This window comes from Peromyscus eremicus, chromosome 23 (genome assembly GCF_949786415.1).
Source record: "Peromyscus eremicus chromosome 23, PerEre_H2_v1, whole genome shotgun sequence".
Taxonomy (NCBI): Eukaryota; Metazoa; Chordata; class Mammalia; order Rodentia; family Cricetidae; genus Peromyscus; species Peromyscus eremicus.
Genome location: NC_081438.1, coordinates 40,944,581 through 41,016,669, shown reverse-complemented (window position 1 = coordinate 41,016,669; position 72,089 = coordinate 40,944,581). Strand labels below are relative to the sequence as shown.

Sequence of the window (72,089 nt, the reverse complement as noted above, 5' to 3'; positions counted from 1 at the left end):
CGGTTGTGTTTTACTAGTCTTGGAGGGACCCTTTGATTGCTTACTCTGGTAGGGAGAGGCCTAGTGAATCTAGTCAGTTTCAGGGACTTCCTGAAGCTATTTTGAGTTGTTTACCTTCCTGCCTAAGGCTCCCCCCTGCTGGACAGAATGCTTCAATCATTTCTCTAACAGAGAAAACTGCCTTTCTGCTTCCCTCCTGAATTAGTTATTTTCTCATTGCTGTGACAGAATTCCTCCCTGACAGAGGACTCAGGAAGAAGGATTTATTCTGCCTGCCTCAGGGTGTCAGAGGACTTTTTTGTATTTATAACTGTGCTGGCTAGTTTTACGTCAACATGACATCAACTATAGTCATTTGAGAGGAGGAGAGGAGGGAACCTCAACTGAGAAAATGCCTCTATGAGATCAGGCTGTAGGCAGACAAACCTGGAAGACATTTTCTCATATATATATATATGGGGAGGGGGGTTTCAAGACAGGGTTTCTCCATGTAGTTTTGGTGCTTGTCCTGGAGCTAACTCTGTAGTCCAGGCTGGCCTCAAACTCGAAGAGATCTTGGTTCTGCCTCCCAAGTGCTGAGGTTAAAGGAGTGTGCCCCCGCTGCCCAGCTTGGAATGCATTTTCTTAAACAGTGATTGATGGAGGAGGGCCCAGTCCATTGTGGTAGAGCCACCTTTGGGCTGGTGGTCCTGGGTTCTGTAAGAAAGTAGGCTGAGCAAGCCAGGAGGAACAAGCCAGTAAGCAGCCCCCTTACATGGCCTCTGCATCAGCTCTTGCCTCCAGGTTCTTGCCTTGCTCGAGTTCCTGTCCTGACTTTCCTCAATGGACTGTGACTTGGGATATGTAAGCCAAATAAACCCTTTCCTCTTCAAGTTACATTGGTCATGATGTTTCATCACAGCGATAGTGACCTCCAATAAGACAATCACTGTATCAGAACTGCATCACTGTATCAGAACTGCATCACTGTATCATCAGAACTGCATCACTGCATCAGAACTGCATCACTGTATCATCAGAACTGCATCACTGTATCATCAGAACTGCATCACTGTATCAGAACTGCATCACTGTGTCAGAACTGCATCACTGTATCAGAACTGCATCACTGTGTCAGAACTGCATCACTGTATCAGAACTGCATCACTGTATCATCAGAACTGCATCACTGTATCATCAGAACTGCATCACTGTATCATCAGAACTGCGTCACTGTATCAGAACTGCATCACTGTATCAGAACTGCATCACTGTGTCAGAACTGCATCACTGTATCATCAGAACTGCGTCACTGTATCAGAACTGCATCACTGTATCATCAGAACTGCATCACTGTATCATCAGAACTGCATCACTGTATCAGAACTGCATCACTGTGTCAGAACTGCATCACTGTATCATCAGAACTGCATCACTGTATCAGAACTGCATCACTGTATCAGAACTGCATCACTGTGTCAGAAGTGCATCACTGTGTCAGAACTGCATCACTGTATCAGAACTGCATCACTGTATCAGAACTGCAGTCTGATGAAGATCACGATGGTGGGACACTACGGTGGAGACTGTGCACATGACAGCAGGTGGGCAAGCTGTAAGTGAAGTCAGAGCCAGTGCGGGTGAGTACACCTTCAGAGGCCCGCTCCTAGTGGCCTGCTCTGCCAGCTGGGTCCCACAGCCTCTCAACAGGGCACCACCTGCTAGGAAACACGCCTTCAAAACACAAGTTGGGGAGAAGTTCAATTAGTACCATATAAAAAGCTGTTCTTTGTCCAGGAAGAAAAGGCAAACACTACAGATTGGTGCCTTATGTGGTATGTCCGTTGTAATCAGTGCTGTGACGTATAATGTGGCTAAGAATAAAGACTCTGCACTCTGCCTCCCCCAGAAGCTGAATCCTTTGCCAATCTTCATTTTGGTGTCCATGGTCCCTTCAACCCTGATCTTTCCCATGCCATATGTATCTCTACAGCTAGATTTTCTCACTCAATCATGCTCCAAAGGATTCCTGACTAACTGGTTTGGCTGTGATTAATTTTTTTTTAATGGCTGAAGATACTATGTGATAAAAATTGATTAAATTATTTCTCTGTGGGGACTATTATTCAACTATGAATAAATAATGCTGATATAAGTATCACATGTATTCTTATGACATTGTATTGCTATGTATTTTTAAAATTATTTTACTTTTTTTGGTTTTTTTGGGGGGGAGGACAAGGGAAGAAGGCTGAGACAGAGTCTCCTGTAGCCCAGGCTAGCCCTGAGCTCATTTGCAACAACTGAGAATGACCTTGAACTTCTGATCCTCCTGCTTCTGCTTCCCAGCTGCTGGGCTGACATGTGCTGATGGTTCTGTTGGTTTACAGATTTTGTCTTTTAATTTACCCAACTGTCTGGCACTAGATCTCCGAACTCCAACCCTTCACCCTTTCCTTTACCCAGAAAGGTGAGTGACATCTTCAGTGTGTACACGGATGCCACATCACAGAATTCCACTTGAGGCATTGCACATCAAATATCGCCTGAGTCTGTGGCTCTGAGTGACTGGTTTCTGTCTGGAAGTTTGTTGTGTTTTCTTTTCATTCTTAAGGTTTGAAAAGTTTCCCAGACTAGCATCGGTGACTGTGCTGTTGTCTCATCCCTTCTGCTTGGAACTTATGAATGGTTCCACTCTGCACAATGGGATTGTTCTTGATGCTGGAGACATTTGCTTACTCCTTCAGCTTAACAGTCACTTAACCTCATCATTCCCCTTTCCCCGGGTCTTCTTTCATATTTGTTTATTCGAGAAGTAGTCTCAGAAAGAGTCAAGTCATAATCCTCTCTCCTGGCGGTCTCAGCTTTTTTCTCTCTTGAGCTATTACCTAGACTGTTAATGCCGGTTTCAAAAGAGACTTTCTTCAATCCATTTACTAGCATTTCTTTGTTGTTCTTGGTTTTGAGACAGGGTCTCACTATGCAGCTTGGAACTCTTTATGCAGACCAGGCTGGCCTCAGACTCACAGATCTGCTTGCCTCTGCCTCCAAAGTGTAGGATTAAAGGTGTGTACCACCAAGTCTGGCTGTTTATTAGTATTTTCAGTGCAAGTATCTATCAATAATCAATTATCATTGTATCAATGTTTTGAATATTTGTTAATTACTCTTGGATGTTTCTCAGTTTGTTTCAGGTGTAACCAAGCCATCTAAGATCTTGCCAGACTGCTCCCCCTGGCTTCCATCTCAGACAAGTAAGCCTTGCTGGACACTGAGGCCAGGTGCACATGTTGGATCCCTTCAGATGGATAGGTGCTTTCCAGTGTGATCTGCACAGATTTTAGGGTCTGCAAGGTCACAAATGTTTTTGTAATAATGTTGACAAATTATACACTATTTCCATCATTTAGAAATCTACTCTAATGATTTAAAAAAAATAGGTAAACTGCTGCTTCTTTAGTATGAATCAAGGCAGCTTCATGCAAACTTATCAACTGTTACCATGTCCTTCACTGTCACATACTGAGAAAATGAAGAATTAAAGACTCCACTTCACTGAAAAGGTCATTGTTCTAAAATGCAAAGCTGGCCTCCCTCTCCAGCACAGTGGTAGCTAGGTTGCTCTAAGATCACCCTCTGTCTGAGTTAGGGTTTCTATTGCTGTGAAGAGATACCATGACCATGGTAACTCTTATAAAGGAGAAACATTTAATTAAGATGGCTTACATTTTCAGAGGTTCAGTCCATTATCATCATGGTACAGTGTGCAGGCAGACATGGTGCTGGAGAAGGAGCTGAGAGTTTTACCTGTTGACTCACAGGCAACAGGAATGGGTCTTTCTCACTGGGCGTGGCTTGGGCATATATGAGACCTCAAAGCCCTTCTCCATGGTGACACACTTCCTCCAACAAGGCCACACCTCCTCATAGTGCCATTCCCTTTGGGGGCCATTTTCTTTCAAACCACCACACCTTCCCTGTAATAAGCCAACTCTTGACTTTGGAGAAAGAAAAGAGGATGGAAATGGCAGCACATGTAACATGCACCAGCGCATTTACAACAGCTGTAACTGAGGCAGAGGAGAGACACCCACCCCACCCCCAACTGCTAAAAAGTAAGGGATGCTCTGGACCCACCGCCCGGCCTGATGGCATGCCAATTGTTCTCCTGAACAAGTCCCTTCTTCTCTCATGTCGTGGTGTATGTGTCTGTCCGTCTGTCTGACCGTCTGTCTGTCTGTCTCACTGAGTTTCTTCAGGGCTGCTTTCATGAGCACAGGTGGGAAGTTGTGACTGAAGCTTGGTTACACCACTGAAGGCCGTGACAATCCTTCCTCCAGTCACCACTGTCAACACCCCATAGGAAGGTGGGGTGTCCCACCCCTTCCATGATGAAACAGTGAGGTGCCCAATCTTAAGGGTAACCACAGAAATGAGTCAAAAGTCCTCGCTCTAAGAAACAGGAAATCTGGATTTTTGTGTTAGGAAGTGAACTCAGGTCCCTGGAAGAGCAGTACATACTCTTCAACACTGTTCCATCTCTCCAGCAACACAGCTAAGGTGAAATGCAAAGGCACACAGTGATTTCAAAAAATATTCTTGTTTTGCCTCTGACGTGTCCCTGTGATTTGGGAAGCTTTGATGGTGATTTCCGAGCCTGCTACTGAAATCACCACCAGGCACTGGCCTGCCTCAGGGCAAGCGTGTGATACCTGGTCAGGCCCTGTGCCTGTGGGCTGCCGCCCATCCACGGTTATTCATGTCACACTGCAGCAGTGTAAGGAAGGCGTTCTATACTGGCCCGTCAGACGTCATCAGAAATCACAAGTCCAAAGAGAAAATGTCCTTAATTTTGGGACAGCTACAGAGGGATGTTCATTCAGCCAATGGACACTGGAGAGAATGCATGAGCAGGGATCACAGTACCTCGAAGCCACCCTGCCTGGGAGTTGAGAGGCATACCGTGGAACATTTGCTTTCCCGCCTCCTAGTGGTATGGGATGAAGTGCTTAACGTGGTTGTTGTTTTAATTGCCCATCTGGTAAGTAATTTACCTTATAAATCTGCTGTTTACAACCTCTTAGAAATGGCTGAGGTTGTCTCTCCTCTCCTGGTAAGTCAGTTGGCCGTCTTCCCTGGACCACCTACCTTTGAACAATCACTACTGAATCGAGGAGGTTGGGGGCCTGAGTCCCAGTCACCTGGCTTGGAGAACTTGCCGGCCATGAATGCAGCCCCCCCACAGCAGGCGTGCTGGAGTGTTCCTACTCGGTTCCCAGCTCCCCACCCACCTGTACTGAACCTTCTGCATGGTATTAATATCTCCAAACCCCAGTTTTCTTGTGTGTAAAATGGGGATAAAACATCTTTTAAAATAGGGTGTGACAAATGCTTGCTGCTATCCACTTCCAAGCACTTGGGGTACAGTCTCTTAGCTTACAGCACTCGTGCTCCAAGAAGACAAAATTCCAGCTCTCTGTTCAGTGTTTGAGGAAGCTTACCACCATACCTGTCAACAACGGTAAATAAAGATGACGTATGACCTAGTGAAATGGAAAAAGACAGTTCTGGTATTTATAACCATGAAACAAAGTTTTACAGTTGTGCTTTAAACTTCCCAAACAAGCTCTGTATTTAACCCCAATTTTTGAAAATTAAGATTTTTCTTTTTAAATAAATGCTTTAGCTGACTTTCCGGTTTTTTTTCTGAAGGGGCTCACCCAGGAGCAGAAACTACTCCAGAAGGTCACTGAGAATTTGAAATTGAGGAAAAGCTGCCTTAGCGTTAGCTGAGGGTAAATATCTTTATGTCACACACAGAGAAAGAAGCCGCTGGGCCTGTAGATGATGAAGCCTGGCCTTGAAAAAAAGCCCCGAGAGTCTCTGTACACAAGCACCACATGCGCCTGTCATGGGATGGCTGGGATTGCTGTGTCTGAGTCTAGTGCTTCCTCCTACCCACACAAACAGAGCACGGGCATTTCTCGAAATACCATGCTTTATTTGTGAGATGAAGCTTTCAGACATACATGATGCCTCAGCCTGATTTTGAGCCATAAGTCAACACTGGGGTTCTGCAAAATGGAATTTAGGATAGAACCAGTGATTTCACATTAAATTACATCAACTTCATTAGGAGATAAAAAAAAAGATTAATTAGGGTTAGTTAATCAGTCCTATATTACAATAGATGGCCATTTAAAAATCTTTCTTTCTTTCTTTCTTTCTTTCTTTCTTTCTTTCTTTCTTTCTTTCTTTCTTTTGTTATTGTTGGTTTTTTTGTTTGTTTGTTTGTCTGTTTCCGAGACAGGGTTTCTCTGTGTAGCCCTGGCTATCCTGGAAGTCACTCTGTAGACCAGGTTGGCCTCGAACTCAGAGATCCACCTTTCTCTGCCTCCTGAAATGCTGGGATTAAAGATGTGGGCTACCACCGCCCTGCCAAATATCTGTTTGTTTTTTGACAGACTTTATAAACTGTAAGTATGACCTGTTAAGAGGAAATTAAAACATCAAAATGATGAATTCAAGTCTGGGAAGCAGAGACCAAAGGTTTTGGTAGACCAGGCAACCGACATACTAAAGAGTCTCTGTGAATTGGATCTGCTTTGTCGATGTGTATTGCATAGATAACTTGAAAGTAATTACTCTTAATACACAGTGCTCCCAGTTTACTTTCAAAAGCAACTTGTGAAGAAAAGGATTCTCTTACTTACATGTCCTAGACACACTCCATCACCAAAAGAAGCCAGGGCAAGAACTCAGGCAGGAACCTGGAGGCAGGAACTGAAGCAGAGAGCATGGAAGAACACTGCTGACTCCTTGGCTTGCTCAGCCTGCTTTCTTAGACAAGCTGCCCAGGGGTGGGAGGCACCACCTACAGTGACCAGGGCCTCCCACATCAGTTGTTAATCAAGGAATGCCCCCACAGCCTTGCCTATAGACCAATCTGATGGAGGCATTTTCTCAACTGAGGCTCCCACTTCCCAGGTGACTCTAGCCTATGTCAAGTTGACAAAAAGCTATTCAGCACAACACTATTTTATTTTATTACTATTTTTATTTGTTTTGCCTGTAGGCATGATTGTGTACCAAGTGTACACCTGGTACCCATGGATACCAAAAGAAGTCATCAGATCCCCTGGAACTTGATGAACTACCAAGTGGGTGCTGGGAATTAAACTTGGATTTTCTGTAAGAGCAGAACCACTGAACCAGCTCTCTAGCCCCACACAGCACCATTTTAAAGAACCATGTTTCGCTGAATGTCTACTGAGAAGATGACTAAATATCACACTGTATATAAATTATCTAGCACCACTGCTAACCAAGGCTTTTCAAATGTGTCTAAATTGGCTAGGGAAGGACATTATGTTTGATAACTCTAGCATCTTGCACACATTAATTATGTGTTAATTATTTGTTGAATGAACTAATTAAGGTCAGTGTGTTATTATGGTTATTTTTATTATATTTTAATTCTCAAAAAACTGCAGTCCATAAGGATCTGTTAAAATGAAATAAATATTCTAACATCATTTTTAAATGACTGAGACAGAAGCTAAAGACATTTTACAGCCTGGAGGTGGTCACCATGAACACCATTACCATCATAAATATTGTTAATGCGATGTCAAATTGGCAAAATGCCAGTAAGAATCCCACTGGGCCCCAGGTAATTCTGGGAGGAGAGGAAAAGCAGCTACCTGACCTGTAATTAAAGAACCACCTGTAATATATTTCTATGTTCTGCTCGTTAAGTATTCATTTACATAAGGTATGTTTATCGAGTGATTAATAAACCTCCTACAGAGTAACATGACAAATAAGATCAAGATCTTGCTTTGGAGAACCTTATCTAATGGAAAAAATCAACCAGGCAAGTCCCAGTAGGGTGTTCTGTAAGGTTTCCAGATGAGCAGGCTGTTCTGTAAGGTTTCCAGATAAGCGGGCTGGAGGGAGAGAGGACATTTTATGTAGTGAGTCAGGTCTGCTCACTGAAGTCATCAAAGACAGAAATGACCTCTGGCACACAGTCAGAGAGGACTGGAGAAGTCTAACCAAAATATCCAAAGGGAGAAACTGCTGTAAGCATGAAATGAAGTGTGTGTGTGTGTGTGTGTGTGTGTGTGTGTGTGTGCTAGAAAGAAGCACTGCAGTGAATACAAGTTGTCGAATTTTTTTGTTTTGTTTTGTTTTGTTTTGTTTTTCGAGACAGGGTTTCTCTTTGTAGCTTTGTGCCTTTCCTGGGATTCACTTGGTAGCCCAGGCTGGCCTCAAACTCACAGAGATCCGCCTGACTCTGCCTCCCGAGTGCTGGGATTAAAGGCGTGCGCCGCCGCCACCGCCGCAGCCGCCACCACCACTACCACCACCCGGCTAAGCTGTCGAATTTTACACTGAAGCAGCTCTGAGGTTGCCAAGTCAACCGGGGACAGAGAGAGGTGCTCGGAGGGAAAATGTAACCAACATTCCTGTGTTCACACCCACCGGCCGTGGCTAGATAGGCAGTCTAGGAGATACATACCATGCCTGTTAGTTCCTTTTCTCTGTTGCTGTAATAAAACACCATGACCAAAAGCAACTTAGTTAGAACTTCTTTTGCCACAAAGAGACACCATGACCACAGCAGTTCTTATAAAGGAAAACCTTTGATCGGTGGCTTACAGTTTCAGAAGTTTACTCCATTATCATCATGGTGGACATGGAGTCGTACAGGCAGACATGGTGCTGGAGAAGTAGCTGAGAATGGAGAAGGAGCTGCCTCTTGATCCCACAGGCAACAGGAAGTGAACTGAGACACTGGGTGTGGCTTGAGCATATATGAGACCACAAAGTCTGCCTCCACAATGACAGGCTTCCTCCAACAAGGCCACACCTACTCCAACAAAGCCACACCTCCTAATAATGCCACTCCCTAGGAGCTTCTGGAGGTACTTACATTCAAACTACCACAGCAATTTAGGGAAGAGTTTATTCTGGCTTATGGTTCCAGAGGAATGCGAGTCCGCCATGGTGAGTAGGCATGGCAGCAGGCAGCAGGCAGCAGGCAGCAGGCAGCAGGCAGCAGGCAGCAGGCAGCAGGCAGCAGGCAGCAGGCGTGGAGGCAAGAGCAGGGAGCCGAGAGCGCGCACCTTAACTGCATGTGTGAGACAAGCCGGTGAACTGGAAGTGTGTGACACTTCCAACTCCCAAAGCCTGCCTCTACTAACAAACTTCCTCCAGCAAGGCCACACCTCCTAAATGTCCCTCAAAATAGCGCCACCAACTGGGGACCGAGTGTTCAAATGCCTGAGTTCAGGGGGCCCATTGCTCATCCAAACTACTATGCCCAAGTAACGCACGTGTGTTTTGAAGTTGGTGCTGGCATGATTCCAGCACTTGCAGAGTTGACCCAGAGGGTTGTTCCAGGACAGCCTGGGCTATATAGCAAGTACCAGGCCAGGCTGAGCTACAGGGTCAGCCTCTGTCTCAAAATATTCAAGGTTGGAGAAGCCAGGAGGAGATGGACGTTTTGGCTTCCATGGTAATCCCACCCTCAGAGAGGCTGCTCTAATGGGCCTGAGGACTTTCAAAAGCTCAGGGTGACTGGACTGTGTTACCAAGGTTGGAGCCCGCTGGTCATAATCAACTCCATCTCTTCATAGACAAAAACAGTGCCCAGGTGAAAAGGTGTCTTGCTCCAGGTTATAAAGCCACCTTGCAGGTAGAGCTAGCAATTCCAAGATCCCTATCAGATTTGGGACTGCCTCTACTACATGAGAACCTGATCCTCCCACACTCCAAGTCCTCTACTTCCACATGTAGGAGTTGGCATAATCCTTTCTTCTCAAGAGTGTTTTCCCGGGGCTGGGATTGTGGCTCAGTTGAAAGCGGGCTTACTAAGAATGCAAGAACCCTCAGTGCCCAGCACCACAGGCACCAGGTGTGGCCATTTATGCTTGTGATCCCAGCTCTTGGGAGGTACAGACAGGACGATCAGAAGTTCAAGGCCATCCTCTGCTACACAGTGATTCAATACCAGTCTAGGATACGTGAGACCTTGTCTCAGACAGAAAACAACAAAAACTTTGTGGTTGGGGATTTAGCTCGGTAAACAGTGGCGCATTTGCAGAACGAGTAACAAGCATAAGGTCTGAGATTCAGTCCAGCACTAGGGGGAAAACACGCACACACACACACACACACACACACACACACACACACACACACACACGGAGAGCTCCTTCTGTCGTTCTGACTTCCTGGATGCTCTTGAATATCTTCCTGAAAGACTTGTCTGTACTCTGGCTTCCCCACCTTCTTACACAGACGGAGTCAGCTCTTGCTCCTCTTCCACAGGGCCCCATGAGTCTCAGAGAACAAGCTGCCAGAACACTACTCCGACAGCCCCTTGCCACCCATCCTGCCAGCCCACAGGCGCGGCCACTGTCTCCCAAGTCACTTCAGAAGAGACCAAAGTCACCTGCATCTTGACACACCCAGGCTCCGAGACCTGTGGGTGCCACTCCGTTCAGGATCCCCCAGAGCGGACCCCTCACCCGCTCTCCTGCTTCGTCCCTGGTCTTCCTTCTTCTCTGGTGGAATCATGTGTCTCCAGGCCTGCTGGAATCGTGCACCTCAGCTTCCAGTCTGACAGGATGACTAATCTGCACTGTGCTTGTGACGGTGGGTTGGTAAGTCAGTGACAGGCAGGGATAAATTAAAGTCATTTTATCATGGTAACAATAACAATAAAAGCTGCTTGATTTATCATCTTGTCTACGTACTCATCTTAACTCAATCTTTCTCTAATTTATGTCCATTACTCTCCTTTCTGGCTTAGCACTTCTGCCCCACCCCCACTCCCACCCCCATCCCCCCACCTCCATTCCCATCCCCACCCCACCCCCACCTCCATTCCCATCCCCACCCCACCCCCACCCTGTCTATTGAAACATTTCTATTTGAGGCCTTGGGACTATTTATCAGGGATTCATGACAGCCTATAATCTAAAGGGGGAAACAGGTTATAAAGCCTTTGTGTCCTAAACGTAGCACGATGGCCTTGAACACTGTACACTTTGCCGGCTAGTAACTTGGACGTGATTAGCCAAAGCTTTGATTCACTTGCAGTGAAATTTCACTGTGTGAAATGCTTTAGGTGACATTGTGCTCAAAGCTGTGCTTAGACAGCAGCCAAAGGGACAGAACTTTCCACACTCCTCAGTTCTAGGGATTTATTAAGGGGAAGAGGGGGTGTTTCTATTGAAAATAGTTTATACAAAATAAATGAGGTCATTTACTGTTAAATTGTTTTACCATAAAATAGGCATATTAGAAGATTGTGCTAAACTCAGAAACTCCACTAAAGGTTTTGGAAATACATGAAAAATGAATCTGTAGGCCGGGCGGTGGTGGCGCACGCCTTTAATCCCAGCAAGTTCCAGGAAAGGCACAAAGCTACACAGAGAAACCCTGTCTCAAAAAAACAAAAAAAAAAGAAAAAAGAAAAAAAGAAAAAGAAAGAAAGAAAGAAAAGTGAATCTGTAACTATTTACCAACTAAATAACAAATAGACAAATTGCAATGTCTGTCTGTGTCATTAGACTATTTCAGAAGAGCAGATGGCACAATACACAAACAGAGAAGCATTTTCTCCCTAAGGGTCTTCGGGGTTCTACCAATAAAACATTTGTATAATTAAACAAAATAACACAACAAAATCATTTAGTATCATAAAGTAAAGGTAAGAACTGAGTTCCCAGTTTTACTAGGGGAGTCTATCTATGAACGTGTCTATGAAAAGTCACAGATAAAATAACTAATGCTCCAGGGTAAATAAACCATTTTGACAGTAACAGACTTTGTTTTGCAATATTATGCTCTAAATATTGAGTTATCAACAAATCTGAAACATGTTGAGAATAAGTGGAATTAGTCTAGAAAACACTATGTCGGAGTGTATCATAGGCTTTTCATCACTGTGATGGAATAACCCCCTCCCTCCCCGCCAGAAAACCCCAAACACCTTTAGGAGGGAAGCCATCTCCTCAGCCTAAGACTTTGGACTTTTGCTCAGTGTTGGGACTATTAAAGATAATGAGGGGCTGGAGAGATGGCTCAGTGGTTAAGAGCACTGGCTGATCTTCAGAGGATCCGGGTTCAGTTTCCAGCACCCACATGGTGATTGGTAACCATGTGTAACTTCAGTTCCAGAAAATATGACGCCCTCTTCTGGGCCTCATGGACACTGCATGCACATGGTGCACAGACATACGCAGGCAAAACACTCATACACATAAAAATAAATAAAATCTCAAAAAACAAAAAAGAACAATAGAGAGCTTTTGGATGCATGTATTTTGTGCTACAAGATGGCCACAAGCCTATAGGAGCCATGGGTAGAATGTAATCGTTTGAACGGAAAAGCTTCCCATAGGCTCCTGTCTTTGAACACTTGGTGTCCAGCTGATGGCCCTGTTTGAGAGATTTTGGAGACAGTAGGAGGTTGAAGTAGGTTACTAGGGGCAAGCCTTGAGTCTGGATAGCCTCGTCAGCATGTCGTACAGCAAGAGGCCTGTGCCAGATGCCAGGACCTTGACATCGCGCTTCTTGGCAGACCTTTGAGCTAAATGAATGTCTATTGTTTATGAGTAGTCTAGTTTGAAGTACTCAGTCATCACAGTAGAAAAGGACGGCAGCCCCACTGGCCAGAAAGCCCTGCTCCCTAGCCCGTCTCTGCTTGCCCCCACCCCAAGTCCCCAGGTCTGAAATGAGAGGCTCCTTACCTCCTCCATCTGCCCGTGGCTGGCATGCTCTGAAGTTCTGCTGGACACAACGTTCCCATGATGCCCTCATTCGGCTGAAGGGTTTTGAAGTGTCCTTTCTCCTCTTCCTAAGAACTTGGCCATTCTCTTTTTCTCCTCTTTGGCTTTTTGTCTGTGTTGTTTTCTCGGATCTCACCTCCTGTGGTCATCTGAACATCCCTATTGCTCTGGTCACCTCTTGGGTGCCTTAGCTAACTTAATACTTTTTACTTTATTACATTAAAAAAAAAAGTCTCAGGCTAGCCTTCACTTCCCAGTTATCCTCCTGTCTCAGCCTTTCAAGTACTAGATTATAAGCACAAGCTACCATGCCTGACAAAGAATTTCATTTAAAAAAAAAATCCATGCCCGGTGGTGGTAGCACACACCTTTAATCCCAGCACTCAGGAGGCAGAGCCAGGTGGATGTCTGTGAGTTCGAGGCCAGCCTGGTCTACAGAGTGAGATCCAGGACAAGCACCAAAACTACAAACTACACAGAGAAACCCTGTCTCGAAAAAAAAAAAAATCCACTAGCAATCTACAGGTGCATGATTATGGCTGAATATAAAGATGTACAAAGATTGATTATAACGCTTCATCAAGAAACAGAATTACTTTTCTTTATACTCAAGGAATAGAGTAAATGATGCAGCAAGAAAATTGTTTTTAAATGATATTTATTATTGAACTAATTAATGGGAAATTGGCCCAACAAACAAAATAGTTTTGAGCTATTCTAACAATATTTTCCATAACTATTAAATTTTGACTCTTAAAAACTAATGACAGAAAAATGAATAAAGAAAATGTATACCTACTTATGACATGATCTGACTACATAAAATACAACACATGGGAACTGTCAGTGGTGTCTCTGTATTATATTAGACATGATCATTTTCTTTACATATAGTTTTTCTCTTTTAAATTTTTACAATTAATATATATTACTCTGTAATCAAGAAAAATAGAGACATAAAATAAACTATTGATTCTACAGCATTTGATTTCAATAACAAGTCCAGTTGTATAAAGAACATCACAGCAAAAGCTGGTTGTTGATGAGGAAAACCATACCGCGTCGCAAGATGAAGTATGACATGGTAATGAGTTATGCATTGTGACCCTGCGTCAACAGGGTAGCTATGCTGCTCTGACTGGCTTATCTTGCCTGTCTGGAATCAGCTTATCTCTAAGACCACTCAGGTGTAGCAAGAAAACGTCCCCACGTGAGACTCAGTAAGACTTAGGGTAGAGGGTGTTGAAGGAGAAGACCCAATTAGCCCTTTCAATACATGTCAGTAGTGTGGTCGGTGTCAAAGCTCCAAGCGGGACTAATTCAAAGCTCATGCCCAGGTGCTCAGAGCACAGAGTGGCTCTCAGCGACCACAAAGACAGATGTCCGGTGTCTTCACACCGGGTTGCTCTTGGATCTACTGTGAAGTTTGAAAACTATTGTGTCAAAGCATTGACAGCGTATTCTGAAGAATGCAACAAAGTCATTCTTCACAGGCTGAGTGAGAGTTCATCTTTCTTCATGTGGGAAAGGTCACTTCATTCATTCCAAGGTCTGCTCAAAGATAAAAGGATGTTCAATCAAATCACTCATGTTGCTCATTAAAAAAGAAGAGAAAAAATATCCCCCCTTCTCTTCCCTAGAACGGCTGCAATGTTCTGCATTCCACAGTCAGTTTCAAAGAGGCCGGCAGCTCATGACTCATCTTGATTTTCTGTGAACATTATCAAAAAAGATCTCCAATGTGCAGGTTCTCAAAGGAGAACCAGTAAGAGAAGACCCTCAAGGATCTGTGGTTTAGAGGACACTTCAAAACCATTCACAAAAATGTAAATTTCCATAAGGTGCTCTCTAAATATATTCATATTAGCAGCATTTGATAAAAACAGTGCTCTTAAAAGGACTGTTTTAGCCTAGGGTCTCGTGGCCATCTCTACTATATATTATTTCATCGTTGCCTTGTGAAAATGAATCAGGGAAAGTCACAGCTCTTAGGTATTAACTTGGCAATTGAGAGATTGTTACTTCCAAAAGCATGTGAAATTTGAAAATGGGCACAGACACATTTTTATCTGTGTTCCTAATGTTATTCTTCCAACTCTGTCCAGGTAGTTATCGCTGTTACAACCACCATGTCTCCTGCCTTCTGTACAGGGGTACTGTAGAAACTGTGCTGGGTACAGTTGCATAATCGCCCCCAAAGAGAGCAAATTCAGGTACTAGTTACCTTACCAATACTTTATAGTCACCAATGCCTGTCACAAAACCTCTCCCATCTGTGACAAAAAGGTTTTCTAGAATCCAAATGTGTGTAATGTGGCTTCACAACATTAAGCAAACAGCCAGGCAGACGTTCACACTACTTATAACTTCTCCTGCCTTTCCTGGAGTAGTAAAAAATAAGAGAGAGAGAAATAATAAAAGCAAAAACCAGAAATGCAACAAAGACTAATAAAGACTTCCGAGCGTGGAAAAAGCTGCATTCGGTGCACATGGTGTATTCCTCTGGACAAAACCCCCCCTGTGCTTCAGAACCCAGGAAGCCATTGTTGTCGATAATTTTCCTATAATGTCTCATAGATGGTTTGGGCTCAAACTGATTGGCCGCATATCGATAAAATCCAAACTTCGGAGCTGAACGATCATTAAGCGAATAAGCAAAGTAGCCACAGAGGTTGATTCCGTCCAACACGTAGGCTAGGGAAAACAAAGGGTAGGGAAGAATTTACTGAATATTTTATACACAACTCAGCCTTTTTATACAGCCTTGGTGGATAAAGAAAAGCCTCAATACGATTCAATAAAACTTCACACTCATCAGAGTTCACTGGAAAAGGTTTTCACACAAGAACAAATAGGCAGATATCAAGACAATATGGAAGTACACTACAGAGTTAGTTTTACACAATCAAACCTATGGTTAGTTTATTTTTAATGCATCATTGCATCACTACGTCACACAATAGGTGTGACATATCTATCAACAGATGGAAGGATAGAAGAATTGTGGCACATGTACGTGGTGGGATTCTGTTCAACCATGGGGAACGAAAGGATGTTGTCTGCAGGAAAATGGATGCAGGGAGATCGGTATGTTAAGCAAAATAACTGAGACTTGGGCAAGCATTGTCCATTTTTCTCTCATGGCTCATACGTGACAGACACAGATACATACACACACACACACACACACACACACACACACACACACACAGACACGCACACAGACATGCTCGTACACACACAGAGAGGACATGGAAGCAGTTACAGGATTATGAGTGCTGAGGAAGAGGTCTAAATTGAGGAGCAGGGAGAACAAGAAAGTAATGGAGAGAAAGGAACAAAGGAGAGCAGTTTCCTCACACATGAAGAATATACACACACATATGAGGTGTCCTGGTACTCTGGTCCTTAGAATCTTCTGTGATTTTCCCACAGCCTTAGGTGTGGGAATTGTGCTGTGGATGTATTCATTGAGGCTGAGCACCCCACGATCATTTGTTCTAAACATGACAGCAAAGCTGTACCCATGAAATCTCAACAACATGGCTGCCTAAACAAGACCTGCACAATAACACCACGAGTTGACGCCCCAGCTTGGATGGGGATGTCTCACAAAGCCCACCCCTAGATGAAGAGCTACAGGCAGTCAATGGCTACCGAGGAAGAATCGGTTCCCCCTGCCCTAAGAAGCCTCCTGACAAATCCAGTTCCAAGTGGTCAGCCCTAAATACATGTACATGCCAGCAACATTAAATGGACTTGGTAGTGTGCGCATGTGCGTGCGCATGCATGCGTGTGTGTGTGTGTGTGTGTGTGTGTGTGTGTGTGTGAACAATAACAAAGAAGAAGTTATAGAATTTGAGAGGGAGTAGGGGATACGGAAAGAGTTAGAAGGGGAAGTGGGGGACAGAAATGTATAAATACAGTAGTCATACAAAAATAAACAATTTAAAAAGTTTAAATGTGACAAGAATGAAGGCATTCTGCAATGACACCACTCCTGTGAACAAAAATCTCATAAGGAACTCCGTTATTTTATGTGCTCACAAAAAAATTAATTTTAAAAACTAGGAAAGAAAAAATTTAAAAGAAGAGCTAAAAAGAAAAGAAGGAAGGAAGGAAGGAAGGAAGGAAGGAAGGAAGGAAGGAAGGAAGGAAGGAAGGAAGGAAGGAAGGACGAACAGATGTGGCGTCCTCGGAGGCCCAAGACAAGAGGCTAGGGTTTGATTAACCTCAGGGCAGTGCTAAGGACTCCGTTTCACCACAGGGAAGACGCTGTCTTTAGTTCTACTTGAGGATGGGTAGTGTTTCCCTCTCCATCAGGAACCACCCGTTCTGATGGCATTTCTGGGAATAGGGGCAGAGAAAGCTCACCTTTCAGGGCCTCGTTCACGTAATTCTCAACATAATACATCCTCAGTGCGTCCTGCTCGACGTGGGGATCATCATCCACGCCGTTGGCTGTCACGTACATAGGGAGGTCTCCGTACTTGAACCTCAGCCAGCTGAGCACTTTGCGCAGCCCCCAAGGCACCACGGCCACCTGACTGGGAGAGTTGAGCCACGTGATGTCAGTCATCTCCTGTACCTCCAGGTAATCGTTGTATTTTATCGGGTCCTCCCTTTCCCAGTCGACAAGGATGGTGGTGTAATGGCTCACCGCCAGGAAGTCAAAGGAACCCTGGATTAGCTTTTCTTCGTCTTCCGTGAAATAAGGCAAGAGGAAATTGTTTTTTTGGTTCAGCCAGTCTCTCATCACACGTGGATAATCTCCGGAGCCGAAAATAGGCTCTGCCAGCCAGCCAATATCAAATTCCAAAACTCTCTCGGCCACTTCTTTGTCCTTTTGGGAGAGAGGGCAGGCCGGTTCTATCCAGTCGGCCTGCAAGGCAATGGATATTTTGCCTTTCTGAGCGGCCCTAAACTTCTCATCGTACAGGCGCCAAGCCAAGGCATGCGCTTTCAGGAGGTGGTGCCCGGCGCGGTAGGTCATGTTCCGTGTGTTGGGCTCGTTTATGGTGATCCAGAACTTGACCCAGTGGCCCAGCTCTTTAAAGCACAGATTCGCATAGTCTGCAAACGCCAGGGCGGTGTGCGGGTTCTCCCAGGCCCCGTGTTTGGCCAGGGCATGCGGCAGGCCTTGGTGCAGGGCCGCTGGTTGCCACAGGGCCACCACGGGGGTGACGTTGGCGTGCACCAGCTCGCTGATGACGCAGCGGTAGAAGTGCAGAACTGTGCGGTTGACTTGGGTCTGGTTACCCAGAGGCAAGATCAGGGCCCAGTCCAGGGAGAAGCGAAAGTGGGTGACGTGCATTTCTCGAAGTAAGGCTATCTGAGGTCGGATGGCGGAGAAATCAACACAGTAGGGTTTTCTCTTCTTGGCTACAACCCCGTCCACTTTAATAAGCCTCTTACTGTGGTGCACATCCCACAGGTAGATGTTTGGGTCGGTAAACTGGGAGAGAGTGGTGTCCACCTACAAAGAGACAAGCAACTGTTAGCTACCTGGGCAGACCCAAAAAGCTCAGGTGATAATTTCAACAACGTTAGCAAGCAAGAGATGCAGTTAGGATTTCATCCAGTTGAACACTTAAACTGTTGTTTATGAGAAAGAAAACATTAACCCACCTCCCTTTTTAAATGCATATGCGTATTACCATAGTTCTTGCCAATTCAAACCCTTATATTAAGATAGGTTTTTAAGTCTGAATTTTGTCTCTTCAGATAACAGACACTAGTGATTTCTATACACGAGAAGTCTGTGGAATACAAGCAGAGAATTTTTTTTATTTTTTTATTATTTATTTATTTATTTATTTATTTATTTATTTATTTATTTATTGGTTTTTCAAGACAGGGTTTCTCCATGTAGCTTTGTGCCTTTTCTGGAACTCACAGGAAAACTCACAGGCTGGCCTCGAACTCACAGAGATCCGCCTGGCTCTGCCTCCCGAGTGCTGGGATTAAAGGCGTACAAAAAATTTATGTAGCCCAGCCTGATCTCTCCTGCCTCAGCCTCTTGAATGTGGCAATTACAGGTATGTATCCCTGCAACTAGCATGGATGTTTTGCTTTTATTATAAGAAGCCACTGATGATATAAGGCTGCTCTTTATTTGTTTTTAAAGGTGTATTTATTTTTTGCTTTATACGTATGGGGGTTTGCCTGCACGTGTGTCTGTGTACCACATGCATGCAGTGCCCATAGTGGCCAGAAGAGGAAACCAGATCCCCTGGAACTGGTTGTGGATTGTTGTAAGCGGTAATGTAGGTTCTGGGAATCAAATCAGGCCCCCCCTGCAAGAGCAGCCAGTGCTCTTAACCACTGAGCCATCTCTCCAGCCCTAAGACTGCTTTTTAGCAACAAAAACAAATTTGTTTAAAATAATAGAAAAAGAAGAAAATTTGCTTATGAGTGGGTTAAAGTCAGAAACGAAGTGGCATGCATTACTAAACCGTGCTTGTATTGAGGCTTGCTCTGGGTGCCGAATATGTGTAACCACTGCCTTTTGTTGGTTTGAGAGACAACTGAAAAACTTAGATAACACAAGGTGATGATTAAAAAGTCCGAGAGAAAGTATGCAAAGAAACAGTATTGTCATCGACCCACAGGGGTAATTTCTAGGTAGTTTTAGGTTTTGAGTTTTCTAAATTATCTTTTCTGTAACAACATTAACAATAACTTCTCTCAGCCATGAGATATGTTAGCCTCCAAATCGAAAATCGTCTCTAGGAAAAGCAGGCCAAGTGTGAGAACAGCATCATAAAATCTTGGGGCTTGCACAGAAAGGTAAAACCCACCCGGCCCTGGCAACCAGCGTAAGCTGGGGTTTGCTCAGAAATAATTCTCCAAGGACAGGTGCCTTCATCTGACCTGCCTATAAGAGCAGGGCTTGGATGAACCCTAGACTTGAATCTGTGGCAGAGGCTCTGTCAGATGTCAGCATGCGGTTCTCCAGGGGCAGGGCGGGGCCAGCACTGGGTGGATAAAGGAGAGCAATAACTGCCTGTCTGGAGACTGGATCCAAGGCTCACCCACCCGCTTCTCCTACAATGAGGGAATGTGTCAGAAGCCCCCTTCCACCGCCGAATGCCCACAAATGCTTCACAGTTTCAGTTTCAAGAGAGAAAATATTCACTTGCATGCTCTTTTGCTGTTCAGTCTTCAGAGCTTGAGACAACTCTCTTGGATTATTTTTATTCAGTTCTGAATGGGCTATATTCACAACTTCTCTCCCAGAATCATCCCAGAATAACAGTTTCTATTCAGTCTAACTAAAAACAAATACGAAAGACCCTGATAAGATTTCTGGTGGTGGGATCAGCTCTCCCAAATGTGGGACACTTAGAAATGAGTGTTTAGGCAAAAGTCCATCTAACTTACAGTCATTTATTAACTTAGGTTTTACTAAAAAGTGAAAAAAAAATCTGTGAGGAGGGATGGGTACAAAATATGTATTTAATTTGTTACTGATGAAGTTTCTCCTCACAGGGGCATACAGCAAAGAAGCTCCATGTTGTATGTAACCTGTCAGTGGCGATAAGCAAACAAAGCCACGGTGAGCTGAGTCCCTGGGTCTAAGCAAAGTGACAGCCCTGTAAATGCACCCAGCAGCAAACTTCCAGCCGATCAAGTCGTATGTAGCTAGGGAGATATTTTTAAAGTCATTTGGGTGAAATGTATGCCTCAATTCTTGAGTTTGAAGGGAAAAGAGATACTTCAGTTGTTTAAAAAAATCACTTCTCTGGCTGGAGAGATGGCTCAGAGGTTAAGAGCACTGTCTGCTCTTCCAGAGGTCCTGAGTTCAATTCCCAGCACCCACATGGTGGCTCACAACCATCTGTAATGAGATCTGGTGCCCTCTTCTGGCCTGCAGGTAGAACACTGTATATATAATAAATAAATAAATCTTTAAAAAAAAATCACTTCTCAAAGTTTCTTGGTGCAGTGGGCAGCGGTTAATGCAGAAACTCACAACTCACGGACCATCTGTGACGGGTAGAAAGCTTGCAAGAGCAGAGTTTGGGGAGGATCAGAGGTACCTAGCATCTTCCAGCCATGACAGCGATGCACTCATGAACTCACAGCCACTGTGCTGTCTTCACAGAATCCAGCCAGTCAACATCTTAGCATAAAATTAAAAACTCCTGAGAAGTGATGGGTAGATGATGGTGTCTAGGGGAGGGAGAATCCACTTTCTCTAAGGGTGTAATCACGTTCCAGTGGATGGCCCTTCACTAGGATCACACGGGTATAAATCGAGGTCAATGCCTCTGTAAAGAGGGGGGAGGGTGTGACGTTTGGGGATTTGGGGAGGTATGGATGGATCTGGAAGAAGTTAGGGGTATAGTAGGAGGTAAATATGATCAAAATGCACTGTATAGAATTCTCAAAGAATTCACAAAAATATGCTAAAAAGAAATCACTTCTCGAGACATTGATATAACACTGTAAAAGTGCTGGGCACCATTTGTCAAGAAGACGCCCAGCTTGTGCTGAGAGAACAGAGAACATCTTGTCTCTGTCAGCCAGGGAGTTGTCTTGAGAGGAGCATGGACACCATAGTGGAAAGCCAGCAGTGTGGGCAGAGAGAAACAAGTGCTAGCTGGAGCCCTGCTCCCACCAGGGAGCTTCCAGCACGTTCACAACTGCAGCAGCATTCGGAGTGACTTTATGTTGGGTTCACAGAGGACACAGAGGGGCTTGAACTTACAGAGGGACAGACACCCTGAGTGGATGATCTCAAAGGACAATATAACGTGAGAAAAGGGTTTGGGGACAATCTGGTCCATAATCAATGGACCTCATTGTTTGGGGGCCTGTGGTGAGCTGGCACCCCACAGTGAGGAGCACAGAGTACGACAGATGCTCATGTCCTGGTTAAATGGGGGGAAAGGAAGAGGAAGTGGTGGAGGTCCCACTATTCTTTTCTAGGACATGTCCTCTGTGACCTAAAGACCTCTTCTAACAGTCCCCACACCTCAGTCTTCAACCAGCTGCTGCTGTGGGATGTTCTGTATGGCAAATGTGTTGCTGATTGGTCAATAAAACACTGATTGGCCATTGGCTAGGCAGGAAGTATAGGCGGGACAAGGAGGAGAAAAAAGCTGGGAAGTGGAAGGCTGAGTCAGAGAGACACTGCCAGCCGCCACAATGAGAAACAGCATGAGAAGACTCTGGTAAGCCACGAGCCATGTGGCAAGGTATAGACTTATAGAAATGGATTAATTTAAGCTGTAAGAACAGTTAGCAAGAAGCCTGCCACGGCCATACAGTTTGTAAGCAATATAAGTCTCTGTGTTTACTTGGTTGGGTCTGAGAGGCTGTGGGACTGGCAGGTGATAGAGATTTGTCCTGACTGTGGGCCAGGCAGGAAAACTCTACTACAAGCTGCTGATAGCACCAAGCTGGAAAGCAAAACCCTAACGAGAAGCCCTGTGGAGCCACATCTTACATCTCCCGGCCCATCTTACATTGGCCGGTTGTCTTTTGAAGGTGAAGAGGGGATTTAAGTCCAAAATCACCTCTAGAATGAGCTACGTAGTCTAAAAGCCAAAAGAACAACGTACAGCAGCAGAGACAGAAATGCATCAAGGATATACTATGTACTTCCTAACAAAAGAAAGAATTTCGATGCCTATAGGAAAGTAAAAATCTATTTCAGTAAGAAAGCCTCTCCTTGGGCCTAAGCATTCTTCCAAATGTTTCTTCTGAAGATATAACTTGTAGGAAGTGGCTAGCATAGCAGTTCTCAACCGGTGTGTAGTGATCCCTTTGGGGGTCGAATGATCTTTTCACAGAAAAGAAAACAGATAAGACCATTGGAAAACACAGATATTTCCATAACAATTCATAGCAGTAGCAAAGTTACAGTTACGAAGTAGCAACAAAAATAATTCTGTGGTTGGGGGTCACCACAGCGTGAGGAACTGTGTTAAAGGGTCGCAGCATCAGGAAGGTTGAGGACCACTGGGCTAGAAGAATCCAACATGCTAAACCTGGAGATCTGACTACAGACTCTGAACTTTTGTCTTGATCACTAGGGTGACCCAGCAACTTGCACAAGGTTTTGTACACAATCGGCAACCAGTAACTGCCTACATAAAGTATTCAGTCAAACCCTAAGAAATATGTCCCTTTAAAAATGGAGAAACTAAAGGCAGTTTTGAGGACTAGCTACACAGTTGGTACTCAATAAATACTAAGTGGTCATTTAGAAGTATCCAGTGCTACCAATAAGCCACTGAAGCAGTGGTTTGCTATCTTGAGGTGTTTTCTACAAGCCTGGAGTGGGACATTTACAGGGAAGAGGAATCTGCTAAATGTCCAGCCTCATTCTCAGCAGCTTCCCTGAGGTTCTCTGGACTTCCATGCTGTATCTTATTTAAGAAAAACTTAGGCTGGGCGGAGGTGGCACACGCCTTTAATCCCAGCACTCGGGAGGCAGAGCCAGGCGGATCTCTGTGAGTTCGAGGCCAGCCTGGTCTACAGAGAGAGATCCAGGACATGCACCAAAATTACACAGAGAAACCCTGTCTCAAAAAACAAACAAAACAAAAAAAACAAAAAAAAAAGAAGAAAAAAAGAAAAACTTGACTTCTTAAACAGAAATGTCAACCATAACACTAAAGGCCTTATCTTTGTATTGTCTCAATGGACCTTAAATTTTTGGACCTAATGGAAAGTGCAAGACAAAGATGTTTGAAGAGTGAAGCATTCAGGACTGTGTGCTTCACATGCTCACTAGGAAACCCTCTTTGGCTCAATGTCCAGACCCTGTGCCATGGCAAGAGCCTGGTGAGGATGTGCTACCCACTGGCAAGAGGCTTACTGATATTGCGGTGGGTTTTGTCAGCTGACTTACTTGAACGTAGTTGTCAACAACTCCCCAAGCAAAGCCACAGGGAAACGTCCCTTCTAGGGCTTGGTTTTCAGGTAAAGGAGGGAAGCCATTGTTCTCTATCAGCTTTTGGTAGAACAAGGCCGAAGACTTCGGCAACAGCTCCTTGTCCTGACTCAGAAAGTCGACGTAGAAGAGTCCACGTCGGATGCTGTAGCCCCTGTGCCACTCGAAACCATCCATGAGAGACCACGCGGTGTAGCCAATGACGTTGACCCCATCCAGCCTGATGGCTGCAGAGGGAAGAGAGGACAAGAGCAGTGTCATCCTGCACTGGGCTTTGTGTGACTCAAGAGCGTGTGAAGGGTTTTCCACCAAAAGAAACAAAACAAGGGCTGGAGAAATGGCCGCTCTTTGAAAAGACCCAAGTTTGGTTTCCAGCACCCCCACGGTGGCTCACAACTGTAACTCCAGTCCCAGGGGGGTCTGATGCCTTCTTCTGTGGGCATTGAATGCCTGTGGTGCACATACACACATGCAAGCAAACATTCGCACACATAAAATAAAAATAAATAAAATCTCGAAAAAAAAATTAAAAGAAAGAAACAAGTCAGGTTAATGCTTCTTGTGTGGTAAACAACTTTTTTCCTTGTTCACAAATGGCTCTCATTAAATCTAGATAACTCTACCAATCAGTGTCTTCATAGACAGTTTCACCTCCACAGTAGCAGTCAGTTTCTCACTCCCAGAGGTGCTAGGATGTCTTGTTCTCCCTAACCTGGGCACTGGACATTGTGACTTGTGTATTTTTCTTATTTCTGTACGATGGATAGAACCAAGGGTCTTGGGGTGCCAGGCACACACGCTATACCTGACCCACTTCCTCAATCTTTAACCCTCAACCTACTAATTTATCCAGATCATATGAATATTCCTCTTGCTTTGAAAAGCATTTTATTGTTGATAATGGTGGTTATAAATGATCAATATACATTGTATAAATGTATGGAAATTTCAAATAAAAAATTAAAGAAAAAATGTTTTATTCAGCTAAAACAAATGAACTAGAAACATGTATCTAGAGAGCTAGATAGCCTGTGATTTGTAATATTATATTTTATAATCTAACAAATGTAAATGAGAAACTGTGAGTCAACTAATTTCAAGTATTAACCCTGTTTTGTTCCTTTATCAACAAATTATCAAAGTTCCTTTTATGGGACTTTGAAAATTAAGTTTCTGAAGGGCCCAAATGAGAGAGGTGATACATAAATACATTCTTGCTACTGCTCAAATTATCTACACTGTGACAAAAATCATGTCTACATTTTGCAGATAGTCTTTAAAGGTGCGTGTATGTATAGTATGTGTGTGTGCTGTATTGTGTGGTTTGTGTGTGTCGTGTGTCTATAATGTGTGGTGGGTATGTGTGTGGTATGTTTGTGATGTATGTGTGGTGTGTTTGTGTGTGTGATATGTGTGGTGTGTGTGTGTGATGTATTGTGTGTGGTGTGTGTGTATGATATGTGTGGTGTGTGTGTGTGATGTGTTTGTGTATGTGCTCTGTGTGTGGTGTGGTATGTGTGTGTGATGTGTATGGGGGAAGCTGAATTTTGGCAGGAAACAGGAATTTTACTTGAAAGCGCACCTTTTAAGGTTTCCATTATGAACTTCTTGAGGTAATACATGTACTTGGCATCATCTCTTTTGGTGGTCCCTGAGACAAACCAACCGTTTTCCACAATAAATATTGGAGGGTGGTTATATTCCAGATCTATCCAAGACAGGAGCTGCCTCAGGCTGGGCGATTCCAATTGTCGGAACTTCATGTGAGGGTCCAACAGTTGAAAACTCAGAGTTGGTCCAAAGGAAAGAGCGAAAAAGTCAGCGGTGCCTCTGATGAACTTCTTCTCAGATTCGGTGAACTCGGGCAGAAGAGAGGAGAGGTTGCTCTTCATGCTCTCTGGGTAGTCCCCGTCGATAAATATGGGTTTGGCAAACCAGCCTAGCACAAAGTCGAGAGACTTCTGGCATTCTCGGATGTTATGGTCAGTCATTCTTCGAGGACTGATCCAGTGGGAACTTAAGGCAATAGACACCTGGCCTCCCTGAGAGGGGCGGAAAGAGGTATTGTAGAGATGCCAGATTTTGGCATGAGCCTATGGAGAGAAACACACGGTGAATTTCTCCCTGATTGTGAGGAGACATGCAACGCTTACTGGATTCCCTGGCCCCGCTGATACCTGACTTCCATAGGGCCTAACACAGTGACAAGTCCACAGTACAGCCATCAGCTACAGCCAGCAAGTCATTTCAAGGAAGGTCACCCTGCAGAGAACTGCCACCATGGTCACAGAGATTTCCAGTGTGTTCTAGCAGCCAATGGAAATATGTAAAATTGTTGTATTGAGTGTATAATTATGATTCACATTGGAAAAATTAATAAAATGAGAATGTGCTATAATACCTTACTGGTAAGTTATCTTTGGATTATGTACTTTTCAATTAATGGGCTTGATCAAAAGAACCAAGCTCCCATCTGTGGCCATACCAGGAATTTCTAAATAGGATTACATGTTTTATCCTGAGAGACTGGGAGTTTCCAAATGGACTCCAACTGTTTGAGTCAATCGACTGTTTCTCATCTGTCTCTCACTGCCAGAATCCTAACACATGACCTCACAATCTCTGGTTTTCCCGATGAATCAGCCCCACAAGTTGAAAGATGAGCCTTGGTGTCCTGGCGCATCCTCCAGAGGGCTGAGACAATGCTGGCATCTTGAAGTGCAAGAGGAGACAACTAAATACAGCTGTGAGGCCAGGGGCCGGGCAGACTCGGCCAGGAGGCCCTTGAACTGCTGCTTCACATGGCCACCTGCGCTTCTAGAAAATGCAACAATGGCTTTGGCCTGTATGGCTGGAGAGCGTAAGACAGTCCCTCCTCATCGCTGCTGGCTCGGTGTTAACTCTCCACAACTTCCTGTCCGTCACCACACTTGCCCTCCCTTCCCTGTTGACAAGGAAACCTCGTGACCATCTGAGCGGCAAACAGAAAAGCCAGTGAGCAGGCTGTGCTCATCCTCAGGAATCCAACCTCAGGAGGCGAGCCGGGATGATCCTACCTTGGCCCAGGTTGCGACCCTTGAACACAGGTGTCCTGAATCTAATAGGCATTTATCCACAGAACGGGGCGGAACGGAAGAGCTACTCGGGAGGATGAAACTGAAGCACCACACTGTCCAGGCCTGCCTGGGCGGTAGAGCAAGGCCTGTCTCCACACCTTTACAAAGGGGAGCGGGAGGGGAAAAGGGAGGGCAGGCACACTGAGGGTATAGCTCAGTGGTAGTGCCTTACCAGCACATAAAAGCCCTCGGTTTCATCTGGGAGAGAAACAAAAAACACCAAAGAAGAAAATCAACCCCCTTTCATGCAAGAACAGAGTCTGATCCAAAAGATGTTTTCTAGAGCAGAAGAGTCGGGACACAAAGGACACTCACGTGGTTGTGTGACTCCGTTTGCAAGCCTCCAGACCAGTGTCTAGGGGTTGCCTGTGGAGGGTGAGGACCTATGAGGAGTCACGGGAAGTTTTGTAGGATAGTGGGAGGATTTGTCACATGGATGGGCATTGCTCCGGTTGGCTTCTCTGTCGGAGTGACAAAATACCAACCAAAAGCCACTTAGGGAAGGAAAAGGTTTATTTGGCTCTCAGGTCCATTGTTGAGGGAAACCAAGGCAGAAACAGAAGCAAAGAGCCCAGAGGAACTTTCGGGCTTGCTCAGTTAGCTTTTTGATAGAACCCAGGTATACCTGCACAGAGACGCACTGGGCACTGGGCCCTCTTACATCAATGAAGAAATGCCACACAGATGTGCCCACGGGTCACTCTGATGGAAGCAATCCCCCAACTGAAGCTTCCGAGGGGTATTAAGTTGACAAACAAGATTATTCACCACACATGGAGTTGCCAAAACTCATCAGATTGTGAGTAAAATATTAAAGATTTAGAAGGAAACAGATTGTGAACATATTACTAGTCAGAAAGATACTCAGAGTTGTACATTAGCCAGGATTTATGTGACAAGAAACATCAACTTTTCTCTGAAACATAAACTCAAATCTGCAACTACGGGGATAATTTATTACTTTTTTTTTTAAAAAAAAAATACATTATTTTGTTTTTAGTTACAAGAGTCTCAACACTCATTCATTTGTGCCACAAATATACTCTGCACTTTGCTGAGTGTCTTTTCATGGAGCTTATATCCCAGGGAGGAGATGGACAGTGAGAGGAGGGTTAGCAGGGGGCAGGATGGGGAGGGTGCAGTTAGATTGGAAGGGTTGGCAGGGCATCCTTTGAGGAGAGGCCCAGCCAATAAAAAGTGAGAGACGTTAACTACATCAAGGGTCGGGGATGACGGCATCCAGGCAGAGTTGACCAGTCGTCTAAGGGAATGGACTCGGACTGCCCTAATTCTGCCCCCTTCCAAGCCTCGTCACCACAGACAAACTTAGGTACCAGCTCTGCTTACCTATTTCTCTCTTCTGTTTAAAAGAAGGAGAGTGGGCCAGAGAGATGGCTAAGCCGCTAAAGGCTAGGCTCATAACCTAAAATATAAAATAGGGATAGCAATTTTCCATTCCCATCCTTAGGAGTTTTGAGTAAGTTGATACTGGTGGAATATGCCTAGCCCCCGACACCCCAACTCTGAAATGCTCCGAAATTTATTGGAGACTCAATTTGTTGAGACCCAACACAACTACGGCAGGTGAAAAAGCCCATCAGCCCTCACGTCAGGGTTCTCAGTCGAAAGGCAGATACCCTGTAAAAACTGACCACATAAGGGTCTGCCTGAAGAGATACACTGCACACAACATATAAATGAATCTTGTGTTGACTTGGGTCCAAACCCAAGACATCTCATTGTGTATATGAAAACGTCACAAAGTCCAGGATCTGAAAGACTTCTTCTCTCAGCCTCGTGGGGTGAGGCTTACTCAGTCTTTACCTGGATAGCTGCAGTTGTGACTGTCACCTAGTAAGCACCATGTGCTTATCCTTCGACTGCGGTCCGATGTCATTTGGTTTAGGATGATGAAAGATGACTGGATATGAGGTGGAGAATGGGGAGGCAACCGGGGACCCAACAGACCAGTTAGGCAGCTACTGTAATAATGATAGCGCCAGGCAAGAGATGATGGCAGTTTGGACCACTGGTCCAGGTGAAACGTGATGATAGTCAAGGGCATACTGACAAGCGGCCAGACTTCAGTTATCACCGATGGTGGAATCAGTGTAGCCGGCTGATGTACTGGATGCTACCCATGGATGTAAGAGAGGAAAGGAATCGCAAAGGAAACCCCAAATCAAGGAGACCAGATTCTCTTCAAGCCACAGAACCCTGTCTCAAGGAGGATGCCAGGGAGAAAACCAAGCATCTAAAAGTAAAGGCAAAAAAAGTCCCGGCTGATGTTAGCACTCATTCTAACACATCTCGGGGACCACACTCAATGGGTCACTTTGTTGGGACTCTTCCTTAGATTTAAAAATAAAAATTAAAATGGAATCATTCTTAAAAGATTAATTTAATCCTGTGAAAACTAATTTAAAATCTTAATTAAATTAACTGAGACCAACAGTGAAAGAATTGAAATGCAACCCATAAATAGAAAATAATTCGGATACCTGTGTGTGTCACTCTGCATCCAAGAGTGGTGGTGTAAGGTCCCAGAGGGAGCTTCTTAAGAAGACGAACGTTTGAAACATTTTAAGGGAACGTAGAGTTGTTTTTTGGTTTTGGTTTTGGTTTTGAGGTTTTTTCCCTTTCTGGCATCCTTTACCTCAACTTCCAGAGCCATGACACACTTGGGGACGTTCTCAAGGTCACTGCTGTGCTGAGTGAGTTACACAAGCTGGCTGACTGGCCTGATGCCCATGTTTATAGACCAAATTATCCTCTTATCTGTATCAGCACAATTCTGTGGATTATAAACTACCTCCTTAACAGAATTTCAATCAGTCTCCCACAAAACACTCATCTAATGATTTCCCCAGAATAACCTTCTACATTTTCCATCCACAACACAGGCAGCCATCTCCATACAGGGTTCCTTAAAAGTTGCCCAGAGCCAAACCTGACACTCGGGTAGAAAGACAGAATAGAATCCTGGCACCTAGGATGACTTCCTTGCCTTTACTGAGGACCTGTGTGTGTGTGTGTGTGTGTGTGTGTGTGTGTGTGTGTGTGTGGTGTGTGTGTGGTGTGTGTGTGGTGTGTGTGTGTGGTGTGTGTGGTGTGTGTGGTGTGGTGGAGTGTGTGTGTGTGGTGTGTGTGGGTATGTGTGTGTGTGGTGTGATGTGTGTGTATGTGTGTGTGGTGTGTATGTGTGTGTGTGGTGTGTGTGTGGTGTGTGTGTATGTGTGTGTGGTGTGTGTGTGGTGTGTATGTGTGTGTGTGGTGTGTATGTGTGTGTGTGTTGTGTGTGTGTGTATGTGTGTGTATGTGTGTGTGTGTACCTAGTGTGTGTCTAGTATTATTCCTCAGGAGCTTTCAATCTTGTTTTTTGAGACAGTGTCTGTCATTGACCTGGAACCCACCAATTAAGCTAGGGTGGCTGGGTTTGTGACCTGGGGGCCACCCTGTCTCTGCCTTTTCAGTGCTGAGATCACAAGAGTGTGAACTGTGACTTTTCTTTTTCCACGTGGGTTCTACAGACCAAACTCAAGAAAGCCCCTTGCTAACTCCAGCACCACTCAGCCTTCTGCTTCGGGCTCTGTTCAGTCACTTCTTTTTGTTGCTATGATAAAGATATCAAGACCCGACTTGTGGAGGAGTTTATTTGGCTTACAGATCCCTATCACAGTCCATCATCGAGGATACTCACCTACAGACAACTGTGTAGAGTGTTGGCCAGTTCATGGGGTCAGACACATGTATAAAACAGCCACACATGGGACAGGTGTCTCAGTCTGCTTCTGCGGCTGTAACAAAACAACTTGAGGGGAGAAGGGTTTCTTTCGGCTTATCCCTCCGGTCACAGTCCATCCATCTGAGGGAACTCAGGGCAGTAACTCCAGCAGGAACTGAAGCAGAGACCATGGAGGAATGTGGCTTACTGGCTTGTCCCCTCCTCCCCTCACCCCCACCGGCTTGTTCTGTCTATCTCATTACAAAACCCAGGACCACTTGTCCAGGGGAACACTGCTGGCCGTGGGCTGGACCACCCCACATTCACCCTTAATCAAGAGGACACACCACAGAACTGCCTACAGGCCAGTCTCATGGGGGTATGTTATCAGTTGAAGTTCCCTCTTCTCAGGTGACTCTTCACATGTCAAGGTGACAGGAAACCACTCGGGACAGCATTTTCAAGGATGTGTACCAAGGACGTGATTAATATCTATCGTCTCTCCTAGAGGAACACAGACATTTCTAATGCTCTCCTGTTTCTCTGATTTCTCTGACCCTTGTGTAATGAGTACATATTGCTCATCACGTGGGAAAAAAGAGCATTTTCAAGCCCTGGATTTCCAAGTTTATAGAATTTCCACTACAAGTTCCCCACTGCTCTGTTTCTCTACCCTGATGCTCATCTATCCTGATTGGTTAGCTGTTTTCAATTTCTCACTAGCTGGAAGCCTTGGATCATATGACTAATTAAATCCTTGCCATTCAGCAATTATTGATTCGCTGATCTCCTCTTCCTGCACCTTTCAGGCAGACCCAACTCTCACAAATGTGAAAACAAGATGGTTTCATACATCTTAACCTTCTAATGCCTGAAAAATATTATAGCTAGAAATGCTTGATTTGTCCTCAGAATTCCTAAATCATCAACACCGGAAGGTCTAGTGCGGAGGTTCTCAACTGTGGGTCGCGACCCCCTTGGGGTCAAATGTCAAATATCCTGCACACCAGACTTTTACATCACGACTCATAACAGTAGCAAAATTATAGCTATGGAGTAGCAATGAAATAATGTCATGGTTGGGGGTCACCACAACACGAGGAACTGTATTAAAGGGTCGCAACATGAGGAAGGTTGAGAACCACATCTCTAGCGATTACTGTTTCTTGCCTATCAAGTGGTCTCGTTGATAATTGCTCTTTTTGACTGGGTTTTATTTCACCCAGTCACCTGGACCTCTCAAAAGCAACATAAGATCATAGCATTTAAGTCAAACAACGGGGCTCTCTTCTCGAGCCTCCACCACCTTTTAGAGAAGACATGTTGGGAGCAAAAAAATCTTTACAACATCTTCTGTATTAGTTTCATGATCAGAAACTATAGATTGAAGGTACAGATTTAAGAATGTACCCAGTATGCTGTGAAAATGATGCTACCCACATAATTAGCATAAAGGATTAATAGTTTGTGGCTTTTAGGAAATAAATTTACAATAGAGACTATGTGAGCTGAATATGAAAAGGTGTTTGCTTGCTTATATATTTAAAAATGTTGTTTTTGTTTTGTTTTGTTTTGTTGGACACAGGCTCTTACTATGTAGCCTTGGCTGTCCTAGAATTCCCTCTGTAGACCAGACTGGCCAGAAACTCCCAGGGATCCACGTGCCTCTGCCTCCCAAGCACTGGGATGAAAGGTGTGCACCACCACACCTGGCATGAAAAGTTTTTAATATGAAATGATGTGGATTTGACAGGAGTACCAAGAGATGAGCTGAAATTCTGACGTGATAATCAAAGTCTCAATACCATCTGCTGCAGAAAACGTGTGAACAGCTGGAAGCTGGGATGATTTTTCTTCCCAAAATGTAGACACTACTACAGTCCTGACTAAGGTGACAGCTGGAGGACTTCTGAGAGGTGGCTTGAAGCCCAGGATGGAAGGAACATTGCTCCCATGCCCACCATCAAGCGTTGCTTGGGAGGCAGGTTGGGCTCCAGCAAACATCATCTGGCTTCACCTGCCTGATGCAGGATGCTATTGTCTGGGACAAATGTGGCTCTGCTCCACAAGTCTCATCCTCTGTGCACCAGTCCTGACATTTTCACGGTAATTACTAAGGAGGAGTGTGTATGTGTGTGGGTGTGGCTGTGTGTGCACACTCCCATGTGTGTGCTTGTAGGAGAAAGACAGTGTTTCACACACATGGAAGTAACATCCTGAAGTCAGGTCCTCGAAGCCCTTTTTCAGTTCTGTATCCTCATAAAGCCCATCTTTTCCTCCAGCTGATTCCAGACCAGGTGCATCCAATGCATATATTTGCATATATTTGCATATTTACTTGTAGTTCTCCTGTTTGGTTAAAGGCATGCTCTAGCAATGCACCATAATCATAACGAAAGCCAGGGTAGGTTTTTAAATCAAGTTGTAGCTTTGGAATTTTGTCACTTGAAGTCATCTTGTCTTGGTTTTGCTGAGTGGGGTATGTAAAAGCTCTTTTTCACTTGCTTCAAAATTCTTTAAAGGAAGCCAGGCATGATGGTACACATCTTTAAACCCAGCACTCAGGAGGCAGAGACAGTGGATCTTTGTGAGTTGGAGGTCAGCTTGGTCTACATGGGGAATTCCAGGACAGATATATATATATATATATATATATATATATATATATATATATATATATATATATATATATATATATCTTCAAAGGAGGGAAAAGAAATTTCATAGCTCACATTAGGCAAGCACATCAGTAAATCTTTTAACTAAGATTTGTGCCTCAGTATTTATCTGTGCAGAACTTGACAACATCTGTTAAATCATTCTACTTGATACTAAATCACACTGCTACAAAAATCCTTTTGGGGCTGGAGAGGTGGCTCTGTGGTTAAGCCGCTCTTTCGGAGGGCTTGGGTTCAGTTCCCAGCACCCACTTGGTAGCTTACAACGATCTGTAACTTCAGTTCCAGGGAGCACAGCGCCCTCTTCTGGCCTCCTCAAGTACTGCCTGCATGTGATGCACAGACATACATGCAGGCAAAACCCACATACATAAAAATAAATAACTTAAAATAAACCACTCCCAAATCACTGATATTAGATTATTAATAAACTATCCCAGCTCATGGCCAGAATTGTCACTGGGTTAGACAGCAAGCCCACTGTCATTACTGGAGACATGGAGGAGTGCCAATATTCCTGTTTGTACCTCTATTTTTCTAATACCAGGCAACCATGAACCAGAGGGAACCAGAGAAACGTGAAGGAAGAGCGAGGGAGGCACATGGTTAGATGAAGAACGGAGACAAGACCGTGAGCCCTGAGATAAGTACCATCTCAAGGTCAGCAAAGGCCACCCGCAGACCGTCTGTCAAACAGGATCTCTCACGTCACCACCTATCACTGTCATCGCCCGTGACATTCTGGAACACCTTCATCAAACAGCTCCTTTGCGCTTTCAGCAATGCTGAGGCAAGTGTTTCTCCACTGTCTACACGTTGTCCTTCTTCACCAGGTTCTCCGAGTTGAATCACCTGAGCAGCCCCACTCTCCCTGCGCCTTCCTGGTGATCAGCCCATAGGCTCACTTGCTTTTTAATTAACTCACTTCCACTGACAGGCGAGGGGGAAAGAATGAAATGTGGATGTGTTTCTCCATCAACAGACAGGGTAAGGTTACAGAAAAATGTGATGTGACTTACGGATTCGCGACTAGTAAAAAGCAGCCTGTCTGCCCTCCCACCCTCTTCCCGATCACCTGTTTGTGGCAGAATGCTACTCAGGCCACAGGCTATGCAGCCATCCCAAGGGTGGCCTTGATGACGCTGACCACTGAAGTAGACAGAAAAACATGATATCGTACAATGGATAGTGGCGCTGTTCCTGGGGCCTTCTGTGTTCTCTAAGCAAGAGGAGTGACCGGCGTCAACAAACACCTCAAACATGAATCATAAAGAACATTAGAATGTGACAGGTGCTTCGAAGAGGAGAAGGGAGAGGAGGAGGGAGGGGGAGAGAAGGAGGGGAGGGAGAGGAGGAGGGGAAGGAAGAGGAGGAAGAGGAAAAGGAGGGGGTGAGGGAGGAGGGAGAAGAAGAGAAAGGCGAGGGGGGAGGAGGAAGAAACCTGGGGTGCCAAAGAGGGGGGCTGACTTTTCAGAGATGTGTGCTTTGTTTTGTTTTGTCTGGGTGGGGGGGTTGTCTGGTGGTGCTCACCAGGCTTTATTTTCCGTCCATTGCTATGACGTGGTTTTAACGTCTTTATTTGTATCTCTGCCACGGAGACTCCACATGTACCCCTACCAGCAGCATCTGCATCGCTCTCCATTTTCCACAAGGTCATGTCCACCTTCAGGGATTTTAAATTCCCTCACCCATGGCAAATGGCACCCCTGGAGAATCAGAGCACAAGACTGCCAGGCAGGCCCGCTCTGAGGCCTCAGCCCCAGACACAGGCCATCCTGCTGCCCCGTGTCCAGACCCAGGAAAAGTGCTCCTCACAACCTGCCTTTGTGATCGGAAATAATTCCCAAGGGTTATTTTTATCCTTAATTTAAAAAAAAAAAAAATTGCTGATGTCCTTGGTTTTTGCCCAGATTCATTTTCAAACACTTATCCAGTGGTTTTAATATCAGCACATGAGCCTCTTGGCTTCACAGTGTTGAATGGTGGTAACATACGTAAAGTTGGCTTCTAATTGGGGGGTTCACAAGAACCCTCAGATTGTATTTTCGGGAGCCTTTATCATCCCAGAGGAGTCTGGGGTTTGTTTGTTTTCTTTTTTAAAGCAGGTCCTGTTGAGTCTTCTCTTCAGAAGCCGAGACAGCAAAGCCACGAAACTTTCTGCCGAGTTTCACCAGCGGCACCTGTAAGTTTCATGTTGCCTGGTCTCCCAGAAGCGCCCCTCTCCCACCTCCCTGGAAATAATCTCCTCCACTTCCTGTTAGGCTGAGATGCGGGGAGAAGTTGTTCTAAACGGGAGGTCAGGATTTGTCTGGTGGAGAATGCGAGCACAAAATTAAGGTTATAAAGCTGGTAGTCTGACAGGAGAAGATATTCTAAAGAGAGACACCCTTGCTCCTCCCCTGGGCGACTGGACTATTAAAACAATGGTCCTCAAAGAAATAAATCCCAGCTCCCAGGAATTCAGCCTTGGGAGAAGGAAGTGAAGCGCTGGTACCAGCCAGAGTGGAGCTTGCCTTCCTGGGGGAGATTTCACAGCTTTGACGACTCATTAACATATGCATATTTCTGGGTTTTTTTTTTTTTTCCATGAAATTTTAACGCTCCTACAGAAAAGAGAGAGAGAAAGGTAGGCATCTTTCTGTCTCTGTTTGGGCCAAAGTGTAAATACATCTGCTTTCCATTATCACCTGGCTTCCTAATTTCTTTGAAGATGCACTGGCTTTATGAAACTGAATGCCTCTCTGTACCAAGGTCTCTGGTTCTGCCCATGGCTAGAGAAGCAGGGTGAGGGAGGGAGACTGGTTCAAGAAGAGAGAAGAAAACAAGACACCCCCCTCCCCAAACACAACAGCAGGATCCTTGGAGTGGCTAAAGGGCTGAGTGGGGGACCCGAGGCAGGAGGGAGGCCAAATGGTACGGTTAGAGCAGGGGACCGCAGCAGGACAGTGGCTTCCTCTGCCTTTCCCTGGCACACAAGGGACATGTCAAGCATGAAAAGAAAGAAAAAGAATGCACATTTGAGCTCTACGACCTGGTGTGCTCCTATGGACCTGCCTCCCTTTGGATGGGGTCTCTAGTCATCAAAGACAGCAAATCTCTAGGAGTCTGCATCCATTCCAAACCCATCAGCTCCAAGAGTGGCCTCACAACTGGCATTGGGCAGCAGCCATCAGACACCGTGAAGGATCACAGAACACTGGCACTTAAAGGATGACAATCTTCCACTTAAAAGATTTATTTTAATTTTACGTGTACGAGTGTATGCCTGCATGTATGTATGTGCACCACGTACATGCAGTGCCAGAGGATGCCAGAAGGTGGCGTCAGATAGCCTGAGAACTGGAGTTACAACAGTTGTGAGCTGCCATGTGGGTCCTCTCGGGTCCTCTGTAAGAGCAGCCATCTTAATCACAGAACCACCTCTCCAGCCCCAAACTTCTTAATTTTAAAAGGAAGCGAATGTAGAACTCATAGTCATAGACCCAGGTGCAAAACGCAATGTGGTAGTTAAAAAGAATGCATTGGTACCAAAGAAAAGACCATTGGAGGCCAACACAAATGAACAGGATAAGCCTGCCAAGTTAGCCTCAAATAATTTGATAGTACTGAAGTGCTCGTCTGGCAACACGATAGTTAAATATCTCTGTGTCATAGCTTTATAGTTGATAAACCTTTGTGTGCTGTGGTTGGGCTTAAAAAGAAGAAACGCAGGATAGATACAACATAGTACAGCTTCTGTTTAAAGACTGGTGTTCTGAAGGCAGTCAATGGTTAAACAAAAACTTGACAGTTGCTTCTTAATGACAAAGACTGCTAGAAATTTGAAACACTAAGAGGAGGGTCTCACTTGAAAAGGTGACTCACGCTGTCCCACAGGGTGTACTCACAGCTATATTTCTCTTTCCCTGTTTGTAATCAGACATGAAAACTCACAAGACAGTATTCTGAAAACACGGAAATGTTCCAAAGCTTGACTCAAAATGAGCTGTACGACTGGAATGCTATAAATGTTATGACTAGCCAAATTAATTTTTAAAGTGATGGTTTAAAAAACACCTATTTCCTTTTTATTTTTATGGCAGTAATATATGTTTATAGTTTAAAAAGACAAATACTGGGGCTGGAGAGATGGCTCAGCAGTTAAGAGCACTGGCAGTGTGTACAGAGGACCTAAGTTCAATTCACAGCACCCACGTGTGCTGTGGAATAATCTTTTTTGTACACTGTGAAGATATATCATTCTGATTGGTTTAATAAAAAACTAAATGGCCAATAGCTAGGCAGGATTTTAGGCACACAGGATGCTAGAAGGAAGAGAGGACATGCCAAAGGACGCAGACTGAGCAGGATGGGCACCACCCAGGTGAGGTAATAAGGCCATGAGGCAGAAAGTAAATTAATAGAAATGGGTTAAATTAAGTTATAAGAGCTAGCGGGACAAGCCTAAGCTATCAGCTGAGCTTTCATAATTAATAAAATGTCTCCATGTGGTTATTTGGGAGCTGGCTGGCAGGACAGAAAAATCTACCCTCACACATGGCAGCTCACAATTGTCTGTAACTCCGGTTCCAGGGGATCAGACACACCCTCTTTTGGTCTCAGTAGGCACTGCATGTACATGGTGCATATACAGACATATAAGCAAACATACACAGACATAAGATAAAAATAAATCTTTAAAAATATCAAGTATGATCCTGAGAAATCTAGATGAAAAACTACAGTCCTCCTCACTCCCTTCCTCCCTAGCTCTCCTCCTCCGCAGAGGAAAACCCTCGCTGTGCAATCCTGACTTTCTATTTTTTAATTTACACTGCTCACACTCGCTTGTTGTGGACAGTATCCACTGGCTTCCTGTTTTACAGAAGCTAACAGTTTAGCCCTCTTACCCTGACAAATTAGCCTTGCAGGTTTTGGGTTCACTGCCATCCAGTGCAGACCTGTGCCACCATCGGAACTGTTAGTCACAGACGAGCGATGTGGCACAGAAGCCGTCTTCCTAAGTTTTGTTTTCTCTGAAGTTAGTAGCCACACGGCTTTCTCATTTGCCTGGTCTTCGCTGTGCCTGTGGCTCACTGGTCTTACTATTCCCAGCATCCTTCCAGTACAAACTCCCCCGGCTCACATCCACCTGGAGACACACGTCAGGAATCTTCCTCCTTTCTTCCTGCTCTGGCTCTTCTACGTCTTCAACACAGCTCGCCTCCCGGCCAGAACTTCATCATTACATTCCAGGCTTAAACATGGTCTGTGCACACTGTTTTCTTCCTTTTTTTTTTTCACGATTTTACATGGAAGCTATTGTCTAGACCAGTGGGTCTCAACCTTCCTAACACTGCGACCCTTTAATACAGTTCCTCATGTTGTGGTGACCCCCCCCAACCATAACATTATTTTCATTGCTACTCCCTAACTGTAATTTTGTTACTGTTATGGATCATAATGTAAATATCTGATATGTGACCCATGTGGGGGTCTAGACCCCCAGGTTGAGAATCACTGCTCTAGAACGTTCCTGAGACAGGGCTCATGGAAGAGATTTTTTTTGTTGATGTGGTGGTGGTTTTTGTTGTCTATCTGAGAATTTCCATATTTTACCCTCATGAGTAATTGATAGTGTAACACGAATTGCTAAATGGTCTTATTAATTAAAAAAAAAAAAACCACGGAGCCAGATATTGGGGTGAAAGCTGAAAGATCAGAGGAATAGAACAAGCCAGCCACAAGTTCTTACCAGTAGGAAATCCTCAGCCCAAGAGAGAGCTACTTCCTGTATACAGCACCTATATACCTTTCTGTACCCTGCCATCTTACTTCCTCTCTCTGCCCAGCTACATCACTTCCTCTTTCTGCCCAGCTCTATCACTTCCTGTCTATCTGTACAGACCTCCAGACCTCTATGGTTAGCTAGTGCTGGGATTAAAGGCGTGTGTCACCACACCTGGCTCTGTTCCTAGTGAGGCCTTGAACTCACAGAGATCCGGGTGAATCTCTGCCTCCTGAATGCTAGGATTAAAGGTATGTGTTACCACTGCCTGACCTCTATGTTTAATGTAGTGGCTGGCTTTTCCCTCTGATCCCCAGACAAGCTTTATTTGTTAGAGCACAAATAAAATATCACCACATGATAGTATAGGTAAGTTCTAGGTTGGAAATAATTTGATTGATTGATTGATTGATTGACTGACTGATTGATTGGCTTTTCAAGACAGGGTTTCTCTGTGTAACCCTGGCTGTCCTGGAACTCGCTTTGTAAACCAGGCTGGCCTCGAACTCACAGAGATCCACCTGCCTCTGCCTTCCAAGTCCTGAGATTACGGGCATGTACCACTACTGCCCAGCTGGAAATAAATTTCATTGGGATGGCACTGCTCACTGGTCTTTGTGGTGGCCATGAAAATATGTCACCTGGCCCTCCTGCCATAAGGAGCACTTACCTGATGGCACCAGCTGCTGCCTCACTGGGGGCACTGCTGCAGCTGTGCTGTGGCTGAGTTTCTCATTGGCTGTTCCCAAATGGCAGACAGGAAATTTGCCACGGCAAGCCACAAGTCTGAGCCCATGGTCCTCATGTGTGGTGGGATATCTGTACACTGGGTAAAGGTGTATTTGCTGTGATTGATGTAATAAAGAGCTGAAGGGCCAATAGCTAGGCAGAAGATATAGGTGGGATTTTCAGGCAGAGAAAGGAAGAGGAGGAGAATCTAGGTGCTCAGGAGACACCTAGAGACATGGAGAGGAAACAGGAGGTACAAGATGGAAGAGTGGTAACGCCACATAATAGAATATAGATTAATATAAATGGATTAATTTGTTATAAGAGCTAGTTAAGAACAAGCCTAAGCTATAAGTTTTCATAATTAATAAAAAGTCTCCATGTCGTTATTTGGGAGCTGGCTAGAGGGACAGAGAAAGACTCTTTACACTCAAAAGAGGAAACTTCTGAGAGCTTGGAGGCTGATGGGCATGCTCCAGTGTGTGCTTCAAGGACAGACAGCCTTAGGGCACACCGCACACTCTCTACTCCACCAGCTGAATGGTCCCTCCCTCCTAGCCAGAGACCTGCTGGGGAGAAACAAACCATTTCAACACGTTGAGATTTTATCAGACACTGACCTAGTTTCCTTCTGTGCTGCTGTGATAAAACACAGACCAAAAGCAACTTGGGGAAGGAAAGGGATTTTTGGCTGACACGTCACAGTCTATCATGGAGAGAAGTCAAGCCAGGAACCTCAAGGCAGAAACTGAAGCAGAGACCACAGAGGAACACTGCTGACTGGCTTTACACCCCTCCCCCACCCCTGGCTCACTTGGATACCTTTCTTCTACAGCCCAGGACCAGCTGCATAGGGATGGTACTGCCCAGAGTGGGCTGGGCCCTCCCACATCATTAGAAATCAAGAAAACGCCCCACAGACGTGCCCACAGGCCAGTCTGATGGAGACAATTCTTCACCTAAGACTCTCTCTTCCCAAGTATGTAAGTTTGCTGCAAGTTGACCCAAATCAACCCACACTAATGGGGAGTGCAGTATTTGGAGGGGACAGATGGGAAGACCGATTCTACTCTTGGATCTACATGTCAGGTGGGGTTCCTGGGAAAAGAAAGGACACCCCAGTCAGAGAACTGTGAAGGGTCCAGGGTTATTCACGAATGACTCTACAGCAGAGATACAAAAAAAAAAAAAAAAAAAAACCACTGTCGGGCCAGCTCCTCCCTCCTCACAGTAGACCAGCTCCTCCTCACAGTAGACCAGCTCCTCCCTCCTCACAGTAGACCACAGGCAGAATTCAAACAAAAGTCAGTGTTTCAACAGCTAGTAAAGAATATTCCACCAAATTCATGTAGCACTACTCCTTACGCTGATCCAGAAATGTTCCTACATTTCTATTATTTTCAGTTAAAAAAAAAATAACTTTCCACCTATGGGAAGCTCTGTCTCGATGGCATTTAGTAAGATTGTGAATTCAAAGATAAATTCCCACAGGAGACAATGGGCACAGTCTGGCTTAACAGCAATGCACGGGGAGTGGAGAGCCTGCGAGGATTTTAGCTGACTGTAGACTAATCGAAGCCTCAGTGAGGCAGCAGCCAAAACTACCAATGCGGTCTTGTAGGACAGGAACAGGCAGCTGCGTGTTCTGTGCATCTGGACCACAGCTCTGCTCTGTACATCAAATGTGAAGATATAGGCCCCATCCCTGCGGCTTCTGGTCCTTTCCCATCTATGGTTTCCAGATACTGAGTCTTGAATTCACTGTCCTCTTTGGCTTGCTCGCCCGGACTGTGAGAAGCTGCCTCAAAGACCTCCACCACGAGCTGCCTACTTGGTGTGTCCCGCACACCCCGCCCAGCACAGGACTCGCTATTTCCATACAAAAAATGTTACAGGAGCCCAGCTGTGCCCATCCCAGGACACACCGCCTGGGGCTCTTTTCTCTGCTGCTGAGTATTTCCCACCCAATAGACACTGTCTGCCTCAGAAAGCTCAAAGCAGCCTCCACAGGGAGCCCGGCAGCCCTTGCTCTCCCCTGTATAGTTCTCCCCTAACCACTCCCTCCCACCCTCCAAACCCGGCTTGTCTCTCCTTGATCCCTACTATCGTCAGTACTTATTTCTACTAAAGCCTTCGAGTGTTCTAGTGTGACTACCCAACGGTTGTTACATCCCCCGATTAATCTGTAGGTGAGGTAGGACAGGAGCCTTCCCTTGTCCCTCTCTGTCACTTTAAACCCCTGCCATACTGCACCCAGCTCCTCCCAGAGTGAAGGGGGAAGTGGAGGGAAAAGGCACCTGTTGTCCTATGTCAGGTAATGCAGGCTTGGACATGTGGCCCAATTCAAGAAGAGATGCCAAGCCCCCCATGTAACTGCACCTCCCAAGACTCCATGTTACATACAATGGAAGACCAGGGATCTTCCGGGCATATCAGGCAGTGAGAAAGAGCCATCTGTGAGCGGCGGTTTGACTGCAGGAAGAGCACACCTGAGCATGCACTAAAAGGCCACTCCCTTCTACCCCTACCTCCTGGCAAGCATGGCCTTCCCACGTGTAGAGAAGCACATGGCATCCCGGGAGATCTTAGGACAATAAGTGGGGAAAGGGCTGAAGGGGCAGGGCCTGGGGTTGGGATCAGAGAGAAGTGGAACCAAGGGTGGGGTTAGAGTGTCCCCACAGACTCTACAAGCACCTCTTGCCCACTGAGGCTGTGGAGGCACCACCCTACAGAGAGAGCCATAAGCCTGCAGAAAGCGCTATAAATGCACACTGGCACCAGGAATCTGTCCTCTGCTGGAGCCTGTGCTGATTCCATGCCCCGTCTCCAGCATCCATCACATCCTCTCGGGGAGCACTATGGGTAGGGGTGGAGCCAGACAATGCCGACCGCCTTTTCTGCCTAGATCGTGAGGCCCATCCAGCGTTTACATTTGTGCCCTACACCTTCCTGCTGCTGCTGTGAGCTCTGGGGGAAAAGTCCCTAAGAGTCAGGGCCCCAGCATCTAGAAGCAGACTTTTTAGCACACAGGAAAGACTTAGGAAGCACACACTGCCTTTTCAAATATTTAGAAGCTGTTGCCCCTGTCCATTTTCCGTTGCTATAACAATACCATGGTCTAGGGAATTTTTAAAAGAAAAGTTACTTCTCACGGTTCAGAAGACTAAGAAGGCCTAGGTCGAGGAGCTGCATACAGCCATCCCAATGCATCATGGGACTCAGGGCCCCATGTGGCCAGAGACCGTACTCAGCAGGGACAGCAAGCAGAGGACAAACTCTGTTTTGCAACAGAGCCAATCTCGGGATGCCTCATCCACTCCACCAGCAACGCATAAAAAGCCTCCCCCAGGCTCCATCTACTGCAGCAGCAATTAATTCTCAACCCGAGTTTTGGAGGGCGACAAGCATTCACCCCACAGCAGCTGCCCTGTGCAAACATGATTTATTTTATTCTTTGAGAGACAACCAGAAACTGAGCTCTGCAGGTGTTGATTCAAAACAAAAGATGAAACCCAGAGTCAACTTAAGAGGTGTGGAGGTAACACTGAGAGATTCTGGCAGAAGTGAGAGGACCCCCAGAGGGTTCATCCTGGGAGGAAATTTGATGTGGATTTCCCAGACCCTTCCCAACACTACCATTCTATTTGGCAACTAAAAGGGCGCTTATTGACACGAAGTAAGTTTGATAGAAGCACTACATTTAAAGTCTATGTCCCTTAGTGCATTCTGCTTGAAAGGTATACTAGGCCAGAGCTGTGCTGTTTCGTGGATGATATTCTGACAGCCATACATCAAACAGTCTACTCGGACTCTGGCCACACACTTCACCAAATACTTGGGTTTTCTGTAGCCATTGTATCAGTCAAACTAGGACCAGCAAGACACTTGCTAAAACATTTTATATGAGAATAAATCATTTCAGAGATCCAAAGAAGTAAAATTCTATTAAAATAACCTCCAGAAAGACTTCATTCTGTTTTAAGTTCCAAGTTAAGAAGTTAAGTGAGGGCCTGGAGAGGTGGCTCAACAGAGAACCTGGTGTTCTTGCAGAGGATCCGGGTTCGATTTCCAGCACCTACATAGTAGTTCACTTCCATCCATGACTCCAGTTCGAGGGTATCTGACACCCTCTTCTGACTTCTGAGGGCACCAGTCATGTGTGTGATCATATACATAAAAGCAAGCAAAACACTCATACACATAAAATAAAATAAATACATCTTTTAAAAAATAGAAATATTACATACACAGATTGTCACCTCAAAGAGTCATAACTGTGAGAAAGGTCTGTCTGTCTGTCTGTCCAACTCACAAATTGTGACCATGGCGTTAAGTCTTTAAAAGATGAGTAAGAATGTATCCCAAGACACAGCACTAACTAACGTCACACCAGAAGCACTCGATGTGGCACAGGAGCTCATGAAAAGCACACTGTGTGCCCACGTAAGTGTGTGGTAGAAGGATAACTCCGGGGGCATTTCTGCAGAGGGCGCAGGTCTCAGAGCGTTCGATTATTAAGGGCGCTGCTGCTCCTGTGCTCTACCTCACCCCCTCCCAGCAGGCATGCATTCCAGTCTCACCTTCACCTAAATGCTTCAAAAACAGTATTCAGGGAAATAAAGCACCTTTCCCACAGACTGATTATGACGAACTGTGGTACACAACAATGGCATTTTTAAAAACGATGCATTAACTTATGTCTTGAGTGCAGAGACGCCATGGCTGACTACAGATCAGCTAACTACAGTTCTGCTCACTGTGCCCAGAACATGGACACTGACATTTAATCTGCATTTTCCATTTCCTCTTTCTCTCCACCTCAAAGCAACTGACACTTGAACGATTTGTCTTTACTACTTTTGAATTATGTAAATGTGGGAGTGGGGGGTTATCACCCATGCCTGAGGAGGCTAGAGGCATTGGATCCTCTGGAGCTGGAGTTGCAAGTGGTTGTGAGTTACCCAATGTGGGTGCTGGGAAGCCAACGTGACTGATCTTCTGCACGAGCAGCATGTGCTCTCAACCACTAAGCATCTCCCTAGCCCTGCCATCGCCATTTCAAGAACATCGGTATGATTTGGAAATCATTTCACTAGTTCTTTTCCTTGGCCTTGACTTTAACCTCCAGAGAACATTGTGTTTAATCAGGTATGCATCGAGACGCAAGTCAAGTGCCGCGAGAGGCAGTTTAACTGTTTCTGATTTAAGTGCACACTGAATTCACCATGTTCTATAAAATACATTAACCTTCAACCCAGTTGATACTTCCAAAAGCATTTTCATAAGAGGGAAATTCCTGAAGTGTGGCTTGGAAGTACACATTGTGTATCATTTGAATGTGTGCACGTTAATTACTTGGGGATGAAAATTCAACTAGATGGCAGAGTTTTCTCCAATATACACTCAAGTTAACACAGACTTCACCACTCACCCCATTCTGAAAACATCTTCGTGATGCAGACTTCTGGCAGCTTCTCACTGGAAGTGGTTACAAAGGAGCCACAGGGCGATGACCTTTAACAGCTTGCTCTGACTGCCAGATTTTACCTACTCAGTGTAGTTTCAGATTAGGCTTGGTTTCCCCCATCCCACCAGAAGGTGGCTACTAGACAGACACATGGACACAAGGCACAGCTTCCCCAAGAGCAAAGTTATAAAAGCAAAGCTAAGCCACTGACTAGCTGGAATGCAACTCCAGCACCCATCAAAAGCAAATTAGGTTGTTTTTTGTTTTTAAGATTTTTTTTTCGTTTATTTGTATGTGATCTTACTGAGATTATGTGCATCATGGTCATAACCCACAGGAGCCCACAGAGGCCATAAGAGGGCTTCAGATGGCCTAGAACTGGAGTTACAGGCCATTGTGAGCTTCCCTGTGGGTGCTGGGAACTGAACCTCGGTCCTCTGTGAGAGCAGTAAGCATTCACCCCACAGGGCCAGCCATCTCTCCAGCCCCAGGTTAACATTTAAGAAAGAAGCAGATGAAGGGAACAAGATTTTCCTGCTTAAGAAATTGACCAGCTACAGCCGGGCATTGGTGGTGCACGCCTTTAATCCCAGCACTCGGGAGGCAGAGCCAGGCAGATCTCTGTGAGTTCGAGGCCAGCCTGGGCTACCAAGTGAGTTCCAGGAAAGGCGCAAAGCTACACAGAGAAACCCTGTCTCAAAAAAACAAACAAACAAACAAACAAACAAAAAAAAAAAGAAATTGACCAGCTAATGGGGGTGGGGCAGGGGGAGAGAGAGGAGGGGGTGAATTAAACACAGAGACTGTGGTAAGAGGCACCAGAGCATCATGGAAGAAAGAACAATGTTCAAGTGTGAGGCCCAAGGGGTATGCAAACTGGTTTTTAGGGAGTGGGCAGGATTCTAGACAGCAGGGATTTGTGCCTTTCACACACAACAATGCTTCTTCAGAATACACCCATCAGGCCACATGGCAAGGAGCAAAGGATTAAGCCAGGGCACTACTGAGGCAAAATCCCAGGGTAGCCTGAGCCCCAGTCATATCATAGATATAGCTCAGTGGTGCAGTGCTTGTCTAGAAAGTTCAAGGTTCTGGGGCTAGTCCCCAGTGAGACACATGGAGAGGAGGGAGAAAAGGAGGGAAAGAGCAGGGACAGGGAATGGAAGAGTTAAAACTGGGGCCTGACCAATTGGAAGAGCAGAATACCACAACACAGATGGTATGGTAGTTTGAATGTAATTGGCCTCCATAATCTCATAGGGAGTGGCACTATTAGTAGGTGTGGCTTTGTGGAAGTAGGTGTGGCCTTACTGGAGGAAGTATGTCACTGTGGGGGGCGGGCTTTGAGGTTTCCCATGCTCAGGATACCGCCCAGTGTCTCGGTTCGACTTCCTGTTGCCTGCAAGATGTAGGACTCTCAGCTCCAGCTCCATGTCTGCCTGCATGCTGCCATGCTTCCCACCATGACGACAATGGTGAACTGTAAGCTGCCACCCCAATTAAATGTTCTCTTTATAAGAGTTGCCATGGTCATGGTGTCTCTTCACAGCGATAGAAACCCGAACTGAGGCAGATGGGGAAATGGGAGTTTGGTCTCGGGCATGTTGCTTGTGACTGCCTTGCCTACTAGCTAGGTAGACAAGACTATCAGAGTCAGATGCTCAGAGAAGTCCCAGCTGGAGACTGAATCTGGCTGCGTGGGATTGCGGGGCTGGGGGAGTCCCAAGACTCACACGGAGGGCTTCTCCATGGGAGGCCCCAAGACGGAGCTCTGGGTCGTCCACCAGGCACAGTGGAGGTGAAAGGAACGTCCAGGGTATCAAGAAAAGATGCACGGGAGAACGGGTGTGCTGGCTGCTTTTATGCCAACTTGGCACAAGCTAGAGTCATCTAAGAGAGGAAACCCCAACTGAGAAAACGCCTCTCTAAGATCAGGTTGTAGACAAGCCTGTGGGCATTTTCTTATTTGGTGATTGACAAAGGAGGGTCCAGCCCACTCTAGGTAGTGCCACCCCTGGGCTGGTGGTCCTGGATGCCATCAGAAAGCAGGCCGAGCAAGCCATGAGCAGAAAGTCAGTAAGCAGCACTCCCCACCATGGCCTCTACATCAGTTCCTCTAAGTTCATGCCCCAACTTCCCTGAATGATGGACTACAAGCTGAAACAAACCCTTTCCTCCTCAGGTTGCTATTGGTCCTGTGTTTCATTCATCACAGCAATAGAAACCATGAGGCGGTGGGGGATCTGAGCTCAGGAGTTGATTCAAGAAAGTAAGGGCAATGGTTTAGAAATGGCTGTGGTAGATCAGCCAAAATGTGAGCTTCGATACCAAGACGTGTAAGAAATCCACTCTGAATGAGGAGGGGTACCTTCGACGTGATTCTGGACCTCTTGGAAATCCATACGCATAACAAAATCTCAGAGGCACCCTCAGATTTGACTTCCCAACTACAGACTTTGGGGTGGGGAGCGCGGTTATCAAGAGCCTTATCTCAAGAGCCATGAAAACTGAGATGTCTGACTGCCAGCCTGAGGAAGAAAGCTTATCCTGTTGTAGAATTCAGATGAGCAAAGTAGCCAGCCAGCTCCATGCTCTGCAGGGAGCCCCTTCCTTCATCCCATCTCACCCCACCCCACCCCACCCCAAACCATGTCCAAAGTCCAAGTTCGAACCAGGAACCTGCAAAATAATTTACAGAGACCTCCACTGTGAGCAGGGCCTCAACTTGCAGGAAGTTTGCCCAGACTCAGGCTCTCCAAGTCATCAGAAGGGGATTTGAATCCCTATGAGGTGGAGATCCCAGTCTCCAAAGCCCACCTGGAGATTAGAGGAAGCCCAGGGAGAGATGTTGGCTCACCATATCTTTCCCAGCATTCCACTCTGAAATGCAAATTAATACTCCAGGGGCTCAGGGCCCCTAACTCTTCCCCAAACCATCAGTATCTAAACCGAAAGTTCCTATTACCAAAATCTGTGCATTTTAACTTTTTCAGATATAGTAACCCCTCCATCATACAAACACCGAGAAACAGCCCCCAAAGCTCAATAAAATCATCCTACACAATGGCATTCATTTGCGACCCCTCACTTCTAATAAGGTGATGACTAAATTCTAAACCCAAAGGAATTAAAAAATAAAATTAATATTTTACAGTAGCTGGGGTTTCATGTGTGACATCAGCAAAAATGAGCCACGTGCCTGTGGGTTACTAATTTCTCATGGCTACAAAGTCCACTGCATTTCTGCAAAGGACAGTTAGTGTTTGGCAACCTTTTTGTGTAATTCCTCAAAAATACACCTGCAAAGTTAACCACAGGACTGACAGGGAGCAGGAGAGAGTGTTTATGCCATCCTTCATGTTATAAATGATCGTTAGCCCCAGAGTAACAGTTGCCCACTTGCACAGACACGGAGTTTATTGTATGTTCTCTAAAAACCAGAATTTGCATGATTTAAATTGTAAGGAGTGAGTCTTAAGCTGGACACTAATCTGCTTCTGACGTGGACTGATAATTTGTTTTTTTTTCTTCAAAAGGTGGTACAGTCGTCGGTCCCCCCTTCCTTGCCCGCCTTGATTTTTGTAGACCAGTCTGTCCACTGAGCTGATCTGGTTCAGGGCTTGTTGGTTCCCTGGTTCCCTTAAAAGATGAGCATATTGACAACACTTAGGAATCACTATTCTAAAAGTGCCAGTATAAAAAGATACACACCTACACGAAACCAAGATCACAGGCAAACCCAGATTTTGTAAAGCTGGCTTACAATGTCATTTAGCCAATATGACATGACCTGCAGCTCATAGCAAGGAGTCAACTCAACAGGCCAGCGCTGTTCTGCCTCAACTGTCTAAGAAGCATACTTTAGAGCAGTTTGTTTTGTTCTGTTTTTAATATGAGAAAGTATTACTTTCTTGCTAACAGAACCTTTCATGTGTTTGGTTGTTTTTTGTTATATTTGTTTTAAAAACAGGATTTCATTTCGTAGCCCACACTGTCTAGAATTCACTGTATGGCCAGACTGGTCTGGAGCGCATGGCAATTCTCCTGCCTCTGACTTCAAAATGCAGATTATGGCTGAGTGCCACCATTCCTGGCTTGGGTGTTTTTGTTGTTGTTGTTGTTGTTGTTGTTGTTTGTTTGTTTTTGAGTGGAAGATTTGTATAGACATTTTAGTAAGGATGGGTTCAGAAATGTAAGATCTTATCCATGGCTGTTTTATGTTAATTTAAATAATCCCTTTAAGTCTTTGGAAAATAGCTCTTAAAAATGAGTACCGATGTGATTGGCAGTTTACAGTATTCAGCAAACACATGAAAAGATCTTTAACTCCACCAGTAACGAAATGTGAGTTTTAAAATGACAAAACCATAGCCGGGTGGTGGTGGCACTCGCCTTTAAATTAAAAGTGTTTAGAACAGGCCTGGCTTAGCCGGGTAAAGTGCCTGTCGGGTTAAAAAGTGTTTAGAACTAACCTTTAGCTTCAAGGTATTCAGAACCACTGGCTAAACCTGGTAACTACTTCCCCCGTGAGGAATGCCTTCAACTAGAGACAGCACTGTGACAAGACAGGATGTTGGTGAAGCCACAAGCTGTAGTGAGTTGGTCCTGTGTTTCTGTGCCCATCTTGCACTGTGTAACGGACATCTTCAGTCCCATGGTAATTACTGTGGTGGAGGCAAGCCAGTGCCTATCCTACCCTGCCTCAGAAGGGACCTCTAAACACAGCTTAAGCCCAAACAGCTCAGGAATGCACTAGATGCAAAGTAACCTGTGGCACTAGCAAGACGGATTTTACTGGATTAACACGGAGTTCTTGCAGGGTGCAATCAATGTCTGTCTACAGCTTGTGGACAAACGCGTTGCTTTCGCCCACCCTCTTTATTCTGTCCCCGCAGCTACTTCTACAAATCTTCCCCGCCCTTATTTCTAGAAACGTCGCAACACCCAGGGAAAGGCGCTGGCTTATTTACTCACTAAAGAGAGTCCTGAGTCCTTTTCTAGGGGCCCTAACGCGCGCCTGCGCGTGGACCGTCAGATTTCCCTCCAGTTTCTAACTCCACTTCTAAGGGGGAGCCCCGGAGCTGCCGAGGGGCGTCTCCCTGCGAGGTGTAGGTCCTGGGTGATCTCGTAATGGGGTACAAGTGTGGCTTCCTGGAAGTGGCCCTGGTACTTCTGAGGCCCTCTGTCCCCCAAGGTGACCCCCTGCCTGGCCCCTCGCACTCACCAGAAGCAGGTTGTGCGCAACCAGGTACCCGAGCCTGGAGCTGCCCCGCACACCCGGGGCCAGGCGCCCCGTGGCGTACCCGTGCCAGGCCACCACGTACGGGTTGTCAATGGTGATCCAGTACTTGACCTGGCCACCGAAGTGGCGAAAGCAGAGCTCGGCATAATCCCTGAAGTGGTCGGCCAGGGCACGATTGGCCCAGCCGCCATAGGCGTCCTGCAGGCGCTGCGGCAGGTCCCAGTGGTACAGGGTGACCACCGGCTGCACGCCCAGCTCCCGCAGCCGCTCCAGCAGCCGCCGGTAGTAGCGCAGCCCCTCGCGGTTGGGGGCGCCCGCGGTGCCGTTGGGGAGCACCCGCGCCCACGAGATGGAGAAGCGGTAGTGGGTGACCCCTAGCTCACGCAGCCCCTCCGTGTCGCGGTAGACGTTGTTGTAACTGTCGCTGGCCACATCTCCAGTGGAGGGAAGAGGAGGCGACGGGGCACCCGACGGCGCCACAGCGACCGGGGAGTCGCCTGGGGTGACCGGAGGGTGATGGGTGAACGTGTCCCAGATAGACGCGCCTTTACCGTGCTGTCGCCAGCCGCCCTCGGTCTGGTAGGCGGCGCTGCCCACCGCCCAGAGGAAGCCGTCGGGGAAGGTGTCGTGGAGGAGGCCGGCGGCCTCTGGGGCGGGAGGGCGCGCGAAGCGAGCCCAGGTCTGCGCGCCCTGACCTGGCTCAGCGCGCAGGCAGCGGGCCTGCAGGGTGAGCAGCAGCAGCAGCGGATGCAACGACAGCAGACGGAGCAGCAGCAGCAGCCGCGGCAGGCGGCGAGGAGGGGCGCGGGCCGGCATGCTGCGGGAGCGGGGAGGGCACCGCGCAGCGCCCCTTTACCTTTATGTCCGCGCCCGGCCGCCCGTCCCCCCGCGGTGCCCACCCCCGCTCCTGCCGCCCGGCGGCGGACAATGATTACCCAGAGCAGGCGCCGCCCCCCCGGGCCTGGTAAGGGGGGCGTGTGGGGGTGAGACAGGGGCTCAAACAGCCAAGGTGCTGGAGAGATCACCACTGATGTCCTCGGGGACGTCGGAGAACAAGCACCTGCTGCGCCCAGCTCGGGGAGCAGTGCATCCCACAGCCCACATCGTGCATCCCGCATCCCACAATCCCGTGTCCTCCATCCTGGGATGTTCTCACGTCGCCCACTCCCCCACGCCCACGCCCTTTACCTTTCCGGGACTAGTGTTCATGAAGGACAGAGGCGGCTGCCCAACTTTACAGGACGTTTAGAGCCACAGGGGAAACACCTGCTTTCCCCTTTCCCCCATTCTGTGCTTTCTACCCAGGGGAAGCTTCTTGATGACATCCCTGGAGAGCTTTGCCAGTGTCTGAACACAGCGGGAAGGCTGAGTGGGGAATTCACGTTGGAACTTTGCCGGGCCTGAGAGAGTTCTGGCAGTGCCCTTCTGATGAGGGAGTTCTCCATCCTATCGGAGAAGGCAAGTGTTGGCCCTGCCTCAGACTCCAGCCTGGGAAGCCTTCAAGCGCACACAGTGGGGCTAAGATTTACGGGTTGAATGGGGCTTCTGTTCTTCTCCCCTCCCCTCCTCTGCCCTCCCCTCTCCTCCCCTGCTCTCCAGTCCTCTCCCCTACTGTCTCCTCCCCTTCCCTCCCCTCCCCTCCCCTGCCTTCCCCTCCCCTCCCCTGCTCTCCCCTCCTCTCCCCTGCCCTCCCCTCTCCATTACCCTTTAACCCTTTAAGTCATCAGTGTTTCTTAATTAGACACTCCCCTACCCTGGATTCTCTGGGGAATTTGTAGCGATGGGTTGTTTTCTGAAAGAAAGAAAAACTCCAGACCACTCAGATTTCAACTGCCACGACACTGAATCCCATTTATTATTCTTTGTCAACCTTCTTACCACTATCCACGTTTTTTAGCTTCCAGCCCTGACTTAACAAATGGGGTCTCTGCAAGACTGCTGGGTGGGAGACCTCTACCCCACCACCACCACCACCACCACCACCACACACACACACACACACACACACACACACACACACACACACACTGTGGAGGGGAAGTTAGCCCAAACATTCCCATGCCTAGAATGAAACAGAGTCAGCACATTGTTTCCAGGTCTCTCAAAGCCGGTTAAACGGAAGTTTCAAGCCGCAGAACCCACTGTATGTCTCTCTGTATGTGTGCATACATCATATACATGTGCATCCATGTGATTTGTGAACAATGTCGTTTGTTGCGGAGCTCAAAGGACAAATGTACACTAAGGTGAGTCCATAATGGGAAGCCCAGAAAAATGAAGGATCCCACCATCCTCTTCAGTAAGTTACAACTCAGCCTCTGCCACCCGCCCACAGAGGGATGAGTAACATCCTTGCAGAGTACAGGAGCTCTGGGAGTGATGTCTTCGAAATTTCATACAAATTGAAAGTCAGTAAAGTTGCAAGTGTTACAGTTGGCGATGTTACAGTGCCATCACAGTGATCTCATTCCCGTATTTCATGAAATAGTCTCAGCCCCAGCTAGCATACATTATCACCATTAGTGAGATGAAGCCACCAGACAGGAACAAAGACACTGCTATTCTGTTCAGCATGGCATTTCAATTCCTCAATAAATGTAAAATTAACAAACAATGATGCCTGAGCAATTAAAAAAAATCACTCCCTTCCCACTCACTGTCTCTTTCCCGGAGATTAAGCAGCACACATGTCTGCCTGCAGCAATGAGGGCACCTTCTAGACCTGAGGCTTCGTGAATCGTAAGGAAAACAGTTGGGGCTGGATGTCTGCTTACTTTCTGATGTTTAGTCTGTGTGCTCAGAGCAGACTCCATCTAAAGATTTTTTTAAAAAAAAATCTTTTACCAACAATACAAGAAAGAAAAGGGAATTTCTCTTATTGGAGTGGTTAAAAGGATGATTAAATGCTTCCCATTTGAAATTCATCTGCAAGAGAGACATGCGATGTGTGAATATACTAGACGGACCCCAAGGCTACCAAACTCGATAGCAGGGCTCCCAGATCATAGTTAATTCAACCCAACAAAAGCGATTCCATGGTAATAAAACCTGATTTCCAGAACTTTCTTTTAAATTTTTTTTCAGATTTATTTTTACTTTATGTATGTGTTTGCCTGCATGTATGTATGTGTACCACATGTGTTCAGAACCCACAGAGGCCAGAAGATGGCATCCAACCTCCAGAGCTACAGTTACAGCTGGCTATGAGCCGTGTGGGTGCTGGGAACTGAACCCAGGTCCTCTGTAAGAACAACAAGCGTCCATCACTGCTGAGTCATCTCTCCAACCCTCGATTTCCAGGACTTTCTGTTTATTGAGGTTCTGCTTGTGGTTAGTAAGTTCGGGACTCCCACAGTATGAGTAAAGACTCCTGTATTCCTTCTCACATTTGAGGGGCTAGGTGGGGTAAAGTAAAACATGAAGTAAATAAATCATTAATTCAGAGAAGTACCAGAAACCCCAGGATAAATTGTTTTTTCTGTTTAGGAGACAAGAATATCAAAATGGAGACATGATCATACTTTATTTATTTATTTATTTATTTATTTATTTATTTATTTATTTATTATTGCAAACATGTAGGCTTCAAATGCCCTGCAAGCTGAAATACTGCAAGAGACTATTTCTCTTCTCTGATGTGAAGAAAATGTTGCAACCACAGCCAAGGAAAAGACGCAGTAAATTTTGCTTATTGACTTTGGTCGTGGTGCTGAGATTGTTTTCAACAGGCAAACTGAGGCCAGCAGGGGATGGAGACATGGCTCAACAGTTAAATTGTTTGCTTCACAAGTTCAAGGACCTGAGTTTGCATCCCCCAAAGCCCTACAGAAATGTCTACTGGGCGCAATGGCCTGCGTGTAATTCTAGCTCAGGGCAAGCTGGATAGCAAGACTATGCATGTCTGGGAGCTCTGGGCTTCATTGAGAAGTCCTGCCTCAATGGATAAGGTGGGAGAGCAATGGAGGATGACATCCTGAGAGTATCCTCATGCATACATACATATCATGCAACACACTCATGAAACTGGAAAATGAGATCAACAATCTGATCATTTTTTTCTCCACCATCTCCATCTCTTTATCCCCTCTCCTCAGACCTGTTCTCCTGTGTGCACCTGGGACCACAGGGACCTGCCTCTACAGCCAATGGAGCAGAAGGATTTTTCTTGATTCTTGTACACCCAAGCACAATGTCATCCTCACAAGCTCTCAGTTCACCAGTCACCGACCTTCATCCTCCATGGGAATGCATTTCTATCCACAGCAGCAAGCTCATGGCGTCAAGGTGGGAAGTAATGTAACTGAGAGGTGCTCAGAGACATCAAGGCAGCACATTCCTGCTGTGGGATGTTCTGTATGTCAAGTGTGTTGCTGATTGGTCAATAAATAAAACACTGGTTGGCCAATGGCCAGGCAGGAAGTATAGGCGGGACAAGGAGGAGAATAAAGCTGGGAAGTGGAAGGCTGAGTCAGAGACACTGCCAGCCACGATGACAAACAGCATGTGAAGATGCCGGTAAGAGCCACATGGCAAGGTATAGATTTATAGAAATGGATTAGTTTAAGATATAAGAACAGTTAGCAAGAAGCCTGCCACGGCCATACAGTTTGTAAGCAATATAAGTCTCTGTGTTTACTTGGTTGGGTCTGAGCGGCTGTGGGACTGGCAGGTGAGAGAGATTTGTCCTGACTGTGGGCCAGGCAGGAAAACTCTAGCTACAAATGCGCCCAACGTGGTGGCAAGAGTTTCTACCTAAAAACTGAGAAAAAAGATTCTAAAACAGAGCTAAAAACAGTTCCTAATTGTCTCTCTCAAACGAGCGGCAGCTGCCGGTTTGAGCTACTGGCAGGTGAAAGAGATTTGTCCTGACTGTGGGCCAGGCAGGAAAACTCTAGCTACACATCCCTGCTCTCAAAGGCAATATGGAACCAGAAAACCAGGATCAAGTTCAAAATAAGCTGTTTAATTTGCTAGGTGTCAATAAATGACAGCGAGAATTTAAGAGACAAGAGAAATTGCCCTGTTTTAAGTTTTTCAGTAGAGACAACAATAAATAGCCCGTCAATTAATTTGGCAGTAGTATACAGAATTAGCTGAAAGAGAAGATGCCAGAATCTAAAGGATGGAAGAGACGCAGAGGAATGTCACCTGAATACGGGAGCCTGGAGAGGACAGAAGACCGAGAACCACTTAACTGGAGGGGGAAAGAAGGATAGACCCATAACTACACTTACGTACATAAAGTATGGTTCATTTGGAAAAAGATGAATTCAATGTTAAGTAGGGTGTGAAGTGTTTGTCAAGGACACCCATTGAGATATACAATCAAAGCTCAAGGTACAGACTGAAGAAGTGGACAAGGAATTTTGACTCTAAGATATAGGATGAAATGACTGTAGTATTGTTTCTCAACAACTAAAAGCCAAAGGCTGAACGCTGGTCTATGTCTCTGTCTGAGGAGATGAATGACAGGCAGTGAGCTGGCTTCTTTCCCCATCAACTTGACCCATCACGTCATCTGGGAAAAGAGACTCTCAGTGGAGAAAATGCCTCTATAAGACTGGCCTGTGGTCAAGCCAGTGGGGCATTTTCTTGATTAATGATTGATGTGAGAGGCCCCAGCCCACTGTGGGAGATATCACCCATGGGAAGGTGGTCCTGGGTTGTATAAGAAAGCAGGCTGAGCAAGCCATGAGTAGCAAGCCAGTAGGCAGCACCCCTCCATGGCCTCTGCATCAGCTCCTGCCTCCAGCCCTGCCCAGCTTCAGTTCCTGTCCTGACTTCCCTCAGTGATATGACCTGATTTGTAAGTGGAAATAAACCCTTTCGAACAAACAGCTTCCTCCCCAAGTTTCTTTTGGACATGGTGTTTAATCATGGCAATAGAAACCCTGACTTTGACAGATGAGAAACATCTGTCAAACAAACAAACAAATAAATAAATAAATAAAAGAATAAATGAATGAATGAATAAATAAATAAATGAATAAATGAATGAATATGTGAGTGAGTGAGTGAAAGAATGAATGAATGAGCCGGGCAGTGGTGGCGCACGCCTTTAATCCCAGCACTTGGGAGGCAGAGGCAGGCGGATCTCTTATGAGTTCGAGGCCAGCCTGGTTTACCAAACAAGTTCCAGGACAGCCAAAGCTACACAGAGAAACTCTGCCTCGAAAAACCAAAAAAAAAAAAGAATAAATAAATAAATAAATAAATAAATAAATAAATAAATAAATGAATGAATGAATAAAGCTCAGAGAAGGACCAGGAATCCCAGGATGAAGGGTTTTTGCAGCTTAGGAGATCACAATGGGGGAAACAAACAAACAAACATGGTTACACTTGTTGAGAAAGTGCAGTTGATCTAGAGATTAGCTCTTTTGGTGACTTTGGGGACAGATTTTTATCAGTTATGGTGGAATGAAGCCAGGTCAAATTGCAAGGTGTTAATGAGAATCTACAGGAGGCAAGAAAATACTGTCCGCAGAATACAGTCTTCTGAGAGGTTGGAAGTGGAAGAAAGAGCAAATATGTGACTTGGGGAGCTACAGAAGGCAGAAAAACATTCCGGATGATAAACTTGCTATGTATTTGTGTGCAGATACAGGAGGGCGAAGGAGAAGATGATCTGAGGCTTTCGGGAGAATCACGAAACAAAACAGCATGGCAACACCAGCTGTGGCCCAGAGTAGCTCACTGTGGTCTTTTAAAGCCCCTTGGAAATAACAAAAAGACCAGAAATCCAGGCGTGCACAGCTGGAATGCACGACGGAGGGTAATGAGCACATTGGGAGGTGAACAAAAAGCTGAGCTGAGAACAACAGAGAAGAGCTTTGAGAAAGTTCAAGACAGCTGCAAATGGCTTCTCAGGAGGGTGACGCCGCAGGGTTTCCTGGAGCAGAAACAGATTTCAGGAGTCATTAGAAAAATCTCAAGAAAAAAATATGAAAGAAAAAAAGTATAAAATCAGAGAGCTGGTGACCTTTACTAAGCCTTCAACACTATTTGACATTTCAGCTTGTGTTAAGGGACATACACAAATGTCACTAGGTCTTGGACCAAAGTGCAGAAGGCTCCTCCTAGAAGGAGAAGAGAAGAGTCAGTGAGTCTGAAAAAAGAAGCCGACATGGCTAATTTCCTTCATAGTTTGTGAAGTTGACTGAAGCATCGCTGAGCAGCAAGACCCAGGCTTCAGTGCCTCATTTTAAAATCGTCGGTTAGGAACTGGAGAGATGGCTCACATGGAAGTTCACAACCATCTGTAACTCCAATTCCAGAGGATGCAACACCCTCTTCTGGCCTCCACAGGCGCCGCACGCACATGGTACACATACACACATACAGACAAACACTCATCCACATAAAATAAAAACAAACCTTAAAAATACTAAAATTATCAGTCTGTATAAGCCAATTTACCTCAACTCCCTTACTCAGCTGTTTCAGGTCCTCTATATGTGCTGTTTAAAATCCACTATTTTGTAGGCTCAGTGAGATAATAATACAGCCATATTTCTTGTGCCATTGAACAACAGATTTGCTGTTTCCTCAGATATAATTGGTGCCTTGATGATTAGGATTAAGGCCAATAGTTCATAATTTAAACAGTCTAATGAACATCCAGGTCATAGGCTTTTTCTTTGGGCTACCAGCTCACAAAAAAATGACAGAGAGACTTATTATTAATTATAAAAGCTCAGCCTATAGCTTAGGCTTGTCCCATTTGTTTTTGTTTTGTTTTGTTTTGTTTTGAGAGAGTGTTTCTCTGTGTAGTTTTGGTGCCTGTCCTGGATCTCACTCTGTAGACCAGGCTGGCCTCGAACTCACAGAGATCTGCCTGGCTCTGCCTCCTGAGTGCTGGGATTAAAGGCATGCACCACCACTGCCCAGCTCCCACTAGCTCTTATAACTTAAATTAACCCACTTCTATTCATCTATGTGTTGGCATGTGACTTGTGGCTTTTACCTCTCCTCCTGCATGTCTTGTTCCCTCTCCATCCAGTTGGTGACTCCCCCTTTTTTCTTCCCTGAGTCCTCTCTGCCCCCAGAAGTCCTGCCTGACTTCTTCCTGCCTAGCTATTGGCCATTCAGCTCTTTATTAAACCAATCACAGTGACACATATAGGCAAACTTTTCTGTCTAGACCGCCGGCCAGCTCTGTCCCATCAGCCGCTCCCCAAATAACAACACAGAGCCCTAATTTTAATTATAAATACTCGGCCTATAGCTTAGGCTTGTTTTTAGCTACCTCATATAACTTAAAATAACCCATTTCTATTCATGTATGGCTGCCCTGAGGCTCAGTTACCTAATGTGTGTACTTCCCATCCTGCTCACTCTGCATCTCATGGTGTCTCCTCTGACTCCGCCCTTTTCTCCCCCAGCATTCTCTCTGCCCTGAAAATCCTGCCTAGCCATTGGCCAATCAGCTTTTTATTAAAAAGTCTTTACAGTGTACAGAAGGATTATTCCACAGCAGACACATTTTCACACAGTGTAAAGAAATGTCCTGCAACACACCCATTAGGCCCTTTCTCATAATTATCACCCTGTGCCTGCCACACCTTTGAAACTGGTACCCTGGGTCATCAGGGCATTGGCTGGAACAGAAAATGAATTCACTGTTTGGAGTGTGTTTGCTTGGCAGACGTAGTATGTTTTCTATGGCCTAAGTCTTACGTATCGAGCTTTGGGGTTCCGGTTCGGTTGTCTTCCATTGTTTATTGTCCCCGTCACTTCACCTTGACCCTCTTTTAGCTCTCTCCTGACATCCTTCTGAGAGCCAGCTTCTCCTTGATTTCACCTGAGAGAGTGAGCCATGTGTTTAAACTACTGCATCTGCCTCGCATTTTGCCTGGAACATTTCAAGCCTCCATTAAAGCCAACGGGTTTGATTGGCAAGCACACACAGAAGTTACAGGAGAACATCACGTGGGTACAAAGATCCAAAACATCCAACATGATCAGCAAGAGATGATAGAAGCTGTACAAAAGAGTCTAGGAAATTGTACAAAGAAAACTGTATTCCTGGAATAAAAATAGTGAAAAAAAATACAGGAAAAATACAATGTTGAAAACAGCTCTGGGGAGATAAGTAGTAATTTAGTGTGTGTGAAAATGTGGGAAGGGAATGCTTTTTTTTTAAAAAAAAAAAAAAAAAAGGAAAATGAGCCGGGTGGTGGTGGCACACGAAAAATAAAAAATAAAAAAAAATAAATAAAGGAAAATGGTTGTTCATTAAGAAAAAAACTAGACAAAGTTTTTTGTCAACAAGACAAAACTGGATTCCAAATTCACATGCCAATAAAGCATCTCTAATAGACTAGAGAAGCAAAATTTTAAATTCAGCAAAGTAACAGGGAAAGAGTGGCATGCTTTTATAACCTTTGGTTCTAAAATCCTTTCTGAGTATCGGAAACAACCTGGAAAACCTAATTATAATTCAAGTGAGTGGTAGTTAAAGGTGCTGCTAAGAGCGTGGGACACAGAACGGGCGGCAGTTATGTGGAAAAGGTTAACATCCACGACCATAACTAGTGCTGCTAAATAAACAAACTCATTGTGTAACTCTTCAAAAGACACGACAGGCAAGGCCCACAGGGGGAAAAAAAAAGAAGGAAACCCATAAATACAGCAAAACAGACCTACTAAGATCATAGAAATTGTTAGAGAGATGCCATGATTCATCCCAAGATAAAAACCTTAGAAAGCACAAAGGCGGAGTCAAGGGAGACACCGAGGCAATGGGCCGGGTAAAATTTATCAGGGAAAGAAATGAAATAAGATTCGCTCACGAAACAGAACCGAGTAGATGCTGCTGCTGATCCCGCTGTCGTTGTTTGCAGTCTGCCCAAGGGCCGTGAGAACCAACCACAAACCAAACCAAACCACGCCCTAGGGCTTGTCACCCCAATACCATTGGCTGAATGGATCAAATTCTCACAATAATGGAACCAAGCAAGGACTGACGTGTAGTGTTAGATACAGGGAGACACGCACATATGTGAAAGCTGCAATTCTAAATCCGACCCCTTTAGGGGAGAGTAGTTTGCCCTTATTTAGAAAAGTTCACATGTTCATGCCTTACAATCCAGAAGCCTTTCTTACTATAAGGATGGACGTACCCCACGGCAATTGCAGCAGCCCATGAATAAGGATGTGTGTGCACAAATGCCCTGCCTGTGACAAAAACAAGAAGCCCACATTGTCCACCACTAATGAAAATTACATCAATTATGTACAAACTCAGATTTTTAATGATCCCCCTGGTGGAAGACAGGCCACATGCTTACCTCTGAGGCATGGAATTGGGGGTAAATTTTTTACTTTTTCCTATTGTTTTTACTTTATGAATTATTCTGGTTTTTTACACCCCGAGAGAGAAACAAAACAAGAAAAGCAATGGGGGAGTGGCTCACCATGGGATGAACTGCTCTAAGTGCCAGGAGGTTCAGACACCAGCAGAAATCAATGCTGTACAAGACTGTAGCCAATGGCTCTTCTGCTTTTCTCTTTACCAACTCCGTTTTCAAAGAGAAGATGTGGGAAAAAAGAGAGAAAAACAAAAACAAAAAAACCTAAAAAAAACAACAATAACAACAAAAAACAGAATCTCAAACACATTCTGCATTCCTTTTAATTTTTGTAAGTTTTATTTTCTGCATGTGTATGTTCATCAGCAGCATGCCTGGTGCCTGTGAAAGCCAGAAGAGGGCGCCAGATTCCCTGGAACTGGAGTTACAGATGGTTATGAGCTGCCATGTGGTGCTAGGAACCAAACCCAGGTCTTCTGTGAGAGCAGCTTGTGTTCTTAACAGCTGAGCCCTCTCTCCAGCGTTTACCTTCCTTTTAAAAAGATTTTAAAATCATTTTTAAGTGTGTGTTGGGAGGGGGGTATGTGTGTGCACATGAGTGCAGGAGCCTACAGAAGCCAGAGGTATCGGATTCCCTGGAGCTGGAGCTACAACCCTATGTGAGTACTGTGAACCTCTGTAAGAGTAGTATGTGTTCTAAACCTCTGAGCCATCCAACCCCATGAATCTACATTCTTTTGTTTGTTTGTTTGGTTTGTTTTTGGTTTTTGGTTTTTATTTCTATGTGTAGTCCTGGCGAGTCCTGGAACTCCCTCTGTAGACCAGGCTGGCCTTGAAGTCAGAGATCTGCCTGCCTCTTGAATGCTGGGATTAAAGGTAACATCACCCCTGCCCAGTTTAGGAATCCACATTTTTTTTTTTTGAGACAGGGTTTCTCTGTGTAGCTTTGTAGACCAGGCTGGCCTCGAACTCACAGAGATCCACCTGCCTCTGCCTCTCAAGTTCTGGGATTAAAGGCCTGCGCCACCACGGCCTGGCAGGAATCTACATTCTTATAAAAAACAAAAAACAAAACAAAACAAAAAAACAATGTGGAAGAAACAAAAAGAAGAAAGAGTTAGAGAGTTGACAAAAGTCAGAGCCAAGGCAGACAGGGGAGAGAGACAGAGAGACAAAGACAGAGAGACGGGGACAGAGACACAGAGAGCAGATCTCGGGAACACTAACATTATCAGAGCGTCTGGTCCCTCCTGGAGAAGCTGTCACCGCACCTGGCTGCTCAGGGCGGGCGTGGCTTCCTTCTCAGGGGTGGGCGTGGCTTCCTTCTCAGGGGTGGGCGTGGCTTCCTTCTCAGGGGTGGGCGTGGCTTCCTTCCGGAAGCACTCCTACCAGTCTTTGAGCCTCCAGACAAGTTAACAGGTCCGGTCAGCTTTAGGGCAGACAGAGTGTGTCCATCAAATGCCGCTGACAGTGGCTATACTAATCACTTGCTTTATCCCAACTAGTTGCCCCAATTTGTTAAGAAACAGAAAGTCTTACCCAGAAAGAGGCCGAGGAGTCACATGCTCTAAACCCTCACCCATGTGGGAGTCTTCTCTGACTCCCATAGCCTGAATATGTCCTATTATGGAAAGACAGTTGTCATTCAGTGTCACTATGTCTGTAGAACACGCTTCCTGAGTCTTAGACCAGAGTTATCTGCATCTCAATTGAGGAATTGCCCCCATTAGATTGACCTGTGGGAATGTCTGTGGGGCATTTTCTTGATCATTGATGTGACAGGGCCCAGCCTACCACGGGCGGTGTCATCGATAGGCAGGCAGTCCTGAGCTGTGTAAGAGAAGTAGCTGAATGTGAGCCAGGGAACCAGCCAGAAAGCGGCCTCCCCATGGTCTCTAAGTGCCTGCCTTGATGTCCCTCGCGGATGGACTGTGATCCGTAAGCTAAAACAAACGCTTTCCTGTCTGAAGCTGGTTTATCACGATGACAGAAATCCAACTTCATTCTGTCCCAAGAGCCATGCAAAGCCTCTACCTTAGGGTGGAAATCCTCTGTGCTTTGTAAGAAGGCAGTGCCAATCTTACTCTGCAAAGTATCCAGGGACATTGGGATAGTAAAGAACGAGGGACACTCCTCTGTAAGTGTACTGGCGACGGCAGCGTGACTCAGCTTATGGTCACACTTCTTATAAAACCCGTTCTTCCAATTCTCCTTCTTCCAGCATCTCAGCACTGGTGGAGCACCTCAGAGGAAAGCGTTCCCCTGCCCTGGGGATGGTCTCAGCCGATATCAACTGTAAATCTCCAGGGTGTAATACTGAGGCACGGAGAAGTGTAAAGACTGGCCAACCTGAAAAGCAGACATAGAGAAGAAAATGTGAAGTATTATTCACACACAGTCTATAGTGAGCTGGCAAAGCCCCTTGAAGGGAGCTCACAGCAATGACCCAGAGAGGCCAACCTGGGGCTCTACCCCAATCTAGGGTAGATAAGTCCATGGCCAAAGTCCTAAGGGAACATTGGTATGCCAGAAGACGGGGACAGCCTGGCCTGAGCTGGAAAACCTTTACAACAAGCAGGCCAACACCAGGAATGTATTGAACATTCTAGAGTGTAGTGACAGTAGGCAAGTTGATGACCGTGCCCTCATCCCTAAAACCTGTGCTCGCCCAGTTACAACCTGAACTTCCCATCTCTCCCTCGGGAAACAAAAGTGACTTCATTTCTGCTGCTATAACAAAATAATTTACAGAGAAATTTCTTACAGTCTGTGTGTGTGTGTGTGTGCGTGTGTGCGTGTGTGCGTGTGTGCGTGTGTGCGTGTGCGTGCGCGCGTGAAAGTCGGAAGCTGAGAAGCCACATTGGATGAGCAGCATTTTACAGGTGGGGATTCTGCAGAGTCCCAGTGACATGCCCTGGAGAGACAGGACAAGAATGCCAGAAAGGTCTTGTTATGAACCACTCCTGAGAGAACTCCACTAATCTCCTAACCCCTGGATGGATCCGTCACGACTGAGTCACCTCTCAAAGGTCCCAGATCCAAATATTATTAGCATAATACTATTTACAGGATCATGTCTCCATCTTGAATTCTGGGAGGCAAGCATTCATGACAGCCAAGACAAAAGGGTACCACAGTGATTGCACATGGCAGCTCTTCCTTCCACTGGTTTGTGGAATAAAAGCAGAGTACAGAGAACAAGCGAGCTGACTAAAGAATCGAGTCTATAATTTAAAAAAAACAAAACAAAAACTAAGCAATTTAAGATACACTCAGTAATTATTAAAAAGCCCTCACAAGTTTATATATTGAGTTAGTTAATTGGCAGAATTCTGAAGATTCAGACCCATGGATTTGTCACCATGGTTCCACAGTGAGATACCAAACTGTCCATAGAGACTTTTAATTAATTTTGCCTACCCTGTATTAAAACTGGTGATGTGGAAAATCTCTGTTTGGCTTGGGTTTTTCTCCCAGATGTTTGTAATTGTGTGGTTATGACCTCTGTGTTTGACAACTTAATTTCTAAAGGAACTATCCAGCATGTCCACTGTCAAGCATGACATTGACTATATAACAATATTTTCCCACTAATGCAAATTCGGATGATGTATGTGTATAAAATCTGATATATGTGTATACCAGATATTAATGTAGATTTTCTAGTCTCTGATACAGACCCCACTTGAAATCAAACTGTCAAATTAATAGTTTTGAAGGTTTCCTCAAATATTTAAATGAGTATAGGAGACAAAGAATACATATAAAAAAAGCCACTAATTGATCTTTATAAATATTTAGCAGATGAACTAAGAGTTCAATATAAGTTGCACTCCGAATGAAAAAGGATATGAGTGAAATTTGCCACTATTAACGCAATATTACAGACAGCTCTAAGTGCAGGCCAGTAGTTCTCCTTCTGTAAAGCCTATCATTTGTACATACATTCATTCATTTATTCGCACGGCAAGTATTTACAGAACCTGCTGTGTGCCTGACAAATGACAGAGCGGCAGTCGTTTCTTCTCAAAGCACAGACTAGTCTCCCAAGAACAGCTTGCTGACCTATCTCCTCCCTCGGGAGTAATTCCCTGTGGATGTCTGTGAAGCGATGGAGATCTAGATGGTCCTTCTTGCTCATCTGTATTTCAACATGTCTGTGGCTGAGCTTCCACTTGTCCTTCAAAGCCTGCCCCAATCCTTTGTTATTCAGCTTTCGGTTACTATAAGCAGCCATCTGAGAAAAATCAACGTCTGCTCCAGTAGCAGAAACGTTGGTGTGTAGAGGGTGAAATCCCCACTTAATGCTGAGGCTTACCAGGTTGATTTGACTGAGAATGTCCCACACAGGCTCGGGGATTTGGATACTCGGTCCCGGCTGGTGGCACTGTTTTGGGGGAGGGGTGCAGCCTTGCTGGAGGACGAACAGCTATTTGAAGGCCAAAGGGAAACATATAAAAACACTAACAGCACCCCCTCTGAGTGATTACAAGTCATTTAATTATTTTCCTTGTTCTTTTTATAGTTTTCAAAGTTTCTGGATTATTAGTTTTGTAATGGAGCCACATACGAAGGTAATTAAGACCATCTGTACCATGTTTTCGAGCTAGGCTGGCAGCAACTTCTGTGCGCTCCCGGCAGAAGCCAGAGAGCAGAATCAGAGAGAGACCACAGGGCCAAGACGGTGTTGTTAGCATTACAGAGCTGATCCTAAAGAACAGCTCCCAGACGACGCAGGAGCGGCCGGGGTTCTGCCGTTGCTTTAGTTCACCAAGAGCAGAGGGCACGGAGCCAAACTGATCCTGGTTGTCTGATGAAGTTCAAGATTCGCAAAGTTCATTTTAGAGGGGAAATCTGTAAGCTGCACCTTGCACCAACAGTTTCGGAACTAACTGAACTCATGTGGGGAGCACCTGAGGAGCCATCACAGCCAATGAAGACATCTGCCTAGTGAGAAAGTCAGCCAGAGGTAAAAAGACATCAGACCGAGTTACAGAGAGAATGTAGAGAATGTAGAATCTGTGGAAAGATGAATAGTGTGTGTGTGCTAATGAGCAGTTTATCCTCACTGCATTTGCTAGAAGTATTCTGCATCAACAGGAGCCTCCTGGAGCAGAAAAAGCAAAGAGAAGCCAGTTCGTGCTTGGGGTAACAGCAGAGTCCATGAATATGTGGTAACTCTGAAGTTACTTTGAAATTAGAAACCGTCCATATCATCTATTCAAATTAGATTCAAGTAGATTCGCTTTATGCCTTCCCCGGGAAATAAGCTCCAAGAAGTCAAGCTGGTAATCTGTAAAAACACATCATACACGAGAAATAGTCATAACACATCGACACTATCTGAGTCTGCCTCTCAAGGTCTAGAATGACATGGACAGATGCGTGGACATTGAGCTGTGCGGGACAGAATGGAGTTGGTCCCACAGAATGAGAAAGAACACAGCTGAGTCCAAGGCAACCATATAGACAGATATTTTTCAGACATGGGTGAGGAAAGAATTGGTCTTTTGTACTTTGTAATCTGTTAAAATCACTATCTAAGCTACTGTATGGAAAGTCACTTGCGGAAATAAAAATACAAAGAAACAAACCCACTTTGCTAAAAGCAGTTTCTTCAGATACACGAAACTGTAGTGATGATGATCACTCTGTGCATGCAGCTCCAGCAGCTCCTATCCCAAGCACATTGTCTTAACTTGTTCCTCAGAGACGAAGACCCCGTTTGACTGCACTTCCCTTTTTATCATGCTTTGCATGCCTAGGACACATACGCGCACACACACACACACACACACACACACACACAGCTGAAGGCTTGCGGCAGCCTGCATTAAAAAGGGGTGGGACAAGAGAGGCTGAAGAGGCGATGGCCCAGCGGGTAAGAGCAATCACTGCCTTGCAGAGGACCCGGGATTCAGTTCCCAGCGCCCATAGAGCAGCTCACGGCCATCCACAGCTCCAGTTCCAGGGGATCTGATGCCTTCTTCTGACATTTGAGGGTACCGCACACATGTAGTACACAGAAACATGGAGGCAAATACCCCAACACATAAAATAAAATAAATAATTAAAAAAAATGTTGGCACCTTTTCCATCAGTGAAGATGACTGTTAGTATTTTTTAGCAATAAAGAGATTTAAATAGGGAATGTCATTCTACATATAGACATGATGCTTATTCATTTAACAGACCATAGTGCAACATAAATGTAGCTTTTTAAAAAGGTGCACTAGCCGGGCGGTGGTGGTGCATGCCTTTAATCCCAACACTCGAGAGGCAGAGGCAGGTGGATCTCTGTGAGTTCGAGGCCAGCCTGGTCTACAGAGTGAGTTCCAGGAAAGGTGCAAAGCTACGCAGAGAAACCCTGTCTCAAAACAACAACAACAACAACAACAACAACAACAACAACAAATTAAATTAAATAAATAAAAAAATAAAAGGTGCACTAGAAAACCTAAAACTTGGTGTACTGCCTTATCCTGATTGGACTTCATTGTGAGCATCTGGAGGTGAACTTGCAAGACTCCAAGGTACTGGGTTGCAAACTAAGAAATGATAGGATAAAAGGACCTGCAGAGAGAAAGCAGTGGCCTGGGGAGGAACTGTACATGCTGATCTCTGTTTCAAAGTAGCCATCTAAAGAGGAAAGGCGACTGAATGTTTTAATTCTGTTTACTACTCATTAAACCCTTGATACAAACCATTTCTGATATGTGTAACTTTGTGTCTGTAGAATACGCCTCCGGCAATGCTGATGAGGAATCAAGACTCAATGCAAATGAGAATGTGCATCAGTTTGTTCCAGACCACCTAGTGGCTGGTGACAAAGTTAGTATTTAGTATTCCTGGCACCAGAACCCCTGGAACTGGAGTCACAGATGGTTGTGAGCCAACACGTGGTTCTGCGAACCAAACCCAGGTCCTCCGCAAGAGCATCAAGTGCTCTTGTCCACTGAGCCTTCTCTCCAGTCCAGTGCTGACAGTTTTGAGTTAGTCACAAAGGTCCAACTGAAACCGAACAAAATGCTTTGCCGGGATGTAGCTCGATGGTAGAGCATTTGTTAGCGTGCTCCATATTCATTCCCAGCCCTGCAAGGCAACCAGCATGCCCACTCTCTGCCTTCCTGTCTCAGCTTTCATACCAAAAACAACAGTCCATTTTGCAGCTTATTTTGTACCATGATTTCCTGGTTTTTGTTTTGTTTTGTTTTGTTTTGTTTTGTTTTGTTTTTGCCTTTTGTTCAAACACAAAGTACAGTGTTTAAATGTTATCTATGTATTGCTGTTTGGCTTTGGGTTTGTTGTTGGGACAAGATCTTAGGTAGCCCAGGCTGTCCCACACTCACTACATAGCTCAGTATGATTTTAAACTCATAATCCTCCTACCTCCACCTCCCAAGTGCTGATATCACAGGATGTACCATTTAATGTTACCATTTAATGTCCTTACCCCAGGAAGGTCGCAATGTGCTTATGGAGAAAATGTACACGTTCATTCAAGCATGGATTCAAGGGCTGTTGGTTGTGAGTTCAATGTTAATAATCAATAATGCAGATTAGATAATGTTTATCTTAAGAGAAATACACCAACAGCAGGGTTGCATATTGTTTGATCGATACTGTGTCCAGAGGCCTCATGGGAACCTAGTCCTGGATTGCATCCAAGATTGGCAGTGCTTGCTGATTTAGTGTTTTCGGTGCCTTTACAGACCAAAACTTCCTCAGAGAATGAGAGCTGGGGCATTTTGCCCTCGATGAGTAATTAATATCAAGTAATTTGTGTAGTAAGCTTTCAGATCATGGTGTGTATTTGGGGCCTCTAGGGAAGCCTTTAACGTGTTCAGCGGACACCTGTTGAGTGGCCACTAAATTGAGCAATAGTGTTCTAGCCTGGGACTCAGCTCCTAGCCACTGCCACTCCCTCGGCTGTCCCATCACAGAGTTACAGAGCTCTAACCCACTGAGTTCCCACTCGGCACTGATGTCTTCTTTCTTAGACCGTCTCCTCTCCCCACTGTTGTTAATTATATACTGGTGCCTGCTTTACCATTAAAAGCTAAGAACAGGGGCTGGAGAGATGGCTCAGCGGTTAAGAGCACTGGCTGCTCTTCCAGAGGACCCGGGTTCAATTCCCAGCACCCACAAGGCAGCTCACACCTGTCTATAATTCCAGTTCAAAGCTTCTGACACCCTCACACAGACATACATGCAGGCAAAACACCAACAAATTTTAAAAAAAAAAAGAGCTAAGAACAAGGAATCCTATGTGTCCCTCCAGCCCCTGTGACACTTCCAAGCTAGCGTTGTCTCTCCCTCTGGTGTGGCCTTTTCCATTCTTCACTTCACTCAAGGCGATGACTACTTTCTGTTCACATTTTATTCAGTCAATAAAGATTTGCTATATTGAGCGTAGTCATGGCATCTGGAAGGGTAAAAGTAGACACGTTCCTCTCCTGAAAAGCCTTGAGACTCATGGGTGAGTCAGATGTTATTCAAACAAGGCCTCGAATAAATGAATCCACAAAAGCTGTGGTAAGTGTCAGGGAGGTGACTTGGTCTAGTTTATGGGATCTGACTGTCCTGAAGAAGGAATGTTGAGCTAAATCAATCATTCCACCAGCGTCAAGTACAGCTGTCAATCACGATGAAACCTCCAATCAGGCAGGGGGTTATTTAATCACTGAATGAATATTCATCGCCCAAATCAATGTTAGAATAAGTGAGCGAAGGGCAGAAGTATATTAAAAAGAAGAAAAGGCGACTCGGGGCCCTTTGAGCAGAGGGAGAGCAAGGGAAGGAGATGAGGACAGAGTCACTGACAAGACAAACCACAAGTGTGTCTCTGACCACCTCTGGGATTTGTCTCTTCATTCAGAGACACACATCAGAGCAGAGGGCGGCTGGGAGCTGGCAAAACCATATTTGGTTTCAGCATAGAGTGAGGTGGAGGGCTGGGCAGATCTGGGGGCCTGGGGGCAACAGAGGCACTAGCTGGAGTCCACCTCACATTAAAGTCACCTGAAGGAGGGAAGTGACAGGCTGGGGGCATTTACAAGATGAAATGTTGGCAAGATGACGGACTAAGAGGTGTTGAGGAGGACCACCCGGTGTCCACTTTGTGTCAATTAGATGGATGCTGGGGCAATCCTCAGGGCAAACCAAGGCCACATAGTCTGCCTTGATGAACCAGAATTGACTGGGGCCACAGCGGATTTGAGGGACCCTTGAGACGGTCAGTGTGAAGAGAGCTGCAGTATGGGTTTGGGACTCAATAGAAACCTGATGCCGAGAGAGCAAGTTGGAACTCTCCACGTGAATTTTCATTGATCCCAGGAGTGGGCCTAGGGTCGGTGCTTCCTAAACATTTGAACCAACGAGCAGGAGGCAACCTATCAGTGCTTGTGGCTTTATGGTAACTAGAAACCAATAAATAGAGGCATCTTAGTAGCCTTCTAAAGTGTTAATCCTCCATGGGAATTAGCTCTGCAGATAATCAAGTACTGTTTGATTGTCTTTGGAATGGCCATGTTCTTTTATGTTGTAGTTTATCTTAATTATATTTCTTGGATTTTCACAGTTTCTAGTATTATGTGAGGTGAAAATTATGCCAAAGATAGAGTCTCATTTATCTCATATCATTTTACTTTGCTGTTTAAGCACTCAAAGCAAATCTTTTTCCAGGAATTAACTTTTTTTCTCTCTATTCTTTAGGCACAATGTACTTTTCTGCCTCAAATTATAAAGTCTCATTTTCTTGTGTTCATAAATCATATTTAGGCTCATATAGGATCAGAAAGCACAGATTCACACAGAAGGTCTGGAGCAAGACGCCAACCCTTAGCAAATGCTTATCAAATATAATTAAATTGAAGAATCACAGGCATGGGTTCCATTACTTTGGTGGTTTTTTTGTTGTTTTGTTTTTGTTTTTTTGTGTGCTGTTTGTTATTTTTGTGTTTTGAGGGTCTCACTAGGTAGCCCTGGCTGGCCTGAAATTCACTCTGGAGATCAGTCTGGCTTCAAACACATAGAGATCCACCTGCCTCTGCCTCCCTAGTGTAGAGATTAGAGGTGTGTGCCACTAGCCTGGCTTTCCATTTACCTTTTTATTCCTTTGTATCTCTGTACAAAACTCCTTCTCCTCTCATAAGCACTCTAGTGGTTTTAGACATTTCTTGGCATAAGTTCTTTTGAACTACATGTATTTGTTTGACGCAGACATAATTTTTTAAATATGTTTTAAATTGAAGTAGAATTATATGACATCATCTCCTCTTCACTCCGCCTCCAGCCCCTCCTGGCTATCCTCCTTCCAACCCCTCCCACATCCTCCAAGTCGATAGCCTCTTTTTCTTGTTACACACAACACACAACACACACACACACACACAACACACACACACACACACACACACACACACACACACACACACACAGAGAGAGACAGAGACAGAGACAGAGAGAGAGAGCGCAGACTTTTTGGTATTCTGGCTCTTACAATTTTCCTAGGAGGTGGATATATTCTTAACTGATATAAATGGAGACAGGGTATGTATCTTTCTTTACACTGCTGTAAGAGAAGCTGAGCCTAGGTAATTTACAATGAGTAGGGGTTTTGAAGTTGGAAAGCCCAAGCTAACGGCATGCAGTTGGTGAGGACCCGCTTGTTACATCATCCCATGAGAGACAAAGGAGGGTACGTGCTTGCCTACTTCCGTAAGTGAGCGATTGCTTGGACGTGCAGCCTCCAGCCCTTTCCTACCTGCCGTCCATCCATTCATGAGGGAGACTTCTTGTGACCCATTCTCATTGTCCGTTGGGCTCCACCTCCCAAAGTGGTGGTGTTGGGATTGAGATTCCAGCCCAGGAATTAAAGGGGGCACGTTCACTCCTCCTGTTTCTTGTTCTTTCTTGCTCTTTCACTCAGCAGCAGTTTAAGGCACATCGGTGCCACCATATGAAAACTGAACCTGTTCTTTTGATTCTGGCTTAATCCTCGCTGGTTGTCAGTCCCTCGCCTGTCTACCACTCCCAGTGACAAATGTCAGAGTGCCAGCTTGCCACCACACACACCCTGCAATCCATACCAGTGTACGATCCCCTCATGGCCGAGCAATGAGCACTTCCCCAGGAACACTCCACATAGGACAGCCAAGAAGGCCATGGAGTTGGTGACCACACAGGTGGGCTGAGAACTGTCATTGCCTCTGGGCTAGCTGGACTCGTCTGAGAAGAAAGGACATCAATTAAGGAATTGCCTCCGTTACCTGGGCTGTAGGCAAGTCTGTGGGGCATTGTCTTGATCAATGATGGACATGGGCAGGCCCAGCCCACTGTGGGAGGTGCCGCCCTGGGCAGG

General features: G+C 45.5%; 1 protein-coding gene across 1 annotated transcript; it reads right to left on the bottom strand.

Moving 5' to 3' along the window:
* Window positions 1-15,141: 15,141 nt before the first annotated feature.
* On the bottom strand, window positions 15,142-51,230 carry Kl (klotho). Its single transcript, XM_059249830.1, has 5 exons — window positions 50,397-51,230; window positions 25,274-25,784; window positions 23,650-23,918; window positions 17,160-18,261; window positions 15,142-15,479 (listed from the first exon to the last, which is right to left on the bottom strand). The coding sequence occupies exons 1-5, from the start codon at window positions 51,228-51,230 to the stop codon at window positions 15,142-15,144; spliced, it is 3,054 nt and encodes a 1,017-aa protein (XP_059105813.1).
* Between the last annotated feature and the right edge of the window lie 20,859 nt (window positions 51,231-72,089).

Bases quoted from the DNA above. Each gene is read 5' to 3' on its own strand.
- Kl (XM_059249830.1), bottom strand. From the start codon at position 51,230: ATGCCGGCCCGCGCCCCTCCTCGCCGCCTGCCGCGGCTGCTGCTGCTG. The intron at 23,919-25,273 runs GTGCGCTTTCAA...TTCCCTCTGCAG, and splicing joins CATAATGGAAACCTTAAAAG to CCATCAGGCTGGATGGGGTC. The intron at 15,480-17,159 runs GTGAGCTTTCTC...TGTTTTCCCTAG, and splicing joins CGTGAACGAGGCCCTGAAAG to CCTACGTGTTGGACGGAATC.